The following is a 72,089-nucleotide window of genomic DNA, read 5'->3' as shown; positions in this document are numbered from 1 at the left end:
CCTCCACTCCATTGAATGTGGTACCCTGCCGCCTCTCCTGGGATCTGGGAATGCACATTTGCTGTTCTAAGTCCTTACACTTTTTAAGGAGTCTGTTGGCTTCATCTTGCAAATAGTTGTTTTCACCATTCATTTTATTAATCACCTCCTGCATGTCGCACATTTGCATTTGGCATTCATTGAACTCTTTATTTCTCTTGTCTCTTTCTTGAATCATTTTAATCATTTCTTGTTCTGCACTCTGGAGATCACCTTCTTTTTCACAATGTTCTTTTTGTAAAATCTGCATTTCTGAAACAACCTCATCTTTATCCTGCCACTAAGGCTTTTAAGTGTGCCAATTCTTGCTCACTATCTTCAAATTGTTTCTTGCTTTTGGATAACTGAGTATCAAAGTCTCTGCATTTTAATTGCATGTCTTTTTGGCATACATCCAATTCTGCTCTCAACATTTCCTGATTTTTACTTGCCCCCTCTAATTCAGTCTTTAACCTGTTAATTAGCTGAGTATCATTCTCTTGCATTCGCAGGGACTTGTTTAAAATAAACCATATTTTGCCGCATAGCCATATTAAACAGTCTTTCTCTGCACTTTTATCAGCTGCATTCAATAATCTTGTAAGGCAGACCTGAATTATGCTGCCTTCTGCAAAAATATTGTCTAGTTTTTCTTTCTGCACCTCACCCTGAATGCAGTTAGTCCATTCTAATGTGCTATTTGACGACCAATTCCCATGTGCAAACAACTTTGCCTTTAAATATTGCACTAGATCTGAGAATGTGGTTTCCCTTTGTGACATTCTGAAATTCGTTTTTAGTGGCACACTGCTATTATAAAATGGGTTCCCTTTAATGTGCAAATGGCAGTGTGAGACACGCTTGCCACGCCCAGTAGGTACTCTATGATCACTTTCCCGGCCTGCAACGCACCATAAATATGTAGGGTATTTTGTGGAGATTTGGGGCCTGACGGTATTTTATTACTGCCGAAAAATAACTTAGCAATAATCACTCCTTGTATTCAGATTTGGCCATGTGCAACAATAATACAGTGGACATGCATTATTTCAGCACCCAGACATGCATATTTGGTATGCGTGGTTGGTATGCATGGTTGGTGGTATTTTGGTGAGCATAATTCCCTTGTTTTATTTGTGGCCCCAATGTCCAGAATCCCTTATCTTTGCTTAGATTTTTCGTGTAATCACTAGAGAGACCTCAGACCTACATTTTAGGAATACCACATTTTCAGTGTTAGTGTTAGTGTGCCACCATGGGCGATCTCGCTGACTTATTTACGACAGAGAGCTATATGTGGTAATTTTGTGGTAATTTCCACTACCTTATATACGGTATAGAAGACACACCACCCGTCTGCTTTCAAATACTTTTCTGTATTATAAAAGTTGCATTTAAACACGATCTCATTCTTTACAGAAATAAATGAAACAGCACATTAACAGCATTGTCTGTAATACACTGAAAAAATGGCGGAGAACAGAACACAATTTGCAACATTAACGTGTGATTAAGGCGCCGGAATCTCCTTTCCTACTCTGACTGAACATTCTCGTACACACTCAGCTCCCACACTTATGTAATTACCTTATCTGTTCAGAGTTTTCTTCAGCTGTTCTCTTTCTGAATGTGGCTCCCTTGAAGATTAACCCCAGTGAAAAGGAGCGCCTTTCCTTCTCAAACCGGGGTCATTGCCTGGAATTCTCAGCTTTTGCAGATAGGAATGCTCCAACCAGGAAAAAATAGCTCCTTCTCCCAGCTCTGCCAAATCTTGACTGCCCTTCTCTCTCCTCAAACTCCCCCCAGCAAAACTCTGATCACTCCCTCTAGCATGATACTTGCTATGACGCTGCTCCAATCAGAATCAATCATGCCATCTCCTCCTTCTCTACACAATGGCTCATTTTTATAGTAATACTTTGTAACCAACTGATTTCCTGTTCTTTCGAGCTCTTTTGCTTCCTGTAATTATGTGGACAGGGCAGCAGAGAAAAAAAAAAATTGATGTGCGTTTAAAAGTTCACTTTCAGAATAGGCCTAATTCTGCAGTGGAGACACATTTTTATTAGTGGATTATGTTTCATTAGTCAGGTTAGTTATAAGTAATGTTAGTTATTATTTTCAAATGTGCCTCTCGCACCATAGGCATTTCAGGTGAAAAATAGTGTGCATTTTTGAATGTGCACGTGTGCTTTTAACTGTAAAAATAGATTTGCATCTTATATGTTAACATCATTTTTGACTGAATGGCCTGTCTTTCCTTGTTAATCTGGTAACACATATAGCAATGCACCGCACCCTTGTGGTGGTGCTGCAAAAAAAAATTGCTACCTGTGCAGTAGTGCTGTATTCTGTGCTGTTTGCTACCGGTGCAGTAGTGCTGTACTCTGTGCTGTAACACACCAAATATCCTTACAGCAGTGAATAATAGGGATGGTTTGGCTCGATGCAGTCATGATGGAGACTTATGCTGCAAGCAATTGAACAATGATTTCCATCCCCAGCATGCACTGCTGATAATGACAGACATAAGTATGTGCTGCAAAAAATATGCTTTTTAAAGGAGGTTTATAGTTCTTTCATATATATGAAAAGAGGAATTATTAATAATTTATATACAGTGATGCAACACCATGAAACATTTTGACTTATAAAAACCTATTAAATTGACAGAAACAACTTTGTTAAAGAGATGCTACGGTTAAGATGCATCCCACCCTTGCGCCAGTAGTTAGCCAGTGGCGTCCACCTTGGCATCCCTTGGCATTTCCCTCCTGGGTTCTCATGAACACTTGCCCATTCATAATGCCCCTTCTATGTATGCACTTCTCTCACTGCAAAATGCATATATGCATTTATAGGAGCATTGTGTACAATTTTTTTTTTGTGTAAGTAAGGGAAGTAAGGCAAAATCAGATGCAAAAGTTTTGTAGAAGATTGTTAAGTGGCAGTTGATCTGTGGAAGCTTAGTATAGTCATAGGGTGATATGTACAGTTTTTGTAAGTGATTGGTGGATGGGTGTGTGACTGTTTGAAAGCAGGCATTGAGGGAATGAGGGAGTTACAAATGTAAAATTAAACAGAGTAAAAGGGCTGCCCTGTTCGATGGTTTGCACTTGCCATCCGGGTCTTTTAATGAGCCATGGCCTGGAAAAGGGACTGTGGAGACCCTGGATAGTTATAAAGGTTCATTGATTATGATCTTTATTGTATTCTAGATAAAAGTATTTGGGACAGAACATTGTTTCTGTGCTTTTATATTTTTCTCTAGTATACAATTGTCCATTAGCACTGTGGTCGGGGGAGCCAGCCACCAAGTTAGCTAGGAACTAGTATTTTTTCACCTCCACTACTTACCTTATTTTTCGCAGTGACGGGTGCTGCTGCCAGATTCTCCCCTTCTCTCCGCCTCCTGCAGACCGCCATGGAAAGGGAAGAGGGGCTCCATATGGTGGCCATCTTGGAAAAAGTCTTTCCTTCCTATAGCAGGATGCCATAATCATCCCGGTGTAGGAAGGAAAACCAGTTTTTATTTAGCACCCCAGGTTAAAATGTTGGGAGCCTACAGTGCTAATGGCCTTCCTTCCCCATTGCAGGGGATGGAATGAGGGATAACGGCTTCACTTGGGCCGATAACTCGGGCTGCTGGACTGTTATCCCCCATTCCAGCTCCTGGAATGGGAGATGAATGCCACATTATTCCTATTAGCATAACTCAAAATGCTAATGGAAATGTTGGAGAATTTTATTGAATCTGTCTACTTTTTTCGTGAAATGTAAAGTAGACAGAGTTTTATTTTTTGTAGTTGTATTTTTTAACTATGAAAAGTGGTTCCTAAAGGAACCTTCTTTTCCGATTTTTGTATTGCCGGAGTGGTCAGAAAGTAAGGTGGGGAGGGAAATGAGGGAAGAGGCACCAACTACTAATATGGAGGGCAGGTGGACAGGGGAAGATATTGCCTATGTGTTACATCCATGGTAGGGGGCAGTGTTTGTCATGCTCCTTGATTGTAGCTTCAAAAGCACTTTGAAACTGCTCCCCCCTGCAGATTGGTGTGTTACAGTATATACAGATTACTTTTGTCTTCGAAAGATGTGGATCAACAACCTCTTTTATCGCTTGCAGGGTAGTTGGTCGGATTTTGTGTCCCACAGAACTAGGCTGTGTGGTTATAGTATTGGTAGAGGAAGATGAAATGGAGGAAGACGGCCTACTACTTGTTAAGAAAGGAAGTGTGGAAGCATGACACGTTTTGGGGCGTTCCTGTTGCTTCTTAACATAGTCTGCCCATTAATCAAGCACATTGTGATATACAAGTGAAAACAATAGAGTGGGAGGAGAGAATCCTTTGGAGTGGAAGAAATGTAAGCCATGTTGCATGAGTGAAAGAACCGATCTATCAGGTTAGTTTAAATCACTCTGCAATAGCTGAGAGAAGAAGGAGCAGCCATACTCCAATCTAACACACTCTATGTTTGTGACCCATGTAGCACAAATGTGCGCAACCCATGGGTTAAACATCGTGATGTTTACAAATAGACGACATGGTTATTCAAAATGAAAATGAACAGCACTTTTACATGGCATTGGGGGGATCAGACTAAAGTCACTTCCCAAACATAAGTGGAAACAGGTAGTCTGCTTTGGTAATACCAATCTGTGGAAGTGAAGTAGTCCAGGTTATCAGTCACAAAGCAAACATCAAGCAAACATCAAGTCCCAGACAGTATAGGATACAAAGTGCATAATCATAAAATACATTTGGATATGAAATGCATGCCATAGTATTGGTCTACCCAATAGAGAAACATAATGCTATGCAGTAATGCAAAAGAGAAACATCTCTAATATCTTCATCATTAAAATCAGTCTCTACTAGGTTTCACAATGCGCATGATTCACAGTATACATATCTATGAAAATAGCTGCTAATGTGTGAAGGACGGTTCCTTCCTATAGATGTCAGCATCAATACTGCTCAAGCTATTAAGAATGATAACTTGTGCAATGAATCCCAGTTCAAGTTGCTACCAGTCTTTCAGAGAGTCTATTTAAAGTGCTTAATGCTTAGTACTGTAAACTTGAAATAATGAGATGAATCTTTAGTAGTATATATCAATGGAAAGTGCTTAGTGTTGTAAACGGAGAGTTATAAGATGAATCTCTAGCAGCATAGATGTTGGTTTAAACTGTTGACCAATGAATCTCTGGAAGCATGAGTCGATGGAAAGTACTTAGTGCTGTAAACTAAGCATAATGAGATACATCTCTAGCAGCATGAATTGAAGGAAAGTGCTTAGTGCTGTGCTTTATGTACAGTTCTATGTGATACTACTGTTGTTACCTTTAAATTCAATTGCTAATGCACCAACTGCTGACAGTTATTAAAAAAAACATTTTAGATACTAGGCGAGGGTTAACTTCATAAAACATTACTGTAGATAAGCAAGTAATAATTAGAACATAGGCAGGATGCTTTCTTTAAGATACAGATACAATATTGTGTGAGGATCCCCCCACCTGGTTAACTTGTAAGGAAAAGTTAAGGTGTATTTTATGTTGTATATCACAGCCCAGTCAAAATATGGTAATTAATAGTCTGCTTCTTTTTCTAGAGATCTACAGATCCCACTACCCCAGAGTACGTGGGAAGACAAGAAGAACAGGATCCAGGACAAATCTGGGAGCCCTGGAGGAATCCTGAGGATGGAAGATGCTCTTCCTCATCACCTTACCTTTTGTGCCTTGGCAGGTACAGTGGTGGATTTTCTTGGCTTCACTTCATGATGCTCCTTGAGGACTGACCTGCTTACACAAAGGAGTCACTGGGACATCAGGAAAGGCAGCAATGCAGGTCTGTTGTGGTTGTCTCTGATGTCGGATTGTTACACCGGCTGTGAATGTCCCACTAAGATGAAATTTACTGTGGACCTCGACAAGGCTTGGCTGAAGAAGATAAGTCCTTTGGTGGGTGTCAATTCCTTTCATTGGTGGCTAGTGCAGTGTCAGAAGTGGGTATTGGGATCCACATGGAAACCTGCAAACAAATACAATGTGCATATAAACAACAAACTTACAAGGCAAAAATGATTTTCTATAATAATGAAATTGAGTCTGCTGAAAAAGAGTCTAAGAAATGTTTTGAAATGTACCGCAGTCTTGAAAACCGAAACTACAACCTCAGCAGTTTATACCCACAAATGAGGATTGTAATAGGGTACAGCAATTCTGCCTGCTGCGGAAGTGGTAGGGACAAGGACATAAATTTGTATCGGCCCGCTCCAAGATATCGGACACCCTGAAACAACACACCACACACTCGCTTTAAATTTCTGAAAGCAACATTCAGCAAACCAAACATTTTCTCCTTCCCACATGTATCAGAAAAAGAGATGCTTACATCTCTGAAATCTATGTGTCCTGCAATATGTCTTGTGGGGATTTGAACATTTAAAATGCATTTCCTGAACTCCTATTTTGGTTATGGGATTGTTCCAGACAGTAGTCTCAAACATGTAACAGTCACCCCTCTCCCCAATAAACTCAGGACAGACCAAAACAACCCAAGTAACCTGTGTACAATTACCAACACACTTGTATTGCTAAAAGTCATTGACAAAATTGCAACAACACAATTCAAACAACATCTGCAAAATAGTAATATTCTCCACCAAAAACAATCTGGTTTCGTGCATTTCATAGCACAGAGACACCATTGGTGGACATCAAACACACATGTTAGGCATTAAAGATGAAGATAAATCAGGTCTACTGATACTCTTAGACTTATCGGCGGCTTCCGACCTGCTTGAAAATGCATATCTTCTGGACTGCCAACATACTTTTGGGCAATTCTCCAAAGAATCAACCAACTGCACCAGATGGTGTCCTGCAGGGATCTTGCTTATCCCCCACACTGTTCAACCATTACCTCAAATCCCTCTGTGATCTCTTGACTGTTCTAAATCTGCTTCGTATAACTATGTGGTTGATATGCAGTTCCTTATGGAACTGAGGGGAAAGCATGAAGGCGATTTTGGCACAACTCACATCTACATCCTGATCAACGACTCGATGACCGAAAACTCAATGTGCCTGAATCCATCAAAAACAGAACTAATGATTTTCAGTTCAATACCAGCTAGATCCAAACTTAGTTCAGAATACTCCTATACAAGCATTGGAAACAACCTCATAAAAATCAAGGACAAAGTTAAAACACTTAGAGTATACATGAATGCCGCCGTGAACTCAAAGGCACATGTGGATGGTGTTTTCAGCAGCACAATATATCACCTGAAAGTACTGAGGCAGGCTAAACCCATCTTGTCACAATAAAACTGGATGACACTGGCCAGGGCGATTATTATGCCCCATCTGGACTATTCTAATGCTCTACTGGTTGGTGCTACCATCGGTAGTATCAAAATATTACACATAATCCAGAATGAAGCTGTGCGTGCCGTCTGCGACATCCCCAAGAGGGAACACATCACTGAAGCAAGGAAAAAAACGACAATGGTTGTTGGTGTCATCAAGAATACAGTTCAAAGCACTTACTTTGACCCATAGATGTATTCATGGAAACGCCCCAACATACCTAAAGGAAAAAGTAAATCCTTACGTCCCAATCAGACAACTTTGTTCTAGCAACGGGGGCTTGCTGACTATACCAAGGAACAAAAAATACAGAGGCCTTGACCAATCTTTTCAGATACTCTCAGCCCAGGCCTGGAACTCTCTGTCCCCATCACTATGATTCGAAATTAGACAGCAAGTGTTCAGGAAGGAGTTAAAGACATACTTATTCAAGTGATATCCTCTCATGCGATTTATCACTTGGTTACCCCCCTCTGACCTACATGTCATTCCGTCTTTTTAGTTTCAATGTGTATATTTAGCACACTGATGCCTGCAGGCCTTTGTACTTTATAAACAGATAAATACAAAAATACAAAATGTAGGCTGGATCTTAGGCACAGTAAATCCCCATGCCCCCCACAATGGAATGTCGAACACACTGTTATGTACAAACACAGTTCTTTTATTAAAGCAAAACAATTTAGGTGGCTATATACTAATAAATAAGACTCAATTTGTACTTAGAAATCTAATCAAATGGTAAACTAAATATATACAGTTCTTTGTAGTACCACAGTTACCCTTACATTCAGTTATTATGCACCAACTGCAGATAGTTATTAAAAAGTATAACAATTGTTAACCACTGATTAACCCCATGTACATTAAAGTAGAATTGCAGGTAACACTTAGAACATTGGCAGAATGCTTTTTCAATACTGTGTGAAGACCCTACCACCTGGGCAACCTGTAAGAAAAAGGTATGTTGTACTTTGCTTTTAAAACAATGCACAGTCCTGGATGTCGGCAAGGCTTGGGAAGTGAGGATGAGTCTTTTGATTTTCGACAATGACATTCGGTGGTGACGGGTGCAGTGACAGAAATAGGTGGCAGGTTTCTGTATTTCACGGTTGCCCACCGTTTGGCTGCAGCACAGATGACAGGATGGCTTCTGGTGACCTGGTTTCAAGGACTGGATATCTCTATGGGCCACAAACAATTTTGAACCCTCTGGACATGATTTTCGGTTCAGAATTGGTGCAAACCCATCAGCAGGCACTTCTCTGCAGGTTGCAACCCTGTACTTCCTCAGCTATAGAGAAGTGGATAGATGTTGTAGCTGCAGTGCCCTTTGAAGATTTTTCAGTTGGTTTGAACATGGCAAGCTCCGGCCGTCAGGCAGCCCTATGCCAGTGTTCTCCCTCTCCTGGGTTTTACACAGCAGTCTGGCTTCACAGTGGTCACAAACAGCCTCTGGGCTTAGAGATGATGCTGGTGATCCTCTTGGGCTCAAGATGTCCGGACCCTTTTCTTCAGAAGATATCTCTGTAGGATGGCAGGCAGGAACGTCATTTGGGGGTCGCCAGAGGTGGCAAGTGTGTCCTCTGAGGTCTCCCTTGCGACCTCTCTGGTCTCTTGCGACCTCTAAAAAAAAAAAAAACTTTTTCTTTTTGCAATGCAATGCAACCGCCTGGGCTGTGGTCAGCACCATGTGGATCATTAATTCTGAAGTGGCTAGCTTTCTTGTTCAGGCCCCTTAAAAAAGAAGAAAAATAAAAACAGGAGTGCCACAAGTCTAACACTTTCAGCACAGACCCTAAATACGAAAGAATAGGAATGCCAAAAAATGTGTCTTTCTGGAATTCTATACAATAATTGCTAGACTCATTAAAGGTTTATTTCAGGCACACTTCAGGGGTGAGTCACTGATTTAGTCTGTTCTTAAACACCTCAACTCAGCCTTTCATCTTTCTGAGGCTGATAAATGGGTATCAACAAAGGTTGGGTGATATTGGGTGTATATTTCTTCTATGTAAAGCGCTTAAGCGTAAGTGCTATATAATAACACACCATCATCATTTGGTCATGGACGTCTAATTGCATTCACAGTCATTTGGTAATATGGGCCTATACACACTGATCTTAACGATACATATGGCAATCCATTCTTGTATGAAATGTACATCACATTATAGTAATATCGCAACCATATTTGTTGTAGTGTACAGTGCTATGTGGTGCCAATTCCTGTTTTGTCAACGGGTGAAAGGTCATGTTCTATCACTTCCCGCGATATCACTTTGGGGTGGGGTCAAATGACATCACTTCCTGTGATGTCATCAGGGGTCAAGGGTTGTGTGGTGTCACTTCCGCTACCCCTGGCATTTTGGTGAAATGACGTTCCTGATGGCAGGCACAAAGGAATGGCTTTAATGACACTTTGGGTGAAGTGCAGCAGTTGCAGGATGTCCCCTTGTTGCTATGGGAAGAGATAGACTGACTAGGCCCTCTCCGGTTCAGTCCTCGAATCAGCAACGCAGCCTTAGAATTTGTTTTAAGAGTTGCAATCGCAGACTTCTTCCACCAGCTGGATTCAGGATGCAAGCTTAAGGAATGCTCCTGATTTCTTCTTCTGGTTTCTGACTTCAGCTTCTGACACAGAAGTAAGTGAGGGGTCTCTTGTTATACAAACATGTCCCCCATTTACTCAGTTTAGCTACGCTCAGTCAGCCAGTCACACACTGGTGCATTCATGCAGGCAGCATCCAATCAGGCTCATAGGCATTCAGGCTGTTCACCCAAATCCATGCACTCAAATCGGGGAATGTGTACTGGAGGCAACTTCTGCCCTTTCAGAGAACACACTGCATTCATTCTAGTTTCAGTCAGTGCTGGCTCAAGCAGACCACAGGCATTGTGAAGCGAAACCAAAAGCAGACACCCACAATACAGACTCAAGTCAATCAGAGGCCACCACTTGGGTGTACCCAAAACAAGCATTCCCTGGGAAGGCTCCTACCAGTCTAGCAGGGGCAGCCCCAGCGTCATATATGGTCCTACCACCCAAAATCCAATCAGGAGAAGAGAACAGAGCCCGGGCTTCTCAAGATTTTGAGAAACAGGAAGGGAAAGATAGAAAGCGAAATGGCTACCTTGCCTTTATTTAGGAATCCATTGATTACTTTGGTGGGTCATCGGTCTCCCAAAATCGGGAAGACCCACAGCTACTACAAAACCAGCATGTAACTGCTGTCAGCCCATGCCCTGCTCTGTGCCCAAATTGGACTCCCGTGCAGAAAACATACAGAAAACACATAGGAGAGTGGAAGGGACAAGGAAGAGGATTCCCTGTCCCATCAAAAACATTTCCAGCATCACACATGGCAACCATCTTTAAAATCGAAGTGGCAGCTGCATGGAAATGCTGTCTTATAAACCCCTTTTTTTACAAGATGAAAGTATTTTTCACATGTATCTGCTGGTAAGATAGCTCAGCGGGATGAGTGCACGCTGCTGTGCTCAACCCGCTGCGGAAGTGGTAGGGACAAGGACAAGGAGGCCCTGTCCCATCAAAAGCATTTGCAGCATCACACATGGCAATGATCTTTAAAATCGAAGTGGGCCGCTGAATGGAAATGCTGTATTATAAACCCCTTTTTTTACAACATGAAAGTATTCTTCACAAGTATCTGCTGCTAAAATAGCTCAGCGGGTTCAGCGCATGCTGCTGTATTCTGAGCATGATCTGCAGGTTGCAGGTTTGAATCCCAGCAAGGCCAACTCAGCCTTTCATCCTTCCAAGGCGGAAAATGAATACCAATTTCATTTGGGTAATATTGTATGTAAATATGTGCTCTGTAAAGCGCTTTGGATTAAGATGCTATATAAATAAACATTTAGGGGCCGATTCATGGAACAAACGGGCGCCGCAAATCTTCGCGCAAGCAGGCGCAAGCAGGAGCAAGCAGGCGCAAGCGGAAAAAAACAGGAGCACGCGCACGCGTGTGATTCATGGAAGTCCCTGCGCGTGTACACCTCAGGATTTGCGCCAAACCCGTGCATGGCGCACAAGTCACTGCAACATCCCGAAAGGCGTGCGCGACATGCACAGAGAAAGCGCACAACCTCGGCGCATACACCAGAAAGTGGGCGGGACACGGGACGTAACGCACGGAATGGGGAAGAACGCACGAAAATAAGGGCATAACAGGGGATGTACTGCAGGGAAGAAAACAGAACGCCCACACGCACTCGAACCACACGTATTTATGGAATCGAATAGGGCAAAGCCACGCACAGCCAAAGACACGCACAAGCTGAAACACGTCCGCCACATGAAGGCAGGCGGTAGAGTCCCAGCGCATCACAAAAGTGGCAACATACAGCAATTGGGCCTGTGCGAGCGGGGTACGTGTATTTCGGGGGCGCGCGGGAAGTTACACACGCGATTGAGCAGGGTACATGTATTTCGGGGGTGCGCGGGAAGTTACACACGCGATTGAGCGGGGTACGTGTATTTCGGGGGCGCGCTGGAAGTTACACACGCGATTGAGCGGGGTACGTGTATTTCGGGGGCGCGCGGGAAGTTACACACGCGATTGAGCGGGGTACGTGTATTTCGGGGGTGCGCGGGAAGTTACACACGCGATTGAGCGTGGTACGTGTATTTCGGGGGCGCGTGGGATGTTACACACGCGATTGAGCGGGGTACGTGTATTTCGGGGGTGCGCGGGAAGTTAAACACGCGATTGAGCGGGGTACGTGTATTCCAGGGGTGCACGGGAAGTTCCACACGCAATCTCATCAGGGTACGTGTATTACAGGGGTGCGCCGGGAGCAGCACACGTGAATTGCATGTGTGGGTCCTCCCAGGTGTTCCCTCTACACCCTCCACGGCCCCTGCAGGTGGCTCACACCACAGGGGCCTACCCAGCACATGTCCTGCAGGCACCCCATCCACCATGGCCATGCCCACCAGCCAACCCACATGTCAACTTGCACTACTGCCCACCAACGCATGTCCCCCTGCACCCCCAGCCACCAGGGGCACCCACCACCAGGCCCCCACCCATGTCTCCCAGCACCCCCACCCCCCAGCAGTGCAGGGGCAGCCTCCACCAGGGCCCCACCCATGTCTCCCACCACCCCCACCCCCCAGCAGTGCAGGGGCAGCCTCCACCAGGCCCCCACCCATGTCTCCCACCACCCCCACCCCCCAGCACTGTGGGGCACCCACCACCAGGCCCCCACCCATGTCTCCCAGCACCCCCACCCCCTAGCAGTGCAAGGGTAGCCTCCACCAGGCCCCCACCCATGTCTCCCAAAACCCCCACCCCCCAGCACTGTGGGGCACCTGCCAGCAGGCCCCACCCATGTCCAATGCATGTTCCCCACCACCCCCACCCCCCAGCACTGTGGGGCACCTGCCAGCAGGCCCCCACCCATGTCTCCCAGCACCCCCACCCCCCAACAGTGCAGGGGCAGCCTCCACCAGGCCCCCACCCATGTCTCCCAGCACCCCCACCACCCAGCCACCAGGGGCAGCCTCCACCAGGCCCCCACCCATGTCTCCCACCACCCCCACCCCCCAGCAGTGCAGGGGCAGCCTCCACCAGGCCCCCACCCATGTCTCCCAGCACCCCCACCCCCCAGCCACCAGGGGCAGCCTCCACCAGGCCCCCACCCATGTCTCCCATCACCACCACCCCCCAGCCACCAGGGGCAGCCTCCACCAGGCCTCCACCCATGTCTCCCAGCACCCCCACTCCCCAGCCACCAGGGGCAGCCTCCACCAGGCCCCCACCCAAGTCTCCCAGCACCCCCACCCCCCAGCCACCAGGGGCAGCCTCCACCAGGCCCCCACCCATGTCTCCCACCACCCCCACCCCCCAGCCACCAGGGGCAGCCTCCACCAGGCCTCCACCCATGTCTCCCACCACCCCTACCCCCCAGCAGTGCAGGGGCAGCCTCCACCAGGTCCCCACCCATGTCTCCCAGCACCCCCACCCCCCAGCCACCAGGGGCAGCCTCCACCAGGCCCCCACCCATGTCTCCCACCACCCCCACCCCCCAGCACTGTGGGGCACCTGCCAGCAGGCCCCCACCCATGTCCAACTCATGTTCCCCACCTCCCCCACCCCCCAGCACTGTGAGGCACCTGCCAGCAGGCCCCCACCCATGTCCAACTCATGTCTCCCACCACCCCCACCCCCCCAGCACTGTGGGGCACCTGCCAGCAGGCCCCCACCCATGTCCAACACATGTTCCCCACCACCCCCACCCCCCAGCACTGTTGGGCACCTGCCAGCAGGCCCCCACCCATATCCAACTCATGTTCCCCACCACCCCCACCCCCCAGCAGTGCAGGGGCAGCCACCACCAGGCCCCCACCCATGTCTCCCAGCACCCCCACCCCCCAGCCACCAGGGGCAGCCTCCACCAGGCCCCCACCCATGTCTCCCAGCACCCCCACCCCCCAGCAGTGCAGGGGCAGCCTCCACCAGGCCCCCACCCATGTCTCCCAGCACCCCCATCCCCCAGCCTCCAGGGGCAGCCTCCACCAGGCCCCCACCCATGTCTCCCACCACCCCCACCCCCCAGCAGTGCAGGGGCAGCCTCCACCAGGCCCCCACCCATGTCTCCCACCACTCCCACCCCCCAGCAGTGCAGGGGCAGCCTCCACCAGGCCCCCACCCCTGTCTCCCAGCACCCCCACCCCCCAGCCACCAGGGGCAGCCTCCACCAGGCCCCCACCCATGTCTCCCACCACCCCCACCCCCCCAGCACTGTGGGGCACCTGCCAGCAGGCCCCCACCCATGTCCAACTCATGTTCCCCAAATCCCCCACCCCCCAGCACTGTGAGGCACCAGCCAGCAGGCCCCCACCCATGTCCAACTCATGTCTCCCACCACCCCCACCCCCCCAGCACTGTGGGGCACCTGCCAGCAGGCCCCCACCCATGTCCAACTCATGTTCCCCACCACCCCCACCCCCCAGCACTGTGGGGCACCTGCCAGCAGGCCCCCACCCATGTCCAACTCATGTTCCCCACCACCCCCACCCCCCAGCAGTGCAGGGGCAGCCACCACCAGGCCCCCACCAATGTCTCCCAGCACCCCCACCCCCCAGCCACCAGGGGCAGCTTCCACCAGGCCCCCACCCATGTCTCCCAGCACCCCCACCCCCCAGCAGTGCAGGGGCAGCCTCCACCAGGCCCCCACCCATGTCTCCCAGCACCCCCACCCCCCAGCCACCAGGGGCATCCTCCACCAGGCCCCCACCCATGTCTCCCACCACCCCCACCCCCCAGCAGTGCAGGGGCAGCCTCCACCAGGCCCCCACCCATGTCTCCCACCACTCCCACCCCCCAGCAGTGCAGGGGCAGCCTCCACCAGGCCCCCACCCATGTCTCCCAGCACCCCCACCCCCCAGCCACCAGGGGCAGCCTCCACCAGGCCCCCACCCATGTCTCCCACCACCCCCACCCCCCCAGCACTGTGGGGCACCTGCCAGCAGGCCCCCACCCATGTCCAACTCATGTTCCCCAAATCCCCCACCCCCCAGCACTGTGAGGCACCAGCCAGCATGCCCCCACCCATGTCCAACTCATGTCTCCCACCACCCCACCCCCCCAGCACTGTGGGGCACCTGTCAGTAGGCCCCCACCCATGTCCAACTCATGTTCCCCACCACCCCCACCCCCCAGCACTGTGGGGCACCTGCCAGCAGGCCCCCACCCATGTCCAACTCATGTTCCCCACCACCCCCACCCCCCAGCAGTGCAGGGGCAGCCACCACCAGGCCCCCACCCATGTCTCCCAGCACCCCCACCCCCCAGCCACCAGGGGCAGCCTCCGCCAGGCCCCCACCCATGCCTCCCAGCACCCCCACCCCCCAGCAGTGCAGGGGCAGCCTCCACCAGGCCCCCACCCATGTCTCCCAGCACCCCCACCCCCCAGCCACCAGGGGCAGCCTCCACCAGGACCCACCCATGTCTCCCACCACCCCCACCCCCCAGCAGTGCAGGGGCAGCCTCCACCAGGCCCCCACCCATGTCTCCCACCACCCCCACCCCCCCAGTCACCAGGGGCAGCCTCCACCAGGCCCCCACCCATGTCTCCCACCACCCCCACCCCCACCCCCCAGCACTGTGGGGCACCTGCCAGCAGGCCCCGCCCATGTCCAACTCATGTTCGCCACCACCCCCACCCCCCAGCACTGTGGGGCACCTGCCAGCAGGCCCCCACCCATGTCTCCCAGCACCCCCACCCCCCCGCAGTGCAGGGGCAGCCTCCACCAGGCCCCCACCCATGTCTCCCAGCACCCCCACCCCCCAGCCACCAGAGGAAGCCTCCACCAGGCCCCCACCCATGTCTCCCACCACCACCACCCCCCAGCAGTGCAGGGGCAGCCTCCACCAGGCCCCCACCCATGTCTCCCAGCACCCCCACCCCCAGCCACCAGGGGCAGCCTCCACCAGGCCCCCACCCATGTCTCCCAGCACCCCCACCCCACAGCCACCAGGGGCAGCCTCCACCAGACCCCCACCCATGTCTCCCACCACCACCACCCCCAGCCACCAGGGGCAGCCTCCACCAGGCCACCACCCATGTCTCCCACCACCCCCACCCCCCAGCCACCAGGGGCAGCCTCCACCAGGCCCCCACCCATGTCTCCCACCACCCCCACCCCCCAGCAGTGCAGGGGCAGCCTCCACCAGGCTCCCACCCATGTCTCCCAGCACCCCTACCCCCCAGCCACCAGGGTCAGCCTCCACCAGGCCCCCACCCATGTCTCCCACCCCCCCGACCCCCCCAGCACTGTGGGGCACCTGCCAGCAGGCCCCCACCCATGTCCAACTCATGCTCCCCACCACCCCCACCCCCCAGCACTGTGGGGCACCTGCCAGCAGGCCCCCATCCATGTCCAACTCATGTCCCCCACCACCCCCACCCCCCAGCACTGTGGGGCACCTGCCAGCAGGCCCCCACCCATGTCCAACTCATGTTCCCCACCACCCCTACCCCCCAGCACTGTGGGGCACCTGCCAGCAGGCCCCCACCCATGTCCAAATCATGTTCCCCACCACCCCCGCCCCCCAGCACTGTGGGGCACCTGCCAGCAGGCCCCCCACCCATGTCCAACTCATGTTCCCCACCACCCCCACCCCCCAGCAATGTGGGGCACCTGCCAGCAGGCCCCCACCCATGTCTCCCACCACCCCCACCCCCCCAGCACTGTGGGGCACCCGCCACCAGGCCCCCACCCACGTCTCCCAGCACCCCCACCCCCCAGCAGTGCAGGGGCAGCTTACACCAGGCCCCCACCCATGTCTCCCACCACCCCCACCCCCCCAGCACTGTGGAGCACCTGCCAGCAGGCCCCCACCCATGTCCAACTCATGTTCTCCACCACCCCCACCCCACAGCACTGTGGGGCACCTGCCAGCAGGCCCCCAACCATGTCCAACTCATGTTCCCCACCACGCCCACCCCCCAGCACTGTGGGGCACCTGCCAGCAGGCCCCCAACCATGTGCAACTCATGTTCCCCAGCCAACATGTCATCACAATCTAGATCCCTGGTCCCTATGGTCAGCCTCCAAATGCAAAACACCCACCCGAGTATTGCATCCACCCACTCATAATTTGCAATTACATCACAGAACACCAATTGCAAGTTCCGAAACAAACACATTTCCCTCACATACACCCAATGGGTGTCAGTGAATCTCAAAACACATATCATGAAATGCATGAAACCAATGAGATACCACACATTGAAGTTCACCAAAAAAAATATGTATTAAAGGAAACATAAATAGAATAAAAAATGAAGAAACAGAAATGTGAATGTACAAAAATGAAAAGAAGCATGTCCGTGAAAAAAAGCAAAACCAAAAATAAAATTCCAAAGTAATGTTGTCCAAAGTCAATGTCCACAAAACAAAATCCAATGGGAAATAAAAAAGAAAGCCATTGCTCCATGGTTAAAAAGTGAAAAAAAAAATACAATCCAACTGTGAACTATGTACATGGGAACAAGCTAGGGTCCATTATCCCAACAAAATAAAGGAAACCTATCTAACTACACTAACTAATAAAATAAACTATATACAAAAATGTGGCCAATGTCCGAAAGGTCCAAATAAAATCAAAACAAAAATGAAACCTAAAACTACCTACATAACTATGTACAAGGGCAGCGGGCTAGTTTCACGGCTCACTTGTGGGTGTCCCGGGCCAGGGCATCATCGAACTCCTCCTCAATGTCCCGGATGCGGTCCTCCTCCATGGCCGCGAGGGTCCGCAGGGCCGTCGACGTCTCCACCTCCAAACCCCTGCGGATTGCCTCGAGGCACTCGGCCCGCCTCAGGGCCCTCCGCATGGAGTTCTCCGCCCTGACCATTGTGAGCCGTGCCTCTTCCGCCCGCTGACGCTCCACATCTATGGCGTGGCCCAACCGCTGCCACACGGAAGACACTCTCTGTCCTGGGTCCTCCTGCCCTCCGGCCGATGCCTGCCCCTCCAATGTTGAAGGCCCCTAGCCTTCATGGCTCCCACCACGTTGCTGCTGCTGCTGTGCCTCTGCCCGTGCACTGCCTCCTGCTGCCTGCACATCCTTCGCCGGCTGGGGTGCAGTCGTTGATGTGGCCACCCCTGCTGGACGTCCGACTGCCGACTGTGGCAGGGATGCCTCCTCCACCAGCCTGGCCGCACCGTCAGAGGCAGCTCCACAGGGCACCCAGGTGACTGATGGGTGGGAAGATGGCACAGAGGACGACTGGTGCGTAGGGGGTCCAGTTGAGGAGGGGGTCGTAGCAAGCCCCATCAGACGGAGGAATCCGGCCTGGGTGACCTGTCCCAGCAGGCTGACGTGGTCAATGAGCCATTCGAGATGACGTGCAGTCTCTTCATGAAAAGACTGCAGGTCACCTCGCATGGCCCGTTGACACAACGCCACACCAGCCAGGACAGGCTCAACCCGGACCTGGATAGCCACGTCCGCAGACAGAGGAAGGCCAGTTGACGTGAGCTCATCCCCTGCCTGAAAACGGGTCTGGACGTAGGCATCCCTGCTGGTGCAAGATGATGCAGGGACAGGATCAGGGACAGGATTGCACACAGGCACCTCCGCAGCGGCCTGTGCTGCCTCCTGTCCCTGGTCCTGCACTGCACCACTAGCACCAGTGGGATCCCCACCTCCAGACCCCGTCTCTGGTGCTTGCACTGCCTCCTCCTCCACCAAACCCCCCACCAACCTGGATGACTCCGTGCCATCTTCCCCTGTTGGGCCCTTTGGGGTCCCAGCTGCCCCTTCTGCTGCCAAGGAGTCCAACTCCAACCTCCGCCTCTTGGACCTCCCCCCGGCAGCTGCGGCCTGGGACGCGGCACCGGACTCCTCACTCCCCGACGAGATCACAACATGGGAGGGGAGCCGGGCCTTGCGTCTCCGGCTGGCGGTGGGATCCCCGCCGGTGTGCTCCACAGCACCTTCTCCGCCCTCTTCATCAGTTGACGCTGCAGACATGGAGAAACAAAACACAGGCATCAGGGCACTGTACAATGGACACATACGCACATGACAGTTGTACATGAGTGGCATTGGCAAACCTAAGACATGTCATCACAATCCCCAACACACATGTCATTACGACTCGCACACATGAGCCATAACACAGCCATATCGCAACTGCCACCAACATCCATACACATACAACAGGATGAGCAGCCAAAGGTGAGCCAGACATCACATGCAACACAGGAAGTGCACCACACATGTACACACACCACCACACTTGCATGCATGTGTACACCTCTGCCAAGTGTCGCAGTGTTCAGACGGGCATCCATGTCACATCTGCCAATCAGGCTTCCACATACCGCTGTCACATGCGTCCATGTTGCATCACTGGTGCACCCTTGTCAAATACACACACATGCACATGTACACAGTGCTGATACATGCAGCCAAAAACAACATACATGCGTGACATCACTGACATGTCTACTTACATACACATTCATCCAAACATGTGTGCCCACACAACTGCATTTGGAATGCAAGCCTACACACACAAGCACCATCCATGTCTCACACATTACAGCCCTCACATGTGTCAGCCCCACAGCCCTGTACACCCCCACCCATACTCGACCCCATACAAACAGATGTGCAACCTGCACACTACTGAATAATCACCACACGCACTGCTCACAATCAGGATGCATGTACACTCAACGCTCGACTCCAGATGGGTCTGCTTCTCAAGGACCTGGACGTGGAGCGCTGGAGATATGCGTTCCAGGACCCTCATCTGTTCTTCCGACAAGTGGCCCCGGCGCCCCTTGGCATACCCTGCCTTCAAGAGGCGCTGGGCCTTGTTCAGGGTCCTGGACCTGAAGTCCTCCCAGTGCTTCTTAACATGTTGTAAGTCGCGGACTGCCACCCCCTCCGCGTTGATGGCAGTCACGATGTCTGTCCAGATCCGAGTCAGTCCTTCCTTGTCGGCGCGGGAACTTCCGAAGAGGGCATCATACTGCCCCAGGACTTGCTCCACCAGGACACCAACTTCGGTGGCACTGAAGCTGGTGCCCCTCTGCCTCTCTGGCCGGGGGTTGTCAGTGGTCCCAGATGGTGTTTGCCCCGACATGACAACCCCAGAGGCAGGAATGGGTGGGCAACTGGGTCCTGGGGCTGGGCTGTGGAGCGATGGAATCCCAGTCGGGATTCTTCGGTTCCAGCAGGGGTGGTCACAGCAACAGCACCCCTGGCTGATGTGCAGGCAGCAAATGGCAGGGCACGTGGGCAGCAGGCAGTCAGGCAGCAGCAGATGGCAGGTGGGAGCGTGCTCGGGGCTCTGAGGGGCAGTAGTTCGGCCTTCTGGGCAGGAGCGTGCTCTTCTGTGTGCTTACGCGTGGCCAGCTTGATACGGAGTGATTTGGCACGTGAAAAATCTGCACGTCAGCGTGTAATTCGAGGAAAGGCCCTTAGCGCGTAAGCGCGTCTGCACGCATACGTATTTTCATTGGACAGAAGGCCCCTCAAGCGCAAGCGCCCCTGTGACGTGACGCGTACAGACGTGCATGGGCATTTCAGCGCACGTGAAAAAATGCACGTCCGCGTGTAATACAAGGAAAGGCCCTTAGCGCGTATGCACGGCAGCACGCATATGCGATTTTATTGGACCAAAGGCGTGAGCGCGTCTGTGACGTGACGCGCGTGGGTGTTTCCCTCATTGCACATGATGACAGAACACACGTGGATTTCCACCAATCGCGTGTGAAAGTTCCCGCCACCCCGGAACACACGTACCCAGGCTAATCGCGTGTGGAACTTCCCGCGCACCCCGAAACACACGTACCCAGGCCAATCGCGTGTACGCTCACTCCCCTCCGATCACACGCGATGACACCCGAATACGGGAAACCCGCGCACGGCAAAAGACGTGCACAGGCGTCAACGCGTCCACCCACACGAAGGCAGGTGGAGGCGTCCCCACGCACAGCATAAAAGTGTGCGCAATCAACAAACGCGTATATACAGCTACGATGAATGCCCCATTTGTAGCTGCACTGATCGTGGGACACCGCAGGAGGAGGAGAATAGCCAGGGCACGCATTTTCGCACCACGGACAAGACTTTTTGGGATGCCTGACGACCAGGTCTACGGCAGGTATAGGTTTCCACCCCATATCATCCTAGACCTGGTCAGAGAGTGGGAAGATGACCTCACATCCCCCACCCTTTTCTCCCAAGCATTGAGCCCCTTGGAGAAGCTGCTCAATGTCCTGCATTTTTTGGCCACTGGGTCATTTCAGCGGACCACTGCCATAGTGGGGGGGTCTCACAGGCCACGCAGTCACGCTGCCTACACCAGGTACTGCAATCATGATAGCGCGCCCCTCAGTCCGCAGGCACATATACATGCCCAGAACACCCGCAGAAAGGCAGGCCGTTGTCCTGGATTTTTTCAGGGTGGCACACTTCCCCAAAGTGCCCAGTGCCATAGATTGCACCCATGTGGCCCTACGTCCATCTAGGGCCATTGAGCACATCTACCGAAACCGCAAGCACTGGCATTCCATCAATGTACAGGTGGTATGTGATGCAAAGGGAATCATCACCTCTGTCTATGCAAACTACCCTGGTTCCACCCATGACAGTTTCATATACAGAACGTCCGCCCTGAACCGGGCCCTGGAAGCTGGGCAGCATGGCGACACATGGCTCCTAGGTCAGTACAAATGCCCTTGCACATGCATGCAAGTCACACACAGACAAACATCCAAACCCTAATAATCTCAACTATTATCACCTCCCCAGGGGACAGTGCCTACCCTCTGAGCAACCACATGATGATGCCAATCCGGAACCCCACAACACCACCCCAAGTAAGATACAACGCCGCCCATATTGCAACCAGGGGCATAGTGTCACGTTTCCGCTCCCTTGACCGCTCTGGTGGCCAACTACTCTATGCACCACCAGTAGTGTGCAAGATCATTGTGGCAGCATGTGTCCTGCACAATGTTGCAAAACGGCAGGGCGTCCCGGGGGACATGGTGGTGCCCCCACATCCCCAACCACAGGCACAGGCGCTGCCCATGGGAGGGGACAGGGCACGTGGCGAGGAAGACCGGACCCAGCTTGTGGCCACATTTTTCACCTAAACTCCCACCCCTGCGGAGTGCACACAGGCCTGGCACATATCAGGTGACAATCGATGATGACAAAGAGACAGTCAACTGTCACAACCCTACCACCCTGAGATAGTTGCCATGGAAGTGCCACATCGTCTGCATCCCTAGCTACTAAACACAAGCTATCCTGTGTGACCAAAAGGCACACATATGCCATATGACATGATATGGGCCATACAGAAGTATTCCAAGGCGCAATGAGGCAGGGAGGGGGGAACAAGGGAACACAGAGAACGGTAATACTAGGCCAGGTGTCATTGAGATCGTGCAAGTGCAGGGGTAGGGGGAATGGGAAAAGTGCAAGGGGAATGGTGGGGGGAGTCCAGTACAGGGGAAGTAGCCCAAAAAAACAATACATAGGTCGCCTGGTGGCAACTACTAAGGTAAGTGCAGACAAGTGCTGGGAAGGGAGGGATAGAGAGACAGTACTGCAGTGCAGGGATTGCCAGGGAGGCAGTGCAAGTTGAGAGTGGCTGGGCCAGGGACCAAGGTCGGTGAGAGTGGCCCAGTTGCAGCTCCTGTGCAGTTCCAGTGAAGAATTCTGCAAGGGAGAGGCAGAGAGTAAGCAGAAGCAAAGAGGAAGGTCTTGAGGTGCTTCCAGAACTGGAGATGGTTCCCCTCAAGTTCAAGTCAGGCCGGAAGTCTGTTCCAGGGGGAGGGCCCTGCTGCGGAGAGAAATCTACCCCCAGCTAGTTGCTCTGAGAAGCGGATGACCCGGACATGCAAGGTGTGCATCACACACACATGCAAAACAGGCCATGGCCATCACTGTCATGTCACTCAAACCCTCCCAAACATCAACATGACATGGCAAGCAATACCCATGCACCAACGCAGTAACGATAATGTACACATTGCCATGTCCTAAATGTACAGTGGCATCGGACACTGCTGCCTGACCCGGAATCAGATGAAATGACCGACCAACAAAATCTCCCAACCAAAATAAGTCATTTCCAAATGCATTACAACAGTCGTAGACGTAACATCACAATGAATGCCTGTCTACATGCACATTATGTATTGCAAAATCAACACTGCAGCTCATGTGTGCAGTGTCCTACTCCTGCATCACACGGCTCAGCGCACAGCACAGTGAACAGCCATTGTGTGTGATGCACACCCTGAGCATCACATCTAAGTGACAGACCACGTCAAACATCAAATTAGGCATGTACTGGATCCATAATCGGTCACAGAACATGTGCTGCCGGGACACAGTGGGCACCAGAAGGAAAACAGTGTACACGTGGATATGCAAGGGTGGGAGTACATGCAGTGCATCACAGTGAAAGTGTGTGGTCCTGCAAGGACATGCACTCCACAAATGCATGTGCACTCAAGTGACCATCAGTGTTACCTACACATCACATGTGAATATCCACCATGTGTACACCCCAGCATGTCAAACCACAACTATCCCCTCACACCTGAAAGGAAAACACAACACATGAACAGGCATTGATCAGCAGAACACAACATGTACATAGGATACCACCATTACTATGTCAGAGTTCCCATCACACTGCAGGGCAAGGCAACTATCAACAACAACCCCCCCTCCCTCACAAATGACCATGACCCACTGAACAACTGCACCTGGGTCATGGAGCCTTCAACCCTCAATTCCACCTGGCCACAGGATCACCCATCCCCTTCGTCACCATCTCCCACCTTGTGTGTAAAAAGGTGCCTGCACCCTCAGAGTCCACCCTCATTTCCAAAATCACAAAATACAGGGCATAAAAACGAACCCGAACACCCTCCAGTAGATGATTTGACGTAGCAGTACCTCACAAAGGCCAAGTACTACCACAATGATGCAACAACCAAGGTAGCACAGCAAAACAATGTCACGGCAGGATGTGAGACATGTGTGGTACATGACATAGGATGATGCACCATGAATGGATGTGTACTGTCACAGGTCCCCTGTACAGGTGCAGGAGTGTCACGAAACAACCACCCCCACCATGTCCCGGGTGCCTGCAAGGTCAAACTCACACAGGCCCCTGAGACCCTGGTGGGGAATGAGGTTCAGGGATATGCAGTCGGGACAGGTGTTGACACACTGGATGACTGGAATGAGTTGCAGGAGAGGGGAGGATGAATGACACATGAAACTAGGGAATGCACGAAAATGTACAACCTGCATGAACACATACACAATCCAAACAAACTTGGACATCATTGTCATGGCCTTCTGTAGTCCAGGCTCAGGAGTGGTACGAACCAACCACCCCCTCTAGGGTTTTGGCGCCTGCAAGTTCGGGGCTTACACAGGCATCCGCAACCCCAGTGGGGAAAGAGGGTCAGGGAACGTTGCTTGGATAGGCACGGGAAGCAGGAACACCGGGTAGAGGGTACAGGTTTCAAAATTGCATAGGATCACGGGTGATTAGGGAGAAAAAAACATACCAAATTGAACCACACATACATCCATGCATCAGTACACTCCCCAGCAAGCCTATGCAGAGCAGTTCGTAAGAAAAACAACAAGACACTTAGCTCTGGTTTTGAGTGCTGGCCTCCTGCCTGCGCACTCTCAGGTCCGGTTACAGGAGCACTGCAATACTGCAAAGAGAGCCACAGTCAACAACCTGTGCCAATTACACAAAAACACAACACCAAACATGCCCCATAGCAACAAACTACTATACAAACAGACACTCTGTGCTTGATGCTTTGTACCCATATATGACATCACCCCTGTGACGGGTCATACACAGTCAATGCAGTAAGTCAGCCGCTGGTGGGTGCATGGCAAATGGAACACCAATGTGTCACAATTCACACAACATGCAATGTTCCCTGGGTAAGCAGACAGACCCATATAGCAAGCCATGACTACAGAGCAAGTTGCGTACCACCATGACCGAAACAAAGTTGGCAGTGCATTTATCATGAAGTACGTGGATAAGACATGCACTGCACCCGAGTATGTCCCTTGCTGTATGTCCCTGTGAGTTGCCCCTTTCCATGTCTCGGAAGGCTACATGGTTGATACAAGTGCCTCAATGGACCTTGGTGTACCGGAGCGTATGTGCCACTGCCCCTGCATGTGTCCCAGACAACCCTACTATCAACAGCCATCAGTCCACAAACACATCTGAGCTGCATTGTGTGCTTCAACACCAATATTCATCTAAGCTAACCCTCAGTGCTGTGACTAAGCCTGCATGTGCAACTCGCCTGGTGCAAGCTTTGCTGTGTCGTGGCCCCCCTGTGATGCTCACCTTGCCTGGAGTTCCTTGGAACATGTCAGCAGTTCTAGGATGTGGGTCTTCAATCACTGTGCCTCTGCTTGTGCACACATGTGCATGTGGGCACCAACAAACGGGTCCAGAATTCCGTCGTCCAATGGGCCATGTCTGCTGGCAAAGGTGCTCTGGAGGCTCATCCCCCTGCAGAAAGGGCATGAAACACATGATTAATGCTTCAAAGTCATCTGTGTGTGTCTCATCAGGCATCTCATTACTTGACCATGTCAGAGAGTCACATCACGAATCACACCATCAGTCCGTCTTTTACCTCCAAAGTGTGGAACACTATCTACAGCATGAATTGCAACAAGCACATGTATAGGAAAGATATGAAACATACTACACAATGCATAGCAATCAATGTCCACATTAATCATGACACACCCCATCTAGCAAAAGCTGAACAGTGGACAATGACACCTAAATCATCCCCTCTAGGGGTGTCAACACAAGTCACACAGCACCAGACATGCCACAGATATGACAGTCCAAAGCCCTTGTGTAAAATGCTGTAACACCAAACCATCCTTGCGAGCCCATGGATAAGGGAGGCAGGGGTGGCATATGTGAGTCAAGGACCCCAAGCAGCAAACACATACACAAGACAACCATGAAGGGCCCAGCTGGAACAGACAGTGGATGCCTTCAAAAGCCACAAAGCACCGCACCGTCACATGAAAGCACAATAAACTAGCAATTTTAAACTAAATCAACTAATAACTAATTACACTAACTATGGAAAACCTACATTACCTATTTAAACTAACTATCAAACAGAAACATAACTAACTAAACTAAAAAAAAATCAAAAATGGCTACATACGACCCGGGGGGAGGGGAGGCACCCAGGAGGGGGGAGGTACAGGGTGCTGCTCAACATCCACATGCGATGATGCTGAGCCAAAAATAAATCCTCCATGGGCTCAACGCCTGCACAGCACGACCTATGTGGGAGATAGATGGTCGTCCGAGTCCGGCTCATCTTGTAAAGGAGGACGTGGCACAGTAGCCTGGCCACGCCTAGCCGCAGCTTGCCCCTTGTCAGCAGAAAGTCTTTCGGACGGGTGAGCCTGGTTCTGTGTGGCGATGTGACGTAGGTCTGCATGCAGAACCTCACGTGATACACGTGCTTCCTCTTGCAAGGTAGCACATGTAACACGGAGTTCCTCCTGCAAGGCCTGGCTGGACAACCGCTGCACCACCCGACAAGCCTGTAGCTCAGCCGAGATGGTACGCTCAAGCTGTGCAAACCTCTCCTCTGCCTGCTGCCTCTGGGACATCATAAGGACACCCAGAGAGGATCTGAGGGAAGCATACTCCTCCCTCAGGGCATCCATGTGCGCCTCTGCGTGAGCAGCAATTGCTTGACGCAGAGATGGCATTTCAGCCTGGCATGCCCTGTCTGAGGCCGCCATGCCCAGCCGGAGCGAGCGGGCCGTGGACCGTGCTGCCTGCTGCTGGAGAAGCACCTGCCTAGCAGGGGGGAGCACAGATCGGGCCACACGCTCCATGCTCTCAGCGATGTTCTTCATTGCTGCCCCCTGCCGTTCGGAATTGGCAGTCATGTCTTGCTCCCACTCAGTATACAGCGGTTGCGCGCGGCGACCGCGTTGCCGGGCTTGACCCCTGCGGGACCCAAGGACCGGGGGTCCTCGCTGTGTTGGCACTGCCTGCGGCTGCACGACTACATGCCCCCGTTGACGTGATGTCCCAGGCACATCAGTGACTGGTGTGGAGGGTGACCCTGCGTCCCGATCCACCACGGGCAGAGGAACCAAGACTGTCTGATCCCTCAGTGCAGGTGTCGCAGACAGAGGAGTGTCCACATCAGAATCACTCACCCCTGACACATGGACTTGATGCTCATCCAACTCAACATGGACGTCAGAGTCGTCATCAAGGCTGGACTCATAGGCAGCCAGAGACAAGATGGACTAGTGGGGGTCGTGGCCTACCACCCCACGACCCCCACTAGTGCAGGGTTGATGTGGTGTTACCAACCCTGTGTCTGGCATGACAACACCATCCTCCGCCTCCATTGCGTCATCACCTGAAAAATAGAGAGAAAAAGGTCAATACACATGTCAGAAGCACACGACACACACACACCGACAGCAAAGGCATCCGGCAGACATGTGACACACAACATATGACCTGGCATGCATGCTGGGTCTACTTTGAATAGCTTCTGTGATCAGACCTGTTGAAAGGTGGCAGTTTCCATGGAAGTGGGTCTATGCAGTGCAGAAAATGTGTACGCCACTCACTACCTACATGTACAAGCACTACATGGTGTGTGCCAGGAAATGTGAAGGCAGTGCAATGTCAAATTCAGACATCACGTGCATTGTGCATTCAATGTGTACCATGTCTAGAAGCCAAGCACCCCTCCACGCCAGTACCAAAGCAGGGATGCCTAGCATGGTATCAAAAGGCTGACCATACACTTGTGTATTGACAGGCAGTGTTGACTGGCATCAACAGCTTAATGTGATTCAAATTACAACACTGCAAATGATGCTGGGACAGTGGGCAGGACACATGATGAAAACTCCGGAGGCCGCCCACGTGTGAAGAAGACACAAGAGTTGGACAGAGTCATTGGCCATTGAACAGGCTGAGGCCTGTGAGCCACACAGATTGTCAGGGCCTAAACATGTGTGCAATGCAGGACTGAGCCACAGTTGACATGGGGAGGCCGATGAGATGGCAGGCAATGTATGTAACCAAGGACTCATATTACAGTGATCATCCAGTCAAGGACACATAGGGGCATGCGTGCAATGCACATGGAGCATGAATGGGCACTCATGTCCCTGCGGGACATCTGACCCATGCACAGTACAAGTGAGATACCCTGCATCGAGTACTAAGGCTGTACCACACAGCATATGTCTGGCAGTTTCTACGCTGGAAGTTAGCATCTACACAGGACACATGAACAAGAAAATACACATTGGCAAGATTGGAGCAAACCAGTGCAAAGGTGGAACTGGAGTGCAGAGTGGCGGAGGAGGGGCAAGGGAGCATGCCCAAATGGAGTCCCGCATGCAGGCAGAGGAGACATGCATGACGGTAGCATTGCATTACTTACACATCAGAACCATGTACACGTCACATGTAGCAGCAATCATGCACAACACATCCCACAAGTGAAACACACACGTCCTCAACAAACACGCATCAACACTCACTGGACTGGGCATCAAATTCCAGCATCTCTCCCACTCCTCCGACCAATTCAGGTGGTATGAACTCCGCAACGAGAGCCTCATGCGGAGTGAGTTCTTCCTCCTCTGGTGCAGGCCCACCGCCAGTCACCATAGTCAAGTTGTAATTTGAGGCACGCTTGGCCTTAGTGCTGCGCTTGATGTCATTCCAACGCTTTTTGCACTCCTGCGCCATGCGCACCTCATGGCCGAATGAACTGACATGTTCTGCAACATGCTTCCAGTGGGTGTCACGTTGGGCAGCCGTAGTCTGACTATTGGCACCCACTAGCATGTCACGGCTGTGGCCCCGCACGTAGTCCACGAGGAAGTCCAGTTCCTGCTTACAGAAAGGCTTCTTCCTCGACGTGCAGGAGGTCGTGGCTGTGTGTGGGGTCCCAGCCTGTGCTGCAGGTGCAACCTTCCTCCTCTTGGACTGTGGCGCAGACCCTGGCTGGCTAATGCCACCCTGACCAGTGTGGCCAGTGGGTTTGGTGGATTGAGCCAAGGGAGTGGCAGTTGGAGGGATGACCAAAGGCCTGACTTGTGTGAGTGGCAGCTGGGTGCCCACTAACGGACCCTGCGCAGCAACATCAGCTGTGGCAGGGTCATTGAACGCAACGGTCCTGGTTGGCAGACTCACAACCGAGGTGCTGTTGGGTGCATCTGCCCCTGCACTTGCCAACACCCGGCTGTTCGGGGCAGCAGATGACATGACTGCCCCAGGGACACATGTCTTGGTCTGAGCAGCCCGGCGTGCCCCTCTGGTTTCCCCCATGGCCTGTTGGAGATCTACCAAGGGCTCTTCAAGTGGCAATGCAGCCTGCACTGGCAGACCCTGAGCCTGGGTGGCGGTGTCCACAGCTGTACCTGCAGCTACCACTACCCTTGGGCCCGTGGCAGTCGATGGAACGGACTGCCGGGTCATATGGATGCCAGTGCCAGATGCAGGAGCTGCATCCCCAGGAACCACAGGGGGTGGTGGCATGGCTGCACCGACACATGGCACAAGATTGTGCTCAAGTGGCGCACCCCTGCCTCTTCCCCCTCTGTGGCTGCTCTGGACACCCTGGAGTCCCCCTACTCCCTGGTCACCATGGCCACGTCCCCGACCACGCCCGCCATGAGGAGTATGCCCAGCTGAGGCACCCCTCACCTTTGGTGGCCTCCCAACAATGGCACAGATGAAGTAGTGCTGGCACAGATGGAGTGGTGCCAATGGGAGGTGTACACCACAATTGACCTGGGCAATTGGGGCGAAGGGGGTGGGAAGCAAGATGTTAACAGCCCCCCTGCACCTGCAAGGCTGTATGTGACCCCGGTGATGTGGTGACGGGTCACACAATGCTCAGGCACCCCAAAACTGCAGTAAAACTGTGCACGCAACCCTGCAGCCTACGTGCGTGGATTCAAACTCCCGCAGTACACGGTGGCACCCAGTAACACGAATAACGCGTACGCGTGGGACACGCAGGCTACTATGACATTGAAAATGGGTGCGATACACAGGGGCACCCGCAGTGGGAAAAAGAGCGTGTGCGACTCACCGTCTGACTAGCGCGATGCAGAAAAACACGCATAGCCAATACCCCCGCCAAAAGAAGAGATACGTCCTTGAGAGCTGTGAAGTTGTGATGGCGCGCGAAACAACAGGAAGCAGCAACACACGTCGGTCTCCACGAAAGGCACGTACAGCGAACTGCTGGGCCCGCTCACCTTTAACCCGTGCTGAGGGAAACGCACGCGCGCGTCACGTCACTTACGCACATGGGCCCTTTCCTCGTATTACACGCGGACCTGCAGTTTTTCACGCGCGCTTACGCGCGCACGCGGACGTGCAGTTTTCCACACGCGCTTACGCGCGTGGGCCCTTTCCTCGTATTACACGCGGACGTGCATTTTTTCACCCGTGCTGAAATGCCCATGCACGTCTGTACGCGTCACGTCACAGGGGCGCTTGCGCTTGAGGGGCCTTCTGTCCAATGAAAATGCGAATGCGTGCAGACGCGCTTACGCGCTAAGGGCCTTTCCTCGAATTACACGCTGACGTGCAGATTTTTCACGTGCCAAATCACTCCGTATCAAGCTGGCCGCGCTTAAGCACACGGAAGACCACACTCCTGCCCAGAAGGCCGAACTACTGCCCCCCAGAGCCCCGAGCACGCTCCCACCTGCCATCTGCTGCCTGACTGCCTGCTGCCCACGTGCCCTGCCATTTGCTGCCTGCCCATCAGCCAGGGGTGCTGTTGCTGTGACCACCCCTGCTGGAACCGAAGACTCCCGACTGGGATTCCATCGCTCCACAGCCCAGCCCCAGGACCCAGTTGCCCACCCACTCCTGCCTCTGGGGTTGTCATGTCGGGGCAAACACCATCTGGGACCACTGACAACCCCCGGCCAGAGAGGCAGAGGGGCACCAGCATCAGTGCCACCGAAGTTGGTGTCCTGGTGGAGCAAGTCCTGGGGCAGTATGATGCCCTCTTCGGAAGTTCCCGCGCCGACAAGGAAGGACGGACTCAGATCTGGACTGACATCATGACTGCCATCAACGCGGAGGGGGTGGCAGTCCGCGACTTACAACATGTCAAGAAGTGCTGGGAGGACTTCAGGTCCAGGACCCTGAACAAGGCCTGGCGCCTCTTGAAGGCAGCGGATGCCAAGGGGCGCCGGGGCCAATTGTCGGAAGAACAGATGAGGGTCCTGGAACGCATATCCCCAGCGCTCCACGTCCAGGTCCTTGAGAGGCAGACCCGTCTGGAGTCGAGCGGTGAGTGTACATGCATCCTGATTGTGAGCAGTGCGTGTGGTGATTATTCAATAGTGTGCAGGTTGCACATCTGTTTGTATGGGGTCGAGTATGGGTGGGGGTGTACAGGGCCGTGGGGCTGACACATGCGAGGGCTGGAATGTGTGAGACATGGATGGTGCTTGTGTGTGTAGGCTTGCATGCCAAATGCAGTTGTGTGGGCACACATGTTTGGATGAATGTGTATGTAAGTAGACATGTCCGTGATTTCACGCATTTATGTTGTTTTCGGCTGCATGTATCAGCACTGTGTACATGTGCATGTGTGTGTATTTGACAAGGGTGCAACAGTGATGCAACATGGATGCATGTGACAGCGGTATGTGGAAGCCTGATTGGCAGATGTGACATGGATGCCCGTCTGGACACTGCGACACTTGGCAGAGGTGTACACATGCATGCAAGTGTGGTGGTGTGTGTACATGTGTGGTGCACTTCCTGTGTTGCATGTGATGTCTGGCTCACCTTTGGCTGTTCATGCTGTTGTATGTGTATGGATAGTGGTGGCAGTTGCGATATGGCTGTGGTATGGCTCATGTGTGCGAGTCGTAATGACATGTGTGTTGGGGATTGTGATGACATGTCTGAGGTTTGCCAATGCCACTCATGTACAACTGTCATGTGTGTATGTGTCCATTGTACAGTGCCCTGATGCCTGTGTTTTGTTTCTCCCTGTCTGCAGCGTCAACTGATGAAGAGGGCGGAGAAGGTGCTGTGGAGCACAGCGGCGGGGATCCCACCGCCAGCCGGAGACGCAAGGCCCGGCTCCCCTCCCATGTTGTGATCTCGTCGGGGAGTGAGGAGTCCGGTGCAGCGTCCCAGGCCGCAGCTGCCGGGGGGAGGTCCAAGAGGCGGAGGTTGGAGTTGGGCTCCTCGGCAGCAGAAGGGGCAGCTGGGACCCCACAGGGCCCAACAGGGGAAGATGGCACAGAGTCATCCAGGTTGGTGGGGGGTTTGGTGGAGGAGGAGGCTGTGCAAGCACCAGAGACGGGGTCTGGAGGTGGGGATCCCACTGGTGCTAGTGGTGCAGTGCAGGACCAGGGACAGGAGGCAGCACAGGCCGCCGCAGAGGTGCCTGTGTGCAATCCTGTCCCTGATCCTGTCCCTGCATCATCTTGCACCAGCAGGGATGCCTATGTCCAGACCCGTTTTCAGGCAGGGGATGAGCTCACGTCAACTGGCCTTCCTCTGCCTGCGGACGTGGCTATCCAGGTCCGGGTTGAGCCTGTCCTGGCTGGTGTGGCGTTGCATCAACGGGCCATGCGAGGTGACCTGCAGTCTTTTCATGAGGAGACTGCACGTCATCTCGAATGGCTCGGTGACCACGTCAGCCTGCTGGGACAGGTCACCCAGGCCGGATTCCTCCGTCTGATGGGGCTTGCTACGACCCCCTCCTCAACTGGACCCCCTACGCGCCAGTCGTCCTCTGTGTCATCTTCCCACCCATCAGTCACCTGGGTGCCCTGTGGAGCTGCCTCTGACGGTGCGGCCAGGCTGATGGAGGAGGCATCCCTGCCACAGTCGGGAGTCGGACGTCCAGCAGGGGTGGCCACATCTACGACTGCACCCCAGCCGGCGGAGATGTGCAGGCAGCAGGAGGCAGTGCACGGGCAGAGGCACAGCAGCAGCAACGTGGTGGGATACATGAAGGTTCGGGGCCTTCAACATCGGAGGGGCAGGCATCGGCCGGAGGGCAGGAGGACCCAGGACAGAGAGTGTCTTCCGTGTGGCAGCGGTTGGGCCATGCCATAGATGCGGAGCGGCAGCGGGCGGAAGAGGCACGGCTCACAATAGTCAGGGCGGAGAACTCCATGCGGAGGGCCCTGAGGCGGGCCGAGTGCCTCGAGGCAATCCGCAGGGGTTTGGAGGTGGACACGGCAACGGCCCTGCGGACCCTCGGGGCCATGGAGGAGGACGGCCTCCGAGACATTGAGCAGGAGTTCGATGATGCCCTGGCCCGGGACATCCACAAGTGAGCCGTGAAACTAGCCCGCTGCCCTTGTACATAGTTATGTAGGTAGTGTTAGGTTTCATTTTTGTTTTGTTTTTATTTGGACCTTTCGGACATTGGCCACATTTTTGTATATAGTTTATTTTGTTAGTTAGTGTAGTTAGATAGGTTTCCTTTATTTTGTTGGGTTGATGGACCCTGGCTTGTTCACATGTACATAGTTCACTGTTGGATTGTATTTTTTTTAACTTTTTAACCATGGAGCAATGGCTTTCTTTTTTATTTCCCATTGGATTTTGTTTTGTGGACATTGACTTTGGACAACATTACTTTGGAATTTTATTTTTGGTTTTGCTTTTTTTCACGGACATGCTTCTTTTAATTTTTGTACATTCACATTTCTGTTTCTTCATTTTGTATTCTATTTATGTGTCCTTTAATACATATTTTTTTTGGTGAACTTCAATGTGTGGTATCTCATTGGTTTCATGCATTTCATGATATGAGTTTTGAGATTCACTGACACCCATTGGGTGTATGTGAGGGAAATGTGTTTGTTTCGGAACTTGAAATTGGTGTTCTGTGATGTAATTGCAAATTATGAGTGGGTGGATGCAGTACTCGGGTGGGTGTTTTGCAGTTGGAGGCTGACCATAGGGACCAGGGATCTAGATTGTGATGACATGTTGGCTGGGGAACATGAGCTGCACATGGGTGGGGGCCTGCTGGCAGGTGCCCCACAGTGCTTGGGGTGGGGGTGGTGGGAGACATGGGTGGGGGCCTGGTGGAGGCTGCCCCTGGTGGCTGGGGGGTGGGGGTGCTGGGAAACATGGGCGGGGGCCTGGTGGAGGCTGCCCCTGAATTGCTGGGGGGTGGGGGCCTGGTGGTGGGTGCCCCACAGTGCTGGGGGTGGGAGTGGTGGGGAACATGAGTTGGACATGGGTGGGGGCCTGCTGGCAGGTGCCCCACAGTGCTGGGGGGTGGGGGTGCTGGGAGACATGAGTTGGACATGGGTGGGGGCCTGGTGGAGGCTGCCCCTGGTGGCTGGGGGGTGGGGGTGCTGGGAGACATGGGTGGGGCCTGGTGGAGGCTGCCCCTGTTGGCTGGGGGGTGTGGGTGCTGGGAGACATGGGTGGGAGCCTGGTGGAGGCTGCCCCTGGTGGCTGGGGGGTTGGGGGTGCGGGTGGTGGGAGACATGGGTGGGGGCCTGGTGGAGGCTGCCCCTGGTGGCTGGGGGGTGGGGGTGCTGGGAGACATGGGTGGGGGCCTGGTGGAGGCTGCACCTGCACTGCTGGGGGGTGGGGGTGGTGGGAGACATGGGTGGGGGCCTGGTGGTGGGTGCCCCACAGTGCTGGGGGTGGGGGAGGTGGGGAACATGAGTTGGACATGGGTGGGGGCCTGCTGGCAGGTGCCCCACAGTGCTGGGGGGTGGGGGTGGTGGGGAACATGAGTTGGACATGGGTGGGGGCCTGCTGGCAGGTGCCCCGCAGTGCTGGGGGGTGGGGGTGGTGGGGAACATGAGTTGGACATGGGTGGGGGCCTGCTGGCAGGTGCCCCGCAGTGCTGGGGGGTGGGGGTGCTGGGAGACATGAGTTGGACATGGGTTGGGGCCTGGTGGAGGCTGCCCCTGGTGGCTGGGGGGTGGGGGTGGTGGGAGACATGGGTGGGGGCCTGGTGGAGGCTGCCCCTTTTGGCTGGGGGGTGGGGGTGGTGGGAGACATGGGTTGGGGCCTGGTGGAGGCTGCCCCTGCACTGCTGGGGGGTGAGGCTGGTGGGAGACATGGGTGGGGGCCTGGTGGAGGCTGCCCCTGGTGGCTGGGGGGTGGGGGTGGTGGGAGACATGGGTGGGGGCCTGGTGGAGGCTGCCCCTGGTGACTGGGGGTGTGGGGGTTGTGGGAGACATGGGTGAGGGACTGGTGGAGGCTGCCCCTGGTGGCTGGGGGGTGGGGGTGGTGGGAGACATGGGTGGGGGCCTGGTGGAGGCTGCCCCTGGTGACTGGGGGGTGGGGGTGGTGGGAGACATGGGTGGGGGCCTGGTGGAGGGTGCCCCTGGTGACTGGGGAGGTGGGGGTGGTGGGAGACATGGGTGGGGGCCTGGTGGAGGCTGCCTCACAGTGCTGGGGGGTGGGGGTGGTGGTGAACATGAGTTGGACATGGGTGGGGGCCTGCTGTCAGGTGCCCCTGGTGACTGAGAGGGTGGGGGTGGTGGGAGACATGGGTGGGGGCCTGTTGGAGGCTGCCCCACAGTGCTGGGGGGTGGGGGTGGTGGTGAACATGAGTTGGACATGGGTGGGGGCCTGCTGTCAGGTGCCCTGCACTGCTGGGGGGGGTGGGGGTGGTGGGAGACATGGGTGGGGGCCTGGTGGTGGGTGCCCCTGGTGGCTGGGGGGTGGGGGTGCTGGGAGACATGGGTGGGGGCCTGGTGGAGGCTGCCCCTGGTGGCTAGGGGGTGGGGGTGGTGGGAGACATGGGTGGGGGCCTGGTGGAGGCTTCCCCTGGTGACTGGGGGGGTGGGGGTGGTGGGAGACATGGGTGGGGGCCTGGTGGAGGCTGCCCCTGGTGACTGGGGGGCGGGGGTGCTGGGAGACATGGGTGGGGGCCTGGTGGAGGCTGCACCTGCACTGCTGGGGGGTGGGGGTGGTGGGAGACATGGGTGGGGGCCTGGTGGAGGCTGCCCCACAGTGCTGGGTGGTGGGGGTGGTGGTGAACATGAGTTGGACATGGGTGGGGGCCTGCTGTCAGGTGCCCCTGCACTGCTGGGGGGGTGGGGGTGGTGGGGAACATGAGTTGGACATGGATGGGGGCCTGCTGGCAGGTTCCCCACAGTGCTGGGGGGTGGTGGGAGACATGAGTTGGACATGGGTGGGGGCCTGGTGGAGGCTGCCCCTGGTGGCTGGGGGATGGGGGTGCTGGGAGACATAGGTGGGGACCTGGTGGTGGGTGCCCCTGGCGGCTGGGGGGTGGGGGTGGTGGGAGACATGGGTGGGGGCCTGGTGGTGGGTGCCCCTGCACTGCTCGAGGGTGGGGGTGCTGGGAGACATGGGTGGGGGCCTGGTGGAGGGTGCCCCTGGTGACTGGGGGTGCAGGGGGACATGCGTTGGTGGGCAGTAGTGCAAGTTGACATGTGGTTTGGCTGGGGGTCATGGCCATGGTGGATGGTGTGCCTGCAGGACATGTGCAGGGTAGGCCCCTGTGGTGTGAGCCACCTGCAGGGGCCGTGGAGGGTGTAGAGGGAACACGTGGGAGGACCCACACGTGCAATTCACATGTGGTGCTCCCCGTGCACCCCTGTAATACACGTACCCTGATGGAATCACGTGTGGAACTTCCCGCGCACCCCTGAAATGGCGTACCCTGCTCGCACGGGCCCAATCGCGTGTGGAACTTCCCGCGCACCCCTGGAATACACGTACTCTGCTGGAAACGCGTGTGGAAATTCCCGCGCACACCTGAGATACGCGTACCCTGCTCGCACGGGCCCAATCGCGTGTGGAACTTCCCACGCAATCCTGAAATACACGTACCCTGCTGAAATCGCGTGTGGCACTTCCCGCGCACCCCTGAGATACGCGTACCCTGCGGAAATCACGTGTGGAACTTCCCGCGCACCCCTGAAATATGCGTACCCTGCTGAAATCGCGTGTGACACTTCCCGCGCACCCCTGAGATACGCGTACCCTGCGGAAATCGCGTGTGGAACTTCCCGCGCACCCCTGAAATGCGCGTACCCTGTTCGCACGGGCCCAATCGCGTGTGGAACTTTCCGTGCACCCCTGGAATACACGTACCCTGATGGAATCGTGTGTGGAAATTCCCGCGCGCCCCTGAAATACACGCACCCTGCTGAAATCGCATGTGGCACTTCCCGCGCACCCCAGAGATACGCGTACCCTGCTCGCACGGGCCCAATCGCGTGTGGAACTTCCCGCGCACCCCTGAAATACACGTACCCTGCTGATATCGCGTGTGGCACTTCCCGCGCACCCCTGAGATACACGTACCCTGCGGAAATCGCGTGTGGAACTTCCCGCGCACCCCTGAAATACACGTACCCTGCTCGCAAGGGGCCAATCGCGTGAGGTACTTCCCGCGCACCCCAGTGATACACGTAGCCCGCTTGCCGTGCTGGTACAGGGTTAGCGCAGCCCTTTGCGCTGGATTGGGTACATTAATGGCTTTTCCCTGCGCGAGAGGCGTTCTTGGGGGCATAACTGGCGCTGCTGCAGGGTCGCTGCGCCACTGTGCGCCACGGCTGCTTTTGGTGGCTGGAATCCATGAATACGCTGTGCGCGGAAATGGATTTTAGCGCACGCGGCTGGCGCAGGGATTCGCACGCGCACACTGTGCGCCAGCCGCGTGCGCCACTTGTGCGCTGAATTCTGTGAATTACCCCCTTAATTATCTACATTTGTCATGTTCTTTCCAAATTGTTTTGTCACATTTTGTGAACTTTCATGGATGAGCTAATATGCCCCATTACATTAATTATGATGTTGCTCCCACAATAACATAATAGGCTCAAACCACAAAAAAACACAACAAACTACAAAACACAAGACTTCACTTAACTGTTGAAAGTTGTAGAGGAATTGATGTCTCAGGGTACTGGAGATGAGACAGTTTCAATAATTTTAATGTGAGGTAATGTATGTGGGAACATGGGCTCATGATAGGGAGCAACACATGCATATTTTTAACTAAGAATGGCAGAGAAACCACGTTTTTCAGCGAAAGGTGCAGAAACCTTGATATGATAAGACTTTTACTGTAAATATTGCTTGGTAGAGGTAAGCTTCCATGCAATGGAAACAAAGAGGACATGGCTGAGACAGCAATGTATACACATGGATGAATTAGTTGAGTGTTGGCCTCAAAAGAATTAGCACTAACGGAGCTGCTGTGAAAAGAAGCATACACACATGTTGCGGGACGCCTTTTGGGAATCGCTAGGGGTTGCTAGTCATTGCAAAAAAAAAAAAAAAAATTACAATTTAAAAAACAACAAAAACTGATTGCAGTTTTCAGGCAACCCTCAATTTTACAGCTCATGTTACATTTCTCATCATTTACAGGGTATGTTCTTTTTCGGAAAGATGATCTACGAATGAAATGTTCTAACCTTTGCTTGCATTGGTTTAGGCTGATTTATTTAATCCCAATTATAGGTGCTGCTCTTTGAAATTATACTTATTGACTTTATTTTTACAAGCACATGTCCGATAAATATTATGCCATCACCTTAAAATATTTTTTATGCCAAGATACATCTTGGTTTCCAAAGCAACATTTTTAAAGATGTTACAGCTCTGTTTGATAGTATTTATTTCGGGGTGGGAGGAGTAGGATTTACAGGCCTTGCAGCTTATAACTCTACACTGTGAGACAACATATATTCAGACCACATTTTCGACTGGCAGTTATGATGTTCCCCATGTAGCTCCATGGCCCAAGCAGTAGTCCCACAAACCCACTCCTATTAAAAAAAGAGTCTGAAATTCTGTAAAGAACTTCAATTTCCTGGTATATTCCAGACATGCAATCGCCCTGGCCAGCACACAGGTACTTAAAAAGCAGGATCGCAGTACTTACCATGAGTCTCATGTTCTTCTACTGTATCATGATTCAACATTCAGCTTACCAGGTAAGTAAATGTATTGAAAAGGGCTAAATCGTCTTTTTTTCACTAAATGATTACAATTTTGGATATGTCCGTGTCAAAGATCACGTATGAATCTACTGCTGGGATCTGATTTACTTAATTATCACAGATGTGAATATCAGCAGGTCAAACCAACATTTCATACTTCTGAGGTCGGTAAAATAAATACTATGGAGTTGTGCAACCATAACATACAATGTATCTGTCGATAACACAGCATGACACCCACCTAGTATGAGTGCGTGTTCTACAAATTAACCTGTTATGTATACAGTCAGGAATCTAGAAATGTGTTCAGGATCACACAATTTCTTCAAATGAGGCTTTCATACCAATCTCCCTGTTAGATGTTCCGCCCACCAAGGAATCTGCAGTTCACCTCTGCTTGGTGATCAGTAATTACAATGTCCAGTGACGTGCCCACATTGGTAGAGCCAGCTCTGGACCTATTAGAAAGGTCGATGTAACACCTTTTCTCTGACAAATGCCTGTTGCTTCACAAGGTTTATTCCTAAACAGGCTGCTGCCAAGATATGTCGAAACACCATGACCCACTCCTGGGAGCGGGTCTTTGTCTGTGACCTTTTGGGTTTTGCATGATGATCTGTTATTTATATTCAGAGAGACTGTACTTTAAATATGCAGCACAGACGCATATCGTTAATCCCATCCCAGAGGCTCACACAGGAATTCAAACTGTGTCAAAATGAAAAGAATGGATGCTGGGGTATGGCAGGGTGAGGGAACTCGTCGTGGGAATGTTTACTTGTGGGTAATGCCGTTAATACCTTTGGTTTACTTATTGGGTAAGCTTGTAACCGACTGTTGAGCAAATATGCTACAAAGTGCATGATGTGCTTCCAAGCTGCTCCCGTGCTTGTAAAAGGAGCTCATTGCATCTCGGTGCTGAAAACAGAACACGTGCAGGGTTCCTTGTGAGTTCAGTGGTAGCTATGCATGTATCTGTGGGCAATACACTATAGAGGGATGGAAGTCTTCTTAAAAGTATTCTGGATGATACAGGCCATGATCAAATAAACACCACCCAATCCCTGATATCCTTGATATCCGTTCCTCCTGCACTCCTCACCCCACTTCTGAAGGCTCACAACCTAGGAGTTCTGTTTTGAGAGCAATCTATAGCTTCAGGCATTTCAATACGTGTACTGCCACTTCTGCAAGAATCAACTGACTCAGTAATTGCAAGTTGCAACGTCCATTCCACCACACCTTCTTCCTTAATATATCTCTCAGTTTTACTCTGGTCAATTGCCATCTGTTTCTGCTGTTCAGCCTTCTCCTAGGGCTAACTCTTCAGTTTTGCCTCCTCAAGAAAATATTCAGCTTTGCAACTTGTTTGAGCAGCTGGAGACTGCCTATGGGTATTAGCGGTGTGCGGTAAACATCAACATAACATAACTCCCTGTAATTGTTCCTATTCAACTTTAAGTTCATGACTTACGTGTGATAGCTCTACAAACTCTCTCCACCGGCCTATAGCAGCCGAACATGTCCATTCTGTCCACCTCACTCTGTGGCTTCAAGCCCTGCTTAAGCTATCAGTTCCCCAAACGCACCTGTTCTGTCCCTCTTCTGCTCATTCACCATGTTGCTCCCCAACCTTGTAAATCTACACTCTGATATTAATCTTGCTTTCAAGACTGTCCTCAGTCTAACTATTGTATGGGAGAAAAGATTGTTTAGGCCCCCCGCTCCTCCATTCCCATCCCGCACGCACACTATGCTCGTCCCACGGTCGGCCATGCGCTTCTGGCCAAAGTGCTGGACAGCCTCGGGACGACACATACAGGTGCAACATCCACAACGGGGCTGATTACTGACTCCATTTTGTATGAACACTGACTCCATTTTGTATCTGCTTCAATAGGCCTCACAGAAATGCCAGTGTGCAGGCCCGCACCTCTCCCCTGGGTCTGCACACAGTTAGCCAGCTACTCCCCGTTCCACCTCCCCTCTGGTGTCTTTATGACTGTCCTGTTCTCATGGAAAGCTGGGCGCGAAACGCTACAAACAAAACACTGTGTCTCTCACCTTGCGCATTACATCACTGCCCTGTAAATGACCGGGCCAAAGCCTGGTCTTGGAAAAAAAACAATCCATCTCCACAAACCTGCTCTGCGCTCACAGACCCCACTCTGGGAATATACTACTCACACAACGTCTAACTTCACCCCTCATTTGATGTAACAGAAGCCTACAGTCGTGTGCCACTCAGATTCACCCCTATCACCAACCCTGTGTGTGACCATATATCCTTCTTTGTCCTAAGACTAAAATAAAGTGGCATTCATGATGTCTAAATGAACGCTTGATAAATGTGTTTGCTGATTGATTGTAGTAGATAAGAGATTTGGGCCCAGGCGCCTCTACCCCACAGTCTAGGCCAATTGCAGTTAATGTAATTTACGCATAGGTATGCTGCTAGAAGAACCATGTGACATAAAGTAAATCTCGTGGCCCCAACGGCTGTAGCAACTGAAAGTGAGCAGTCCCCCAAAACACAATTCAAACTCCCCAATGAGAGTCAATAATGGACACACACCAGGAGGGAATGAGACCAAGACCAAGTGCGGGTGAAGTTAAAGGTAAAGTTTATCTAAAACCAAAATAGGCGAAGCAGAGGACTATGCAAACTCCGAGAGCGCTCTGCCCAACATTACTCTGACATTACTTTAAAAAGGGTTAAAGCATCATTAATGATGACATTCTATAAGGTACAGAAGTTACATTTCATTTGATGAGCCACAGATCCAGTATAGCTTCATAGGCACCGCCTTCAGATGGTTGCATAGTTGCTGGGCAGGAAGTCAACATCACGTGCATCAGCCGGGCTGGTCAGTGTGAGAAGGTTATATGGCTCCGGATAAGGTGATTGATACTAACTCTCTAATCTAAACACCACTTCAAAGTACACAATAAAAGTCACCCATAAAAAATAACCATTAACATCATGACAGTTGGGGGGAGAATCATATATTTCACAGTTGTATAAGCATACATTTGTATTGCATCCCTGAAAGGGAGAAAGGTATGGGTGTCATCTTGTGTCAGGGGGCGAACACTCACTGCGGGCCCAGTGGAAAGATGAGAGGATACATGTGTTGCATTTAAGACATCGGTGAGAAATGGGCCTTTGGCTGCATCACTATCATAGGGAGAGAAAAAGGTAGGGGCTGTGCACTTGTCATGATCCCGCGCTGCTGGAGAGGGGAGAGAAGGCCCTTTGACTCTTCAAGTTTGGCCCAGTTCAATTAGTGGAATTATAAGTAAACCATTGGGATGGGGTTGGAACATTTTTTCTGTGGTTTCATTTATAACAAGTAGAAAAGAGTTTCTTATTACCTTGTGGGCTACATCTTCATATATACCATGTCACCGTGCTACAGAATTGCTCAATGTACATTGGCCCCATAGGCCGCACCTTTTACATCACACACGAGTCTTCCAGCATCTCAACACATTTGCGAATATACACAGTAGTAAAAAAACAATTAATCCACATCATAGAACAAAAGCATGTGGGTTAGAATATCATATTCATTTCAATTTGTGTGGTGTATCACTTATCGATTGTTCTATTACATCTCACAGGGACGGCTTCATCACATGTTAACACAGAAGGGAATTTATTGTCTCAGACGGGATTAACATTGTCTGTGAAGAAGGGTGGTACACAGTCGTGGGGCATCTGCCACATCAAGAAGAGGTATGAGGTTAGGGGTTGTGTGGGTGGTATGGCTTGGAGCAGGGTCTGCGGGTGTGTAGGCAGATTTGTGGAGAAAAATGGATTTTTCCAGGACCAGGCTCTAGCCCGGTCATTCGCAGGTCAGTGATGTAAGGAGGAAGGCGAGAGATACAGTGTTAAGTTTGTATCCGTTCGCACCCAGTCTTCCATGAGAACAGGGCAGCTGCAGGGTCACCAGAGGGAAGGAGATGGGGGAGTAGCTGGCTAACTGTGCATGGCTCCAGGGGAGAACTGCAGGCCTGTACGCCGGTTCTGCTCTGAGGCCTGTTTGGGCACATACAAAATGGAATGGAGTCGGTATTCATTACAAAATGGATTCAGTACTCAGACCTCTTATGAATGCTGCACTTATATGAGTCGGCCCAAGGCGGTTTCGGTACCTTTGGCCAGTGGTGCGTGGCGAGTCGTGGGGCAAGCATAGAGTGCATATGGCGAAGGGAATGAAGGGGAGAGGGGTTGAAAATGACCTTTCCTCCTACACACAACCAAAAATGTATCTTGATATGAAGTGGATATGGCCAGGGTATTGTAACGAATGCATGTAAAAGCACAACTTTAGCTTGAACTAACCCCTTTCACAGCCCATTATGTGTATTTTTGATGTCATTGTCTTGCCCAGGCCTCCTCTCCCCACTGCAGCGCTGCGCAGTACGAGCGCTGATGACCCCCACCTTTTTCTCCTCCCACGCTTGTGTCGCTTAAGCTCATGTCCCACAGATGTCTCAATGTTACATATGTATCCTTTTCATCCTTCCACTGAGCCTGTACTCCCTTGAAAGAAACGACCCCCACACCTTTCACCTGGTCAATGATTTGCAGTGAACTAATAAAAATGTGCATATGAAATATATGGTATTCTCCCCAAATGCCAAGATGTAACTTGTGATTGGTGTTTGCTTGCCTTGAATTAATGTGTAGATTAGAGAGTTAGCACCAGCCGCCTCACCCAGAACCAACATGACCTTCACCTCGCACTGACCAGCCCTGCGTGATGTCTGACGTCCCGCCAAACCATCATCCAATCACATGAAGATGGTCACTGCATTCCTATACAGGGTCAACTGCCCCACCAATTGTAATGTAACTTTTGTACTATATGTATTTCATTACTTATGACGCTGTAACCCTATAAAATGTACCGACTTTGTATTGTTTAGCAGAGCGCTCTCGGAGTGTGTAGAGTCCTCTGCGTGCCCTATTTTGATTTAGATAAACTTTATCTCTTAACTTCACCTGCACTTGGTCTTGGTCTCATTACCCCCTGGGGTGTGTCCATTATCGAATCTCATTGGGGAGTTTGTATTATATTTTGGGGACTGCTCACCTTGATTTGGTGACCCCTAGATGTGATTGCATCTTTCCATTCCTTCTGACACGAGACATACTCCGGCCAGAGCAGAGACCCAGGGCGCGCCCCCTCAAGAGCTGCCCGTCAACGGCAACCGGTACCTTACCTTAACCGGTAAGAATCTTTTAGACTCTTTTCAATTGAGATTTTTCCATTAACACTACTGTAGACCACAAACTAGTTTATCCTTTCTTTCTTTTCTCCCCGCCTAACCTCTTCCCCCCCGCCATCTTTTTTCTCGTTCCTTGGGGCCTCATGCCTAACTTCAACCATGTAAAATATTTTAAATTTAAACACCAATACTGTAAATGTCTATTCCATCCATTAATATCACTGATTCACACACACTTTGCCACTATGCCTCACAAATGTTTTCCAATTAACCAATATCCACATCTACCAAAACTGTATGATTGTGACCATCATTGCCTACCTATGTTTTAAAACATTATCAGCCTTGAGAAGGATCCTTCGGGGTTGAAACACGTGTCAGCTGACCCCCCTCCCTAGACAATACATCTACACTATAATCAAATAAAAACACACTCTGAAACAGAAACAAGCATGAGATCCTTTCTTCAAAGGGTCTATCAAGCCTTTTCTCATTGCAAGGTAACCAGGATTCTTTCGCGCTTTGTCTACAAGAGGTACTGGGTTTACCTCTTCCTACCTGTGACCCTTATGCAACACATAATCTTATACAGAGCTCAGCGCTGGAGTGTTCATTTTCTAGAACCTACCCTCTACCCCGTCTTTTATAAGGAGAAGACTCTGAATAGTATTTAGAAACACTTCTTCTTTTTCTTTTTCATTAGTACAGGGACATTCATAGACAGGAGGGGTTGTCAATAAGGGACTAAGCTAGGTGGATGGGCTGGGGTGCCAGGAGGGAATATTATAAGAGGGGAAAGGGACAAGTATGGAGGATTTGTGTTTAAAAAGTTGAATGTATATGTTTAAGTCCCGTGGTGTATAATACATGTTGTTTATTTTTGCTGCGCGCTGCATTTTGTGATTAATTAATGAAAAAGAAAAGTGCAATTACAAAAGTGATTTGAAACATGCTTTGCTAGAGATAGTGTGACAGACAGCGTTTAACCAAATGTATTGTCACGGAGGGTGACATAAGAGGTGGTGAAGTATTGTAGAATAACAATTGATTGTCTCGATGTGACACACGAAGCTGAGTAAGGTATAGATAGAATAAAAATGGGGGCAGAAACAGCACTTTCATAAATATGTAAAAGTTTGCCAGGGTATGCAGACAGAATTAACAAGTACCATGACCAGTGGATCACAGAATTGAAAGGGGAAGGTTTGCCCCAGGTATGGCCCCAAGGGGGGTCGTTTGACAAAAGTGTGTTGGATATGGTAGCAACATATTTGATTGTAAAGTACAAAGGAAAACAGCTCCAAAACAGGAGAGAAATATTGGATTTGTGGAGGCTGGTTGAAGAAATACCCCCGAACAAAAACAAAGGGCAGGGTGCGTCTCCCCTGACAACAAGTAGCGGTGGGGAGAAGGGGAAAACAAGGAGGGAGGGGTGGAGGTAGCAAGGCTGTACCTGCTCCTGCCAAAGCCAGCCCAGCTAAGGGATATAGTGATCCAGTGTATGTGTCAAAGCCCACGTCACCCCCTGCACCCTTAACAACAGCCCCAACAGCCCCAGCGCTGCAACATGTGATCTTCGAGGGGCGGGTGGACAGGTGAGTAACGCAGCTATAGACATAGAGCAGTTCACCCAAGACTTAGACTCAAGATTAACAATGGCCCAAACAGAATTGTCATGATTAAGAGGTATATGTGATTAGAGCTGCTTACCTACACCCAGAGCAGTACAGATGCAAGTGCCCCAATTACATGATAGGTCAATGGAGGAAGGTTGGAAAAAGGAAGAAATACTGTTTCAAATTAATGATGCCCCCCACGAGAATAATAGAAATAGACCAAGTGGCTAGTCAGACGGGTGCGTAAGGTGGGGACGCGGCATCAGACAGGGAGGAAGAATACTGGTGCGATATAGAGGAGCAAGAAGAAGAAGAAAGGAGACTGGGGGGTGTAATGTTTGGAGGGCCATCAGGAATAGAACAGTCCCCCTTGGGGAGGGTGATGGAAGAGGAGTGGCATGGAAGGTTAAGGAATAGGACAGGAAGAATGGCGGTGTTGGGGAAGAAGGGGGCAAATGTAAGTACAGGGAGGACAAGGAGCAAATTACAACTACCATTGATACATAGAGGGCGGGGAGGCCAAATTATGCCCCTTAGACCCAGATGGACAAAGGAAATCTGCTAAAGACATTACCCCTGCTCTCGAGAAAAATACTGCAGGGTACCCCTAGCAATCGGCAATGTCAAAAGCCTGTTAGTGTCTGCGGGAGGTGATCTAGCTAACAGGGTGTAGTCAAAGGAGGTTATAGGTTAAAGGTTTGAATCAAAAGGTCCGAAATACAATAGGGTTGAATCAAAAGGACCGAAAACAAAAGGTTTTTTTTTTAAATATTTTTTTTTGGGGGGGGTCCCTCCAACCACTGTTTTTGTGGTAAAAACCACGTTTTTTTACCTAAACGGAAACCCCAAAAAAATATATATAATTTTTAAAAAAATCGAACCTTTTGTTTTCGGTCCTATTGACCTGATCCTATTGCATTCGGACCTTTTGTATTCGCACCTTTAACCAGACACCGTCAAAGGAAGGATTCCCTGGAATAACACTAGATTGTGATCGCCATGATGGGGCATCATTCAATACAATAAGAGCAAGAGTATGGGATGCATTGAGAGAGAATTTTCCAGATACACAAGATTTACAGTCCGTGATGCAGTGCACAATAGGGAAGGAGAAAGATGCAACTGCTTACATTCTTCGGGTGCAGGAGATGTGGAGAACAGAGATGGGCATGACATGGGACCAATACACCTCCCTGTTTTATTTTATAATCCAAAGAGGGCTCCCAAAGGAGGTACCGAAGGCTCTTGATAAAATAGCTGGGATAGAAACCAAAGGCTGGCCGGAGATACAGAGCATAATAGTGCACCATTGTAAATAGATCAAAGAAAGAGAAAGGGAGATAGCCCAAAGGAGACTAGCAGATGAGGCCAAATTAGTGCAGACAAAACTAGTGAAGGTTGTAGCTGCACTCCCCACAGAGAGAGAAAGGGAGGAGGAGGAAGGGCCAATAGCAATACAGGTGAGGATGGCAGCGAACTAGGCAGGACATGGACATGAGCAATGGGCTGGCAAAGAGCAATATGGAGGAGCCCAATGGCAAGGGAGGAATGGGAGAGGAGGACGAGGTGGGTACAGAGGGTCCAGAGGGGGTGGGGACGGGTATGAATGACCAGGCCCAACGGGAGGAGGACAAGGGGCATGCTGGAACTGCGGGAAGTGGGGGGATTTTTTGAGAGAGTGTTGAAGCCGTCCCATGGGCCCCTATCAAAATGAACAACAGTATGGCCACCCAAACCCAGGAAGCCCGTAGGGATTGCCTATGGGTGGTTCGAGCAGAGAAGATCAACCGATCCAAGGTATACAGATGAACACAGGGTACACCCACAAAACATACAACAACACCCACAACCATGGGAACACATTCCCCAGGCCCACAGAATTCCCTTTGTTACTACAGCAAATGGTGCACCAACACCCTTCACAGCAGTGGTAGAAGGCAATGTTTTCAAACAATAGTGAAAACACAAGATACTCAGCATAGGACAGCCCACAGAAAGCACTTGCGTGACCAGTACTATCAACGACCCTCAATGCAGTCAAGGAACCATTGGTAGGGGCGGAGATAAGGAACAAACAATTCATTTTTATGGTGGATTCAGGAGTGGAAAAAGAGGGGAAAGGGACACGTATGGAGGATTTGTGTTTAAAAAGTTGAATGTATATGTTTAAGTCCCGTGGTGTATAATACATGTTGTTTATTTTTGCTGCGCGCTGCATTTTGTGATTAATTAATGAAAAAGAAAAGTGCAATTACAAAAGTGATTTGAAACATGCTTTGCTAGAGATAGTGTGACAGACAGCGTTTAACCAAATGTATTGTCACGGAGGGTGACATAAGAGGTGGTGAAGTATTGTAGAATAACAATTGATTGTCTCGATGTGACACACGAAGCTGAGTAAGGTATAGATAGAATAAAAATGGGGGCAGAAACAGCACTTTCATAAATATGTAAAAGTTTGCCAGGGTATGCAGACAGAATTAACAAGTACCATGACAAGTGGATCACAGAATTGAAAGGGGAAGGTTTGCCCCAGGTATGGACCCAAGGGGGGTCGTTTGACAAAAGTGTGTTGGATATGGTAGCAACATATTTGATTGTAAAGTACAAAGGAAAACAGCTCCAAAACAGGAGAGAAATATTGGATTTGTGGAGGCTGTTTGAAGAAATACCCCCGAACAAAAACAAAGGGCAGGGTGCGTCTCCCCTGACAACAAGTAGCGGTGGGGAGAAGGGGAAAACAAGGAGGGAGGGGTGGAGGTAGCAAGGCTGTACCTGCTCCTGCCAAAGCCAGCGCCAGCTAAGGGATATAGTGATCCAGTGTATGTGTCAAAGCCCACGTCACCCCCTGCACCCTTAACAACAGCCCCAACAGCCCCAGCGCTGCAACATGTGATCTTCGAGGGGCGGGTGGACAGGTGAGTAACCCAGCTATAGACATAGAGCAGTTCACCCAAGACTAAGACTCAAGATTAACAATGGCCCAAACAGAATTGTCATGATTAAGAGGTATATGTGATTAGAGCTGCTTACCTACACCCAGAGCAGTACAGATGCAAGTGCCCCAATTACATGATAGGTCAATGGAGGAAGGTTGGAAAAAGGAAGAAATACTGTTTCAAATTAATGATGCCCCTCACGAGAATAATAGAAATAGACCAAGTGGCTAGTCAGACGGGTGCGTAAGGTGGGGACGCGGCATCAGACAGGGAGGAAGAATACTGGTGCGATATAGAGGAGCAAGAAGAAGAAGAAAGGAGACTGGGGGGTGTAATGTTTGGAGGGCCATCAGGAATAGAACAGTCCCCCTTGGGGAGGGTGATGGAAGAGGAGTGGCATGGAAGGTTAAGGAATAGGACAGGAAGAATGGCGGTGTTGGGGAAGAAGGGGGCAAATGTAAGTACAGGGAGGACAAGGAGCAAATTACAACTACCATTGATACACAGAGGGTGGGGAGGCCAAATTATGCCCCTTAGACCCAGATGGACAAAGAAAATCTGCTAAAGACATTACCCCTGCTCTCGAGAAAAATACTGCAGGGTACCCCTAGCAATCGGCAATGTCAAAAGCCTGTTAGTGTCTGCGGGAGGTGATCTAGCTAACAGGGTGTAGTCAAAGGAGGTTATAGGTTAAAGGTTTGAATCAAAAGGTCCGAAATACAATAGGGTTGAATCAAAAGGACCGAAAACAAAAGGTTTTTTTTTTAAATATTTTTTTTTGGGGGGGGGGTCCCCCCAACCCCTGTTTTTGTGGTAAAAACCACGTTTTTTTACCTAAACGGAAACCCCAAAAAAATATATATAATTTTTAAAAAAATCAAACCTTTTGTTTTCGGTCCTATTGACCTGATCCTATTGCATTCGGACCTTTTGTATTCGCACCTTTAACCAGACACCGTCAAAGGAAGGATTCCCTGGAATAACACTAGATTGTGATCGCCATGATGGGGCATCATTCAATACAATAAGAGCAAGAGTATGGGATGCATTGAGAGAGAATTTTCCAGATACACAAGATTTACAGTCCGTGATGCAGTGCACAATAGGGGAGGAGAAAGATGCAACTGCTTACATTCTTCGGGTGCAGGAGATGTGGAGAACAGAGATGGGCATGACATGGGACCAATACACCTCCCTGTTTTATTTTATAATCCAAAGAGGGCTCCCAAAGGAGGTACCGAAGGCTCTTGATAAAATAGCTGGGATAGAAACCAAAGGCTGGCCGGAGATACAGAGCATAATAGTGCACCATTGTAAATAGATCAAAGAAAGAGAAAGGGAGATAGCCCAAAGGAGACTAGCAGATGAGGCCAAATTAGTGCAGACAAAACTAGTGAAGGTTGTAGCTGCCCTCCCCACAGAGAGAGAAAGGGAGGAGGAGGAAGGGCCAATAGCAATACAGGTGAGGATGGCAGCGAACTAGGCAGGACATGGACAGGAGCAATGGGCTGTCAAAGAGCAATATGGAGGAGCCCAATGGCAAGGGAGGAATGGGAGAGGAGGACGAGGTGGGTACAGAGGGTCCAGAGGGGGTGGGTACGGGTATGAAGGACCAGGCCCAACGGGAGGAGGACAAGGGGCATGCTGGAACTGCGGGAAGTGGGGGGATTTTTTGAGAGAGTGTTGAAGCCGTCCCATGGGCCCCTATCAAAATGAACAACAGTATGGCCACCCAAACCCAGGAAGCCCGTAGGGATTGCCTATGGGTGGTTCGAGCAGAGAAGATCAACCGATCCAAGGTATACAGATGAACACAGGGTACACCCACAAAACATACAACAACACCCACAACCATGGGAACACATTCCCCAGGCCCACAGAATTCCCTTTGTTACTACAGCAAATGGTACACCAACACCCTTCACAGCAGTGGAAGAAGGCAATGTTTTCAAACAATAGTGAAAACACAAGATACTCAGCATAGGACAGCCCACAGAAAGCACTTGCGTGACCAGTACTATCAACGACCCTCAATGCAGTCAAGGAACCATTGGTAGGGGCGGAGATAAGGAACAAACAATTCATTTTTATGGTGGATTCAGGAGTGCAAAAATCGTGTCTAAGAGAAGGCCAGTTTCTGTTGTCAAATCATGAAATGGAGACATAGGGGTTTTCTGGGGCGGTGAACGAGATTCCATACACAGAAGAATTGGATGTAACAGTAGAAGGAAAGACAGTGAGAGCACCCCTATTGTACTATGAAGACTTTCCCATAACCTTATTAGGGAGAGACCTCCTTTGTAAATTGAACATGACAATATCTTACAGAGAGAGAGGAATAGTGTGCTCAACACCAGGAATATGTGCTATGCGTGCCATGTTAACGATACACTCACAGGCCATGGCACAACAAGTGTGTGGGGTACCAGTTGATCCAGATATGTTCATACAGGGACTAAAAGAAAGGGCGCTTGTTGTGCCCGAACTCACTTGCCACAAAACACACACAGGTACCTGTTACGGAGAATTATCAAGAATGGCTAATTTCTCTTACCTTTTGAGTCCCTCAGCAGCTTTGCTGGATTTCAATGGTTTATTTTTTTCACCTGGTAAGAGTGTGAGCCTTTTTTTCCCACTCTTACTTGTATTTTGCTGTGTGTTGTACATGTTTATGCTCATGGACTATGGAGTCTCAACCACCCCATAGGCATCATCTTTTTACTGTGTGTCACCTAGCACCTTTAGTGCAGTGACACAGGGTTTTCTTTTCAGATTTCCCACTCTAAACTCTATTTTCTGGGACTGACTACTGTCTCCCAGAACATGTAAAGTTACCATTGACTTTACTAGTCTTTTTAAATGTACAGACCCAGTACACCCTATCTTCCAATAGAGTACTGGAGTCGAGTTCTTTTGCATATCTTTTTGTAAAGGACTTTCTAGTGTTTTACTCTGCATGCCAAACCAGGTTTGGTTCCTTTGTTCGCCGTCCTTTGGCAGGCTTCTGCACAGAAGCCCTCCTTAGACACCTGAGTGTCTGGGTGGACAGGATGTGAGGGATGAGGTTTGAGGCACCCTGCACAGGGTCTCCTTGGAGACCCAAGTTGCACTCTTGTTTGATTGGCTAGGTGGCTGCCCTGCCAGGACAGCCACCCTGCTGTGTGATTGACAGCCAGGCTGTGTGAATGGGGGATTTGGCGCATAAAAAGCCTGTCTCTGGGACTGGAAGGCAGAGTCACCACTGGAACGAGAGAACCTAAGAGAAGCTGAAGGAAGACGACTGCTGCAACTACTGGGCACCGGGTGAAGCCCTGCTGCAGGTCCGAATCGCTTGAAATGTCAATGACAGAAGAGATATGCAAGGAATCTTCTTCCCTTGAGCTTGGTGGGAACAACCAGCTCGCCAAACACCAGACACCGGTCCTCATCCTGGTTGAATTTACTGTGCATCGCAGCAGTAGATTGGATAGGCAATGGGAAGAGAACCAGATTGGGTTTTAAGCAGCACACCTTTTATTCATCATTCTGCTCCACTGACGGCTTGTTCCCTGGGCAGTGCAGGGCACTCCAGCCGTACTCCTTCTTGTCCCCACGACGGAAGCTTCAGGAACTGTGAGCCTTCAGGAACTGCCAGGAACAACTGCCTCAGCTACAGCATTCTTCTTCTTTAAATGTGCTGTGCAAATTCGGTTGTTTGTTCCATCCGACCATGGTGAAGGTGTGGGAAATCTTTCACCTCTCTGAAGGCTTGTCCTTCTCTTCACCTTTAAGTAACATCTCCTCCGACCAACTTCATTTTGAACTCTTGGCAAAGACTTAACCTCGAACAACTTTGAACTATGTGATCCTCTGCAAAGACTCTGAACCATCAACATTGGCCTAGACCTATTGACTTGAATCCTAGTTGTACTAGCCTTTTCTAGATTGCCGTGTATATAACTTGTTGGTGCTATTGATTTTGGATAACCTTGTCTTTTCTCCCTTTTAAATGGCTAGAGTGCCATTTTCCTTACACTTCATTTTGAGCTTAACTTGTCCAGAATTGATTGGGTGTTGTTTAGTATATTAAGACTGTGATTGTCTGTTGCTTTATGTTAGTAAACTGTTTTTTAAATAATGGTGTAAATAAATGTATATTCTTTTACTCGGAAACCTTGAATCAGTGTGTGTTTGAATCATAGTGATTGTTGTCCTTTGTGTAATCTCTTGTACTGTTCACTTTACTCTTGAGATAAGTCTGGCTGCTCAGACATCGCTACCACTTTAATGTGTAGTACAGGCTTGTACCAAATATGAAATTGTACTTACACTTGTAGTATTAATTGTGTTTAGTGTTTCCAAAGGGTACTGAACATGATTCTGCCTGACAGTACCCCTCCCCCTCATGGCCATAATCAGCGCACCAGCAGAATATTTCAGCGAAGACATGCACCAAGTGCCACCAATATTGTGGACTACAGGCCCTCATGATGTAGGGCTGTTGCGAGAAGTGACACCTGTAAAAATAAAACTCAAACCCGGACTACTTTTGCCCTATGTGAAACAATACCCCCTGTCAAGGGAAGCAGAGGAGGGAATAAAAGAACAATACAAGCATTTTTACAGCAGGGGATCATTTTACCGTCAAATTCTCCTTGTAATACTTGTATTTACCCAATAAAAAAGGCAAAGGGATTTGCGTGGAGGATGATACAGGACTTACGCCCCCTCAATGACATCATACAGAAAGAATTCCCACTTGTCCCAAATCCTGCGTCACTTTTGTGCAGCAACACATTTCACAGTGGTGGATTTGAAAAACGCTTTTTTCTCAGACCCCAAATCACAATATTTGACAGCATTTACCCTGGGTGGGAAAAGGTACGCACATTGCAGTCTGCCCCAGGGATATTGTGACAGCCTGAGCATTTTTAACAGTATATTACACGAAGATCTTGGGAATGTTGATACTGCGAGCACCATTATTCAGTATGTGGACGACTTGTTGGTTTGTGGTGTGAATGAGGAAGCATGCAGAAAAAACACAATAGCACTACTCACTCTGTTGGCACACAAGGGATACAAAGTGGACAAGCAGAAATTGAAATATTGCCTAACAGAAGTTCTATATCTGGGTCAACTGATATAGGAAGATGGCAAACGGATAATACCTGATAGGGCAGGAGCAGTACGGGCAGTAAATGAACCCAAAACAGTAAAGGAAATGCAAAAGTTCCCCGGCATGTGCAATTACTGCTGTGCCTGGATATTAGACTATACCTCACACACAAAATCTTTACTCCATGCACTCAAGGAGGCACAGACAGAAAATACAGTTCTAACATGGACACAAGAAATGCATACTGCCTTTGAAATGCTAAAAGAACTGATTTCCACAGCACCCATCCTGGTGAGAACAGACTATGATCACGAATTTTACTTGTTTTCACACTGCAATGGAACATTAATGACTGCAGTGCTAACGCGAAAAACATCGCTGGGCCACAAACCTTTAGCATACTACATTGGCATACTTGATGCAGTTATGCAAGGACACTTTGCCTGCAAACAAGCTCTCGCAGCTGCAGCATTCGCCATTGAAAAGAGTGCCACGATTGTGATGGGATGCTCAGTGATGCTGTTCATGGAGCACTCATTGTTTGCCATACTCGAAAGATCAAAAAGTACACTAACAACTCAGAGAGCTACTACATATAAGATTATCTTGTATAGTGCAAACATACACATAGTATGATGCAAGACAGTGAACCCAGCCACGTTCCTCACAGAAGCCTGGACAGTGGAAGAAATACAAAACCATGATTGCGCAACATACACTAGGGAGGATGAAGACACACCCACAGCGAACAAGGTATATTTCGTAGACGGGTCATCGTCAATAAATTATGAGACAGGTGAAAGACATGTAGGGGCAGCAGTGGTTCAACTAGAGGAGGGGGAGTACGAGGTGATTGTACAAAAAAGACTGCCTGCACATTTCTCGGCACAAGCAGCCGAGTTGGTTGCACTGATTGAAGCTCTCCATACAGCCCGGGGGTGTGCAGTAACAATATACACTGACTCTGTGTACATGACAACCACAGTGCATGGGGGACTAGCACGGCGAGGGAGAAGAGGGTTCAGGAGAGCAGATGGGTCCCCTGTACAGCATGCCGAACTACTGATGGAATTGATTGAGGCCCTAAAAGAACCAACAGTGGTAGCATTAGTTAAGTGCCAAGCTCAAACAAACAATAGTGATGTCATCTCACTAGGAAACACAGCAGCAGAAGCTGCCGTAAAAGAAGTGGCCTATCTCAAAAAAGAAATGTCAGGAAAATTTGTTTTACAAAAGCATGTGGAGGAAGGGCATGGTGAGGGATATAACTCAATGCCAATATCTCAAATAATTGAGCTGCAACAAGAAGCATCGCCCGAAGAGAAGGAGTTGTGGGGAAAAAGGGGATGTAGCGAGTCATCCACAGACCTCCTACGGAGATAGAATACTACGGGTAAAGTGGTAATGCCAGTAAAACAGCTAGAAATAGCCTTCCAGCAGTTCCACTTCCCAGCCCACAACGTAAAACAGCACATAGCTTCAGAAATGCAGGAACATTGGTTTGTGCCAGGATTACACGAGCATGTTCATAAAATGATAATAGAGTGCAGAACATGTCAAACGTATAATTCAGGGATGACATTGAGAACACTGACAGGAACACTGCCCCTCCCCATTGCGCCGTTCCGTGAACTGCAAATTGACTACGCAGACATGGGGGAAAGGTGCAATGGAGCATGATACTTGATAGTGGTGGTCTGTCCGTTTTCGCACTGGGTGGAAGCAGGTCCCTGCGCACACACAGATGCAAAATGTGTGGCGAAATGTCTAGTGAGAGAAGTGTTCCCCAGCTGGGGGATATGCATCGTCATTAGCTCCGACATTGGAACACATTTTGTCAACAATCTTTTCAAAGCGGTAACAATGATGCTGGGCATCACACACAAATTATGATTGATTTATCACCTGCAGGCCAACCGCGTTGTAGAAAAAATCAACAGCCTCTTAAAAAGCAGACAGCTTGCCATTAGCACTATTTGAATTAAGGATCCAGACAAGTAAGGACCACCACTTGTCCCTGCATGAACTAGTGACAGGCAGATGTATGCACACAGCAATATCTCCCCTAAGAAGGCAGTCAGATGCACACACAAGTGCCACAGTGCTGGGGGAAGAATTTCAGGACTACTTGAGAAAACTTACAAATGCAGCAAGGATGATAGTGAAACAGTTAGCAGCCACCTTCACACAGGAAAATGAGAGTGATACAATGACCCCGGCTACAGACTGCTCTAACTGCCAATAGATGCCAGAGGAGATGATATATGTAGGTAGCATTGTGCGCCGGTGGAAGGCATCCAAGTTCCATGGCCCTTATGAAGTAGTATATTGCACCCCCACTGCGGTGAAGGTAAAGGGCCTAAGATACTGAATACATTTGTCCGATGTGTGCAACACCTATGACAGTGTAACAAAAGAACAGGAACACAACACAGAGAGAACAACACGAACATAAAAGAAGAAAGACACACTGGAATACAAAAATACGTACTATAAAGTGAATTAAAGGGCAGCATGTAAATACGAGTGAAATGAGCAATGTTATAAATAATAAAATAATGAGTAATGAAGTGTAAAATGCAAAGATGTGTAGGTAACTGTTTCTTTTTAGTTAAAGGCTTCTCTCTCTCTCTCTCTCTCTCTCTCTCTCTCTCTCTATCTCTCTCTCTCTCTCTCTCTCTTCTCTCCTTCCATGACTCTGTATTTTGATGAAAAAGAATAACATTGTTTAATTTATGTGTGCTTAAACTACATTAGAAGTAAAATGGGAAAAAAGTATAATGAAAAATTACAAGTTATAAATAAAGGTGAAACGCTGAAAGAAATATTTATATGAATGCGTACTTAACCCCTTTTATATTTCACTCTGTAGGACTATCCATAGCAATAATGGGGGCCTCCAATGTCAACTATAATAACATAGATAGAGATAGGAACAGAGAAAATACTTTAAGAAAATACTCTTACGAATGTGGACTGTTTTGCTGTGCAATTATTTTCTTTTCCATGATGTTTGGCTTTGTACTGTATTGAGCAATATCCTTTATATCAATAGATTTAAAGGAGGGGGAGGAGGAGTAGACCTTGTTAAACAAGGGTCTCACTTAATATGGAATAGATCCAAACTAATCTGGGCCCACAGGACTTACAAAAACACTACACACAATAAAAATCACACTGTCCCTACTCCTGTGCTGAACAGTCCTGTGTATACTTATAATGAGTCTGACTTTGACATCTCTGAAATGAACGACCCAGAACCCTTTGCATTTTAGTGTCCCAATGAAGAACTCTATACAACCACACAATCTACCTCCGATATTTTGAATGTAGAGAATGAACATGGCACTTTTGCTAAAGATTACATTATCATAAGTAACAGGGGGAAATGTAAAGGCTGGGTGAGATAGAACCTATCCAATATGGGGAACAAAGGAGGATTTCCAACAATAAAGGAGGAAACAGCAGAAGAAAGAAGGGGGATGAGGAGGAGAAAATATGATGAATTTAATGGGCTGGGATTAGACACATTAGAACCCACACCAGTCCAACAAATGGTACGCAGATATGAGCACAAGAGCCAAGCAAAACAGAAATGAGAGCTGTTATGTATGCTCCTTAATATCCCACACCTCAGGAACTCCTAAAGTGCTGCTGCCACAAGAGTCACCTGTTGCAGAGGCCGAGTGTCTCCTACATCTCGCGCTTTGCAGAATTAAAAATACTTTTCAAGCACAAACTGTTTCATTTGAATGCTGCAGAACGAGAAGACATGCTACCACAAACCACAAGGAGTGATTTGCCTGAAAGAGCCTTTCCTCGTAATAAAAGGAACATTATTTTTGGTCAATAGATGGCAAGAAGAACAGATAACATGCAAAGCAGAATCACTGTGAGGACAGTCAGACGAAAAATTGCAGTGGATCCAGAACACATGTGCCCCAATATGGTCACAGCATATCACAAAACTAACATGGGTCACAGCTCTTGAAAAACCATTCAAGCTACAGCGAGAAATCCCGTACAAATTGTGCACATGCGCTCTGGCAACGCTGCATTCCACCCTGATGGTGATACCTGAAAGTCATATTCAAGGGGTGAGGGGGTCGTCAACAACCAGGTATCCAGAGCCCCTGCCAACAACTGAAGAACCCCCTGTATAGGCCTTCTCAGAGGAACAGCTGCAATGCACGATGTAGCGAAAATGAAGATCATCCAACTACATTTCCGAGGCAACCTCTGAACTTCTTGCACGGATCCCTGATTGATTTCGGCTGTTTACATCTGCAGAGATGTTCTTGGCATCCCTCGTCCCAAGGATCCAGGCACGAGTCAATGCAAAATTGCTACAGATTACTCGCTGGGAGCTGATCCAACTGGCCAACGACACAGAAGAGGGGTTTAATGTGATAAAGGTGGAGCTAAGAGCCCTGTGGCTGAGGATGATGCAGAACAGGTATGTCCTAGACCTGTTGACAGCAATGGATGGAGGTGTTTGCTGAAAAATCGGGAGCACATGTTGCACTTTCACACCGTCTGCAGATGGGGAAAATGAAACATTATCTCATGTTATAGCAGCAGTGCACAAAGGAAAGAAGAAGGAGGAATGCAGCTCAGCACATGGTTCGACAATCTGTTTTCATGGTTTCCATCCTGGCTCAGAATGACTGTCAAGCTATTGATGCCCACCATTGTTTTTCTTCTTATAATTTTTTGTGTGTGCCAATTAGGCCTCAGGTGCTGTGCAAATGCGGTACCTAACAGTGCAATGATGATGGTGATAATGGGCCGTGCAAATGGAGTGGTACAGATAACACACGAGGCACAAGCACAAACAGGGGATGACTCAGAGCCAAAGTACAGAATGACGGCTATATATAACACAGGGTATATTGTAGACAGATTGTATCACGCAACTATCAAGGAGCCACATGAATTGCAATTGCACAACGAAGTTTAGGTGGGGAAGGGGATGGGGTTGCATTTACATGACCTGGGGGGAATCCCGTCCCCGCACGCACACTATGCTCATCCCATGGCTGGCCATGAGCCTCTGGCCAAAGGTGCCGGACAGCCTCGGGACGACACATACAGGTGCAACATCCACAAGAGGGCTGATTGCTGACTCCATTCTGTATGAACACCAACTCCATTTTGTATCTGCTCAAATAGGCCTCACAGAAATGCCAGCCTGCAGGCCCGCACCTCTCCCCTGGGTCTGTGCACAGTTAGCCAGCTACTCCCCCCTCCACCTCCCATCTGGTCTCTGCGACTGTCCTGTTTTCATGGAAAGCTGAGTGCAAAACACTACAGACAAAACACTGTATCTCTCGTCTTCCTCATTACATCACTGCCCTGTAAATGATCGGGCCGAAGCCTGGTCTTGGAAAAAATCAATCCATCTCGAAAAGCCTGCTCTGCACTCTCAGGCATCACTCTGAGAATGTACTACTCACACAATCTCTAACCTCACCCCTCTTTTGATGTAACAGATGCCTACCCCATGACTGTGTGCTACTCGGATTCACCCCTATCACTAATCCCGCATGTGACCATATATCCTTCTTTGTTCTAAGACTAAAATAAAGTAGCTTTATGAGGTCTAAACGAAACCTTGATAAATGTGTTGGCTGATTGATTGTAGTAGATAAGAGATTTGGGCACAAACACCTTTACCCCACTGTCTAGGCCAATTGCTGTTAATACAATGTACGCATAGGTATGATGCTAGAAGAACCATGTGACATAAAGTAAATCCTGTGGCCCCAAGGGCCATAGCAACCAAAAATGCATCTTGCTATGAAGTGGATATGGCCAGGGTCGTGTAACGGAATGCATTTAAAAGCACAACTTTAGCTTGAACTAACCCCCTCATAGGCCCATTATGTGTATTTTCAAACTCATTGTCTTGCCCAGGCCCCCTCGCCCCACTGCAGTGCCGGCCAATATGAGTGCTGATGACCCCCACCTGTTTCTCCTCCTGCGCCTGTGTTGCTTAAGCTCATGCCCCACAGATGTCTCGATGTTACATATGTATCCTTTTCATCCTTCCACTGAGCCCGTGCTCCCATGCCCTTGAAAGAAACGACCTGCACACCTTTCACCTGGTCACCGATTTGTAGTGTACTAATAAAAATGTACATATGAAATATATGGTATTCTCCCCAAATGCCAAGATGTAACTTGTGATTGATTTTTGTATGCATTGAAGTAATGTGTAGATTAGAAAGTTAGCACCAGCCGCCTCACCCAGAATCAACATGACCTTCACCTCGCACCGACCAGCCCTGCTGATGCATGTGATGTCCGACGTCCCACCAAACCATCATCCAATCACATGAAGAAGGTCACTGCATTTCTATATTGGGCCAACTGCCCCACCAAATGTAATGTAACTTTTGTAATATATGTATTTCGGCACTGATGAAACTGTAACCCTATAAAATGTACTGTGTGTTGTTTAGCAGAGCGCTCTCGGAGTATGCAGAGTCCTCTGAATGCCCTATTTTGATTTAGGTAAACTTTACCTCTTAACTTCACCCGCACTTGGTCTTGTTCTCATTCCCTCCTGGAGAGTGTCCATGATCATTGGGGAGTTTGTATTTTATTTTGGGGACTGGTCACCTACACTATCTGTAATTGTCATGCTCACTTCTGCAATAATGGCAAAAACAAGCTTTAAACAATAAAAAGGATGTTCTTACTAGCCATTGCAGGGGCATGGGATATCTATGGTGACATCAACCCCCCCCACAAACCACCAACAATCCTCATCCTCAATTTCCATGGCACATATGTGTAAATAATTGAAAATAATTGATAACATCTACACACAGTTTTCCGTTCCAGCAGCAACAGTTTGTCACTGGGCGATTGACAGAGTTTGATTGCCTTAGGGTTGTTGGAGCCATAAACACTGATATTAATCCTGCATATGGTGATCCATTCTTGTATGAAATGTGCATCTTAGTACAGTGATATTGGAACTATATTTATCTTGGTGTACTGCAACAATGCAATGTGATACCACTTCCTGTTTTGTCAAGGGGTGAAAGGTTGTGTGCCATGACTTTCCATGATGTCACTTGCGGGTGGGGTCAAATAACATCACTTCCTGTGATATCATTAGGTGGTCAAAGGTTGTCTGATGTCACTTCTGTCACCCCTTGCATTTTGGTGAAATGACATCCCTGCATATGTTGGACAATTATCTCCAAGGCACGCATATTAAATGACTACATAAATATATAAACGGTTAGATCTGCTGGAATAGTTTTTTTCAAATATGATATACTGTGAACATTTCAGGGAAAGTTGTCTTCCCTAACTTTCAGAACCACATATAACAGTTTCAAAATGGCAACAAAAAGAAATTAGGATTAAATGGTGACAAATGCTTTATTTGGAATGTTACTTATCCATAAATCACTGCAGGGTACATATGATCACTAAGATTATTGAGACTTTCACCCCATGGTGGCCCTGGAATCTTTTTCACAATGTGCACTGCAAATGTGGCCTCCATTTCAACCCTTCACATTTCACCACTCAGTTAATACGATTGTGTCTCGATAAGTCACAACCTGTTGAATTGCCCCAAATTCGTGCAACGCAAAACAGACATGCTATACGCATTGGCATCACCTTTTGCATACACACGCTTGCAAACATCAAAGTCCAGATAGTGTGGTAGCGGTAGTAAAGATGCAAGACGTTTGGAGTGGTGGAAGTATATTACATGTTTCTGTGTCTACTATATGTCGAAATCCACGCAATACGTTGCAAATCAGTTCATCACAGAGTGTGTTATTTTAGCATTTTATTCATGACTTTACAGTGACAAACCAGGATTGATCTCACATTGTTATACCTAGTGGACCTACCACTTCACATTTGAGTTGCATATTTTTCTGAATTGAAAAAAGGCAATGGTTGCCTTAATTTTGGAAATGTATTTTCGCTCACTTTTCTCTCCAGGCCCTGCAACATCCCGTGGGTGCTCTGTTTTAATCTGCTGCAAGTAGTCATGTTGTCAGGCCCTGCAATTCAATCAAGTAAGCTAATAAGCCCAGACGTGGCCTTGCAAAATCTGTTTTCACCTAACTCTAGCAGTGGTAATATATTCATTAATGCCTTTGGGTAATGTAATATTGATTTTACTTCTGATATTGTGCAAAGTACTGCGTGAACATTACATTTCGTTCTTTCACATTTATATTTAATCAAGAAGGCATGTTGGGTAACTGGATTATGTATCTTGCCATCAAAATAGGCACTATGTTTTCCATATCTGAGCATGAAATCTTATTTTTAATCAAAATGTGAGGAACATATCCTTCCACTAGCAGGAACTGTGTTTGCAATGAAGAGTTCAGATTTAAATGTCCGTCCAACCGTGAATACTGCATCCACGGATCATTACTTCAGGAGTCCAACATCAGTCCTGGCTAATGCTGTCAAGCAGACACCACAATAACATGTTGACTAGTGTTATATTCAAGTTGTGTGTGCGTGTATGTGTGCAAATTGCATGCATTGATGCACATTCAGTAGAAGCAATTCAACATATGTATTCGTTTCAGAAACCTTGGGCAAGGGAAGTTAACAATATTTACGAATTCCAAGATGCTGGAAGTCGAAATGGATGATGGAACAAAGCAATGTATTGATTCAACATTCGGCAGTTGTGAATGGCAAAGATATGTCTCGTGTTGCCCACTATTAGTAGTACGTATGTGTTCATTAGGGCAGTACATATCCCAAGCATTCCATTCCCTAGTGCTACCCTGCAAAGAGAATGAGGACAGGGTTCCAATCTCCACGACTTTGGAAAACATGAATTTTACTGCCAAAAGAAGAGGGGAAAGAGAAGAGTGCAGTAGAGATTACAACTGCATAACAACTAGGCATGTAACATATTACCAAAGACAAACAGTTCACCAGACATGTCGTTTCTGGGCCCATACATAGTAAGTTTGGGGTAGAAGAGTAATGAAAGAGTCTTTAGGAAAACTAAGGTCTACAGCGGCTCATGATTCTGCACCAAAGGATTCTTGAAGATCAAGGTCATCAATCTATTCCACAAGTGTCGGTGATTCAATACAGATAGGATTGTAGGAGGAAGGCCATTAAGGATGAATCTAGCTGCATACATGATTATTTTACTCAATTGGTTTTTCTAAAGGCAATAACACCCATTGATTTAGAACAAGAAGATCGTATGTGTCTGGGTGGGAATAGTGTATTGATTGTCTGCCTTATATAAATCAGACCAATGTCCCAGTAAGCTCTCTGGCAAGGCACATTACTTCAAAGTCAATGCATGCTCTGATGGTTAGCCAATGCTAGGAAAGTAAAGCTGGTATCGTGCTGTTTCTGGGTTTGAGGCTTAAGATGAGCGTAAATGGTTTATTCTGTGTCATTCATAGTTGGTAACTCGGGAGGCAACCAACAGGCTATTCTGATAGTCAAAACCTGGAAGGACCATTGTGGAGGTCTTCAATATGCCCATGAGATCTCTCATGGGCATATTGAAGCGTTTTTGCCAAACATATAGGTTCTCTCCCTGGTATGATCAACCACATCTCAGTTCCACAATTATTTATGTGTCTTTATCGCGGATAGAACTAACAGTAACACAACTGTATGATTATGCCATCTATTCACGGTGTGATGGTACATACAAGCCACACTACTCCTGTATAATAGGCAAGTCACTCCCAGCATGTTGCCTTATCTAATGCACTGTTGCTGCCAGGTCCCATCCAAAGATGGAGCCCAGTGGTTATTAGCTTAGAATTGGCAGATCTGATCACATTTCTCACAAACCTTATTTGAGACCAATCCTCTACAATTTCTCTGTACTACTGTTTATCAGCATCTGATGTGTATTTGTTTTACATCTTTTGCAAATTTAAAGATTTCAGTGACCATTAAAAAAAACAAGTTTGAAAAACAAAAGTGAGGAGAAATGTCAATGTTAGACAATGCAGGCATTATCCATAATCAGGAGGCAGTGAAACAGATGTTGGGGAAGAGGCATTGTGTTCATTCCTTTTACTTGAAAGAAATCATTTTAAAAGTATATTACAATAAAATTGGTGAAGTGAGTAATAAAGAACATCATGGTAAAGGCTGGTAATTGTTGGTTTCCCTTACATTTATTTATTTATTTGCTGCCCTCACTCGTCTTCCCATCCTAGAACATTGCATTCTGTCTAAACATGCAATTATTTCTATTATAGCCTTCTTGATAAATACATACGATGAAGGTTCATGCGGAGATGGCAAGAGTCGACAATTCTACCCTGACATTAAGCATATTCCTCTATCTTGCTAAATTAATTAAATGTCTTGATTCTCAGATGAATCTAGGCTGCAATTGAATCTACTGCACCACAGATTTTATGCCCATCGACTAACACTTTACAGTGATTTGGTGTCAAAAAATGCAGTGTTCTCTGGTTCCACTTGCCATGGCCCGAGGCATCTGACTTTCCAATTTGTAGGCTCTATCCACATAAAATGGTTGGTAGTGTGGTTGTATACTTTTCTTGCCAGCTTGTTCAGAGAGATGATGTAGTTCTATACGTGTGCCCGAATTCCTGATTCTAATATATGACATCCTAGGGTTTTCCTAGTGCATGATTCACCTGGGCTAATGGATGGAACATTACCCAGACTTTCATGCTTACTAATCATTTGTTGGGTGTTCTGACCCACGTTTGGACTATTATGCTACAACATTTGGTGCTGTGGGCTTAGGAAATCCAAGATGGCCGAAAAAGCCCACATGTGCGCCAGAATCTATGAAAACCGTGCAGTTTGTGCGCACACCAAAATGGTCGCCTGACTTGCCACCCCCCGGTGCGGGTGTGCTGGGTCAGAAGAGCCATGAGTGAAATGGGGTGCCAAAGAGAAAAACAGCAGTGCCTGTTCTCTAGAAAGCACTTTAAAAATCACCCTTTGTTTCTCTGAGGGCAAGCTCAGAATGCCCATTTCAAACATTGCAGAATATCCAACAATCTCACTGAACACCAGCAGACATTTGACAGAATAAAGTCTTGTGTGTATACAAAATCTGGAAAGAGGATGAGCCTAAAATAATGTTCATAGCAAAACTGGCTGAGCTGTGGATTTCAGCAGTTTAAGTAAATTTGGACTGAAAGACACTAAAAATCTAAATGTTTAAAAGAAATGAGTGACCTACTTTTGAGTGTCACATAGGTTTCAATTGTTTAAATGTCATAGTTTTAAACTTAGAATCAGCATTCTAGCTGCATGTGTAAAAATTGTTAGTTTATTTGAATGCAGAAAACTGGGTAACTAGAAGTGACATTAGCTGGGGCCTGGCTTAAGGAACTGAATTCTGCCTGACATCTACCCCCACAGGAGTTAAAACCTGCTCAGCCACTCTTCCCCTTGCCAAAAGGAGTTGTCACCTCTCTGATTAGGTTAGAGGTGGAGCAGCTACAGGGAGTTGAACAAAGGCCTGTCCTGGGCCCAGGCAGATGGTTTATTAGGGTAGTCGTAAATGGCTTCCTTTTGAACAATGGGCCTTCCAGGGCCCAGGCAGATGGTTTATTAGGCGGACCGTAAAATAGCTTCCTCTTGGCAGAAGCTGGGAGGGACAGGGTCTCTGAGCTTGGCAGAAACTGGATAAACTGGTTTCTACACCATGTGACCTGGGAAACCACACCCCTTTGGGGCCAGAACATAAATCTAAAAAGATGGATCATTCATAGAGCGGACTTGTGAACATTTTATAAGTGATATCATTATTCTTGTGATTTTTCTGTGCACATTTGAAGACGTGTTAGGACCCGGTGGTATGTTCAGGGGGGTTTTTAGCGGAAAACAGGATATTACTCTAAATGTATGTATGTTAAAAATCTGACACTCCACCACCTAATGCCCACATGCTTTGCGAACATTTGTGTAAATGCGGGGACAAATACAATATTGGTAACCCGACCAAAAAGTGAAATATGTTGCCATTTTTGAACCCAAGCCCCCAGGAAGAGCAGAGTTTGAACAGGGTATACCTCATGTGATATGTGATGGGTGCATGTAATTTCAAACCATTGTGTATCTATGAAATATGTCTTTAGGTCAAATATAGATTGTGTGTAATTTGACAGGGGAGTGTCCTTTCTGCAAGCCATTAAATGACATCGCTGTGACACTCCACTTCTTTTCCCCAATCAAGAGAGAAAGGAAAGCTTGACCAATGGGCAGTTGAGAGAGGGGCTGGCTAGTGATGCTGCACACACACCCACTTTCAAAACACATAAAAGCAGACAGTCAGGACAGATAGAGACATGCTATTCCACCTGCTGCGGGACGCTCTGCCGGGAAAATCCATACTTTACCTCCATCAACCTCCAGAGAGCCAACATAGAGACTTCAATCTATCCACCTTCAGAGACCAAGACTTTACTTTCGAATTTGTAGCAGAGAGGTCAACTACAAGCTAAATCCCTCTTTAGCAGGCCTCAAATCATTGCCACTATTCACAGCCAGGCGAGCTGTTTGAATTCTTTGCAAGAACTCTTGCCATTTGCCAGAGAGCAGGGTTGTATCCAGAGAGAGACCAGCTGAACCGGAGACCGCTGTATCCGGACCCACAGACCTGATCAGAACCAGAGACCCAGACCAGCAGAGTAGAGCTGACCCAGACGCTGTGCGCAGAAACCGTCCGTGGCGAGTGAAGAAAACCTGTTGACCAGATCCGTGGCGAGGCCCATTCCTTTTAAAATTATATTGTGAGTACCTAGCAGAACTGTGCAGAACCAATCTCTTAGTTAAAATAATATAATTCAATCTATTTTAATCTAACCAGAACTGCCTCCTAACTGTGACCTGTCATTTGCAAAGCTGTCACTTGTCATTTTCTAGCTGCAAGCTGTAACCTGTCGCTTTGAACTTTTAAAATTTCAAATCCGAAAAACTACCTTTATTTAATCGTCCGTATCTCTGGAACCGTTTGGGCTAGGAACTTGGTATAACTTTCCTTATACTTTCGCCGTAATCACGATTCTCGCACTCGTGATTTGCAATTTGGTTAAAAATCCAGCCACGTGTGAAAACAGCAGCTTCATTGCTTTCCTTTGCCAAAAATTTGTTTAACCTGCTAGTTACTCCTAGATCCTTGCTAAAGTGAGCCTGAACTCATCCCAAGTATATTTCACTCACCCTGAACCTCCTAAAGGGACTTAAAAGCATTTTCAGCATATTTCTCACTGCATTGTCACCATATTCAAAGCACTTGGGTCTGTGTTTTAAAACTCCTATCTGTTGTATAAGCTGCTGGGGGGGAAATTGAACTGAATTCTATTTGATTGCATTCCTAACAACTGAGTCCCATTCTATTCATCTCCTTACATTGCATTAAGGGGGGGTGAATTGTCCAAGAAAGTGATTACATTGTCTTTTTCTGAAATCCTATCAAGTTATTTTCTGTACTGCATTTCATTCCACATTGCATCCATTTGAAACCATAAAAGTATTGTTGCTATCGTATCCATCCTATAACCACTCATCATTGATTATAAAGAAGTGTGCTAGTGCCGGACTATCCATTATTGATTACTGCTCAGATTAAGTGTGATATTCAATTATTAATTTATTATAAAGTGTGATATATATATATATAGTTTAAATGATCAAATAAACCGTTTAAACTTGCAAAACAGAACTACTTCGTAGCTCAGTGGGGTCAGGGGGATTCCAAGAGAGGGGTGTTATATAGGGGTAGTCATCCAGAACGCATGAACTGGACGTAAAGATATATCAATAAGGGTTTCCATTCAGTATCCCAGACTAGGCATTGACTTAGCTGTAGTGTTGAATTGAATCCTCTTACACATTGACACCCAAGTAAAAACTGCGCAACCACCAAGCAGGTTTGGCATAGCAAGGATTTTACTTATCTCTCCACAGCTGCCTGTTTTCCCATTTCCCTCTCCTTCTGTCACTCTGCTTATGCTACCAAACCTTGATCTAGCTGTGAGAGACAGCTCAAGCCAACACTATACAGGAATTACAAAATAAAATATTGTATTTATTTGCATAACAAAGAGTAGACAATTCCACAACACTCTGCTTCCACACTGTAAAGGGCCACTTGAACATAGCTCAAGCCCAACATGTTGTTAAATAGCTTTATTCGGCGGTTGCCATAAACGCATAACATTTACAAAACATTAAAAGATAAAACAGTTCTGTTCGGCCTGGTTGAAACGGACAACACGACCTTGAAAGCACCCAAAATGATACAAGGCCTTCTTATGGCCGCAAGAGCCTGTCTCACCATGGCTTGGAAGAGACCCAAGCTCCCTAGCAAAACTGAGTGGTTGGGTGTTGCACTGAACATATACAGAATGGCCAATCTGATTGCGGCCCTACATGGGGATCGCACCACAGTTGAGAAGGCATGGTCTGAATTTCGTGCTAAATATGTCACATAAACAGAATGTGTGCAAAGCGTTACTACACTCAGAGACAATCTATGCGATGGTTCACGTTGTCTGCTATGTCGAATTCACAGGTCATTTGTGCTCATGTGTCCTATGTTATGTATATGAAAATGGTTCTAATGCAACATCTGGTTTCTTCTAGCCCGTCAGACGGCGATATGGGAATAGGGGGGAGGGGGCAGGGTGTAGGCAATTGGTTTGGACGTTGCTATTGGAAATGTATGTGTTCTGCAAAGACTTTATATGTTCTATACACGGTTGCTCTTTTTGTAATAATTTTAATCTGTCTTGTTGGTGGAAAATGCTTGTAAATGATTGCCAAACTTCTACCTTTTGAAAACTAATAAAACTGAAATTTGAAAAAGATAAAACAGCAATGCATTAAAATCAAAACAGATTACTGAGATTAATACACGTTCCTGCCATAAACCAATGTATATTTCAAACACCAAACATCAAATAGTCCTGGTATCATGCACGGTCTCAGGGTTTGAAGAAACAACATAATCATCACCATCAAGCAATAAACAAACATAACTCACATCTTCAGCATTGCAAACCCCCACATAATTACATCTCTGGCCCCACTGATGAGGGGCCAAGAGTATCAAATGAGCAACAGCAGGTCAATTAGCAATAGAGCAAACAAATCAAATCAAACCTTGACAGGCTGCACCCATTTGGACCTTCTCAACCACGCCCAATGTGGATATTTTGAAACACAAAAGACAGCATTCAGGTCACTGTATCCTTACAAAGGTCCAAGGCCAGTCGAGTGGTCCTAATAATTTTCATTCTGAATAGTGGGAGAAGAGACATCTTTCTGAAATCTCAAACACCATCACAGAATATTTATGAGTAAATAGGTGTCTCGTCCGCAACACCACATACCGGGCACTTAGAGTTATTAGATTACTTCAATTTAGCTGCAAAAGAGGCCACGTTCAAGGTATTGGTGCACAGCTGTATGTAAAGTGCATGCGCAAACCCTGGATTTATCACATCCAAATACATTTCAAAACAAGGGGCTTGCTTTGTGGTTAGGAATAAATGGTCAGTTCTCAGGTTCATAGAGTCTAGGTGCATTTGGCGTAAGATAGACTCAAAGCTTACAGTTTTGGCAATCGCCCTAGAACACGCATTCAGTGTTTCTGGGCAGTCCCACAGGTTCTCCAGGTTAATGTTAATGTTAAAGGACATTTGTACCGCGCACTATCACCACCGAAGTGGTCCCCTGGCGCTCTGGTGGCTCTGAAAAGGGGGAGGAGAGGGGGCGGGTTAGTGGGAATAAGCTGGAAAAGTGCAAGAGAGCAGTGATGTGCTGTTGGCAGCCTCAGCCCGGTGGGTCCGTTGGCTGGGCTTGGGGTGTTTTACGGTCGATAGTCGTTGTGTGCTGTTGTGCAAGTCTTTGGGCCTCATTACACGGACGGCGGTAAGGGTTAACGGTCACCGTTAATGGCAACGGTGACCGGTAACCCTTACCGCCGTACTACGAGGTCCCTTTGCGGGTTGGAGGATTTAACGCCTGCTTCTTGCAGGCGTTAATATCCAACCCGCTAAGGGACCTCGGAGCTAATTACGGCACCGCAAAATTGCGGTGCCGTAATTAGCGCCTTCCCCATTCCCATAGAGCCCTATGGGGCAGAAATGGGAATGGGGAAGGGCAATGGCGGAAAGGGGATTTACCGCCCCTCCAACCTTGGAATGGGGCGGTAAATCCCCTTTCCGCCAAGGCGGTGCCGGTATTTTACCGGCATGGACCAAGGTGCTAATAGCACCTTGGTCCACCGCCTACCGTGTAATGAGGCCCTATGTGTGGTTTGTTTTGTTGTTGCATTGTTGTGAAGTTTGTGCGGATTGCTGCGTTTAAGGCTTGTGGTTGTGTTTGGTTAGAGTTTGAGAGGTGTATGCAGAGGGATGATATTGTTAGTTGGTTGGTTAGTTGGCATTGCTGTCCTTGCAATTATGGGATTCCATCTAGGTGCGGTACATGCTGTCATTCACATTTCTATCTAGATGCGACGCAAGCTAGGGTTCAGAATTCCATACGAGTGTGTCACATACTAACAGTCACATTTCTATCTAGATGTGGCGCAAGCTAAGGTTAAGAATCCTGAGTGTGGCACATGCTAATAATCACATTTCTATCTAGATGCGACGCGAATAGAGGACTGCGATCGGCCAAAAAGATGAGCAACGGGTAGAGCCCCATCTGGCTTAGCAAGTAGTGTTAAATTTGATTGCCCCATTGTTGCCGTGATCGTACTTGCGTCTGCAAAGGAATTAAATAAGGTTGCCATGTAAGGAGAGAAATGTCGAGAATTTTTAAAGTGGCTGAGAAGCTGTCCGGACCTGGCGCTTTATTGCCCAGGAGGGAGCAGATAGCACATGTAATTTCCTCTGCCATGATCAGTGCATCTAGGGCTTGCCTCTGCTCATCTGTAATCTGGGGAAGTTGAGCCGGTTGAATAAAGGCTTCTTGTTGTGGACTCAGATGGGTCATGCTTCCTCCGTTTCATCAGTTTGTAATGGACTGCTATTATCTTGTAGGGCCCCCATCACTGTACTGCTCCGTTGTGCCTGTAGTTTGTATGAGAGACGCCTTATTGGAGGTACTAAAATAAAATGCTTAGTGCAGAGAAATTTATGTGAAAGGTCCCCTGCCCATAATGCCTTCAACTCCACTCTCGCCACTTGTCTATAAGTTTTCCTGGCCCCATCTCGCTTGTACTGAGATTCCCATTCAGTCACCTTGTTCTCAGCTTGCTCCCTCTGAGCGGGGATACCAGCTTTTTCCGGGCTGCAGCTATACTAATTAGTTCTCCTCCAAGTGTAGGCTTGAGAGCCTCCCACACCCCTGAAATATTTCCCCTGTAAGAATTGTGAAAATAGTGTAATCCGTTTAGTGATATTAGAGCACATGGCTGGGTCAGTGATGAGCGAGTCCTCCATCCTATGGACTTCCTGTCTCCCAGACCATTACCATCCAAGTGTAGTGTGATGGGGGGGGGGAGTGATCCGATACGAAGGCCACTTCTGTGGTGGCCACTGAGATACTTGGAGATAGGGATTGGGACACCAAGAAAAAGGCAATTCTAGAATAAGTGCTATACACGTGCGAGAAATGGGAGCAGTCTCGGCTTTGGGGCGATGGCTCCGCCAAGCAGCCACCAGGTTTAGGTCAGCTACTGCCCTCTTAAGAGGGACCACCTTTGCTGACTCAGCCGAGGACTCTGGGCCTGATCTGTCTATGCCGCCCTTCAATACCAAATTAAAAATCACCCCTTCGCTGCAGTTCTCCTTGCTGAAATTGTGTAATTTGAGGAAAGAAATCAGTGCAAAACTGTGCTTGTTGTTGGTTAGGGCCATATACTGATACCACTAAGGTACTCTCCCCCATGCGCAATACAGCCACGACATATTTCCCCGTGGTGTCTTTTACCACCTTTAACCGCCCAAACTGTAGAGATTTCACCATTAGTATAGCCACTTCTGCTTTCTTGGTAGCTGAGGAGGCAAAGTATTGATGCGGGAAGCAATGTGATAATCTATTCCCTGCTGAATAAGTGGGTCTCTTGAAGAACAATGTCCGATTTATATTAATTTCGTATGGACTCCCTTTCTCTTCCTCAGTGAGTTAAGCCCCTGAACATTTGTAAACACTACTTTCACATCAACCATAGTCTATAGCCTTACAGTGTCTGCTTAACAAATTATTCGATACATAGAGGATGTTAGCGCATGTAGGACCAATTTGAGTCT

This window comes from Ambystoma mexicanum, chromosome 12 (assembly GCF_040938575.1).
Source record: "Ambystoma mexicanum isolate Mex_15411 chromosome 12, UKY_AmexF1_1, whole genome shotgun sequence".
NCBI classification, from domain to species: domain Eukaryota; kingdom Metazoa; phylum Chordata; class Amphibia; order Caudata; family Ambystomatidae; genus Ambystoma; species Ambystoma mexicanum.
This window is presented reverse-complemented; position numbering follows the sequence as displayed.